The sequence below is a fragment of the Meriones unguiculatus genome, assembly GCF_030254825.1.
Source record: "Meriones unguiculatus strain TT.TT164.6M chromosome 13 unlocalized genomic scaffold, Bangor_MerUng_6.1 Chr13_unordered_Scaffold_33, whole genome shotgun sequence".
Lineage (NCBI taxonomy): Eukaryota > Metazoa > Chordata > Mammalia > Rodentia > Muridae > Meriones > Meriones unguiculatus.
In genome coordinates this window covers 1,575,757-1,647,845 of record NW_026843645.1, presented here as the reverse complement: position 1 = coordinate 1,647,845, position 72,089 = coordinate 1,575,757, and the positions used below count along the sequence as shown (strand labels likewise).

General features: G+C 39.4%; 1 protein-coding gene across 1 annotated transcript; it reads left to right on the top strand.

Annotated features, from left to right (window-relative positions):
* The first annotated feature begins 29,681 nt into the window (after positions 1 to 29,681).
* On the top strand, positions 29,682 to 65,395 carry LOC132650753 (zinc finger protein 431-like). Its single transcript, XM_060376080.1, has 7 exons — positions 29,682 to 29,755; positions 29,823 to 30,070; positions 31,462 to 31,550; positions 33,344 to 33,397; positions 62,243 to 62,357; positions 62,547 to 62,607; positions 64,225 to 65,395. Exons 1-7 carry the CDS (start codon positions 29,682 to 29,684, stop codon positions 65,393 to 65,395), a joined length of 1,812 nt encoding a protein of 603 aa, XP_060232063.1.
* The last annotated feature ends 6,694 nt before the right edge of the window (positions 65,396 to 72,089 follow it).

The window sequence follows — 72,089 nt, the reverse complement described above, 5'->3', positions numbered from 1 at the left end:
ATTATTCCACAAAATAAAAATGGACGCAACATGACCAAACTCCTTTTGTAAGACCACAGTCACCTTGATAAATCCTCAAAGACCCCCAAAAAGAAAGAGAACTTCAGACCAATCTCTTTTATGAACAATGATGCAAAAATACTGAATAAAATAATTGCAAACCAAATCCAACAACATATCAAAGATATCATCCACCATTACCAAGTAGGCTTCATCCCAGGCATGCAGGGATATTTCAATATAGGGAATCTTAATCCGTCATATAAACAAATTGAAAAAAAAAACAGGATCATTTCCTTAGATGCTGAAAAAACATTTGACAATATCCAACAGTTATTCTTGTTTAAAGTCTTGGAGTGACTGGGGACAGAGGCACAGATCTAAAAATAGTAAAAACAATATACAGTAGTCCTATAGCTAACATCAAACTAAATGAAAAGAAAGTTAAATCAATTCCACTGAACTCAGGGACAAGACAAGGCCACACACTTTCTCCAAATCTCTTCAGTACAGTACTCAAAGTCCTATCTAGGGCAATAAGACAACTAAAGGTGATCAAGGGGATACAAATTGATAAGGAAGAAGTCAAAGTATTGCTATTCACATATATGACAGTATATAAAAGTGACCCCAAATATTCTACTGTAGGAAACTCCTACAGTTGAATAACACTTTATCAAAGTGGTTGGATATAAAGTTAACTAAAAAAAAATCAGTAGCACTCCTGTATGCAAAAGACAAATGGACTGAGAAAGAATTAGGAGAACAACACCCTTCACAATAGGTAGGAAAAAAACAAAACAACATAATGTATCTTGGAGTTATCCTCAACAAGCAAGTGAAAAACCTGCATGAAAAAAAAAAAAAAAAAACAACTTTAAGCCTCTGAAGAAAGAAATTGAAAAAGATACCAGAAGAGAGAAATATCTCTCATGCTCATGGGTCAGTAGGATCAACATAGTAAAAATTGCTATCATACCAAAAACAATCTATAGATTAAATAATATTCCCATCAAAATATCAACACAATTCCTTAACGAACTTGAAAAAAACAATTCTCAGCTTCATATGGATAAATAAAAAAGCCAGAATAGCTAAAACACTCCTGTACTATAGCAGATCTTCAGTAGGTATCACCATCCCTAATCTCAAGCTCTACTATAAATCAATAGTAATAAATAAATGCACGGTACTGAAATAAAATCAGAATGGTGGATGAATGGAATTGAAGTGAAGAGTCATAAATAAACCCACACACCTATTGACACTTGATTTTTGACAAAGAAGCCAAAACCATGCAATGGAAAAAGGACAGCATCTTCAACAAATGGTGTTGGTCTAACTGGATGTTCACATGCAGAAAAATGAAAATAGATCCATATTTATCACCCCACATCAAACTACAGTCCAAGTTGTTCAAAGACCTCAACATAAAACCAGATACACTAAATCTGTTAGAAGAAAAAGTGGGAAAGAGTCTTGATCTCATTGGCATAGATAATAAATTCCTCAACAGAACACCAAGAACACTGGCTCTAAGATCAAGAATTAAGGAATAGGATCTCATGAAACAAAAAGCTTCTATGAAGCAAAGAACTCTGTCAACAGAACAAAATGACAGCCTACAGCCTGGCAAAAGATCTTCACCAACCCTACATACAACAGAAAGAGCTAATAAACAATATATATAAAGAGCTGAAGAAATTAAACTCCAATAATCCAAATAATCCAATTTAAAACTGGGGTACAGAACTATACAGAGATTTCTCCACAGAGAAATATCAAATGGTGGACATTAAATGCTCAATATCTGTAGTCATCATGGAAATGCAAATGACATTCCATCTTAAACCCATCATGATTAAGGTCAAAACCTGAAGTGACAGCAAGCTAGTGAGAATGTGGAGAAAGAGGAACACTCCTCCATTGCTAGTGAGAGTGCAAACTTATACAACCACTATAAAAATCAATCCGATGCTTTCTCAGACAATTGGAAATAGTGTTACTTCAAGACACAGCTCTACCATTCCTGGGCATATATCAAAAAGATGATCCACCATTCAACAAAGATATTTGCTCAACTGTGTTCATAGCATCTCTTTTCATAATAGCCATAACAGGGAAACAAACTACATGTCTCTCAACCAAACCATTGTTTTACAGAAATTGTAGTACATTTACACAATGGAATGCACCTCGGGTATTTAAAAAATAAAGGAAACTATAAAATTTTCAGGCAAGTAGATGGAACTAGAAATGATCATCCTAAGTGAGTTATTCCAAAACCAGAAAGACATGCATGGTATATACTCATTTGTAAGTGGATAAGGGCCGTAATATAGGATAAACATCCTACAATCCACAGATCTAAATGGGCTAAATAAAAAGGAAGACCCTATGGAGGATGGTCAATTCTTATGCAAAAGGGAAAATAGAATCGACACCAGAAGTGACTGAGGAGAGGGAACAGGATGAAAGCCTAATCTTTCCTCCAAAAGATTCTACCCAGCAGGAGTTCAAAGCAGATGCTAAGATTCACAGCCAACTTTGGGTAGAGCACAAAGAATCATAGGAAAGAGTAGGGGGATAGAAAGTAGAAAGACCCAGACCTGGCAGGACCTCCATAAGAAGACCAACAAGGACAACAAATCTGGGCCTATGGGGACTTGCAGAGATTGATGCACCCACCAAAGGCCATTCATGAAGAGGAACCAGACCCCTGCTCAGATGTAGCTGATAGGCAGCTCAGTCTCATGGGGGATCCATAGTAAGAAGAGTAGGGGCTGGCTCTGACATGGACTCTGTTGCCTGCTCTTTGATCACTTCCCCCTGGTAGAGGGGGCATTGCCACACCACAAGGAAGAAAATGCAGGTAGTCCTAGTGAGCCTTGATAGGCTGGATTCCAATGGTAGGAGAGGAGGGCTCTCCTTATCTGAGAATTGGAAATGGGATAAGGATGAAAGAGGAACAGAGGGGTGAAACCAGGAAGAGACAAGGGAGAAGGTTAAAATTGGGATAAGTGGATAAATTATTTTTAAATTTTATTTATTTATTTATTAGAATTTATTCACTTTGTATACCCACTGTAGCCCCCTCTACCATCTCCTCCCAGTCCCACCCACTCTCCTTCTTCTCCCTCTATGCCCTTTCCATATTCTCCTGATAGTAGAGGAACTCATCCTCTTCTATCTGACCCTAGCTTATCAGGTCTCATTAAGGATAGCTGCACCATATTCTTCTGCGGTCCCACAAGGCTGCACCCCCTAGGAGGAGCTGTTCAAAGAGCTGAGTTTATGTCAGAGAATAAATTATAGAAAAACAAATTTAAATTAAAACAAATAAAGTTTGAATAAAATAAATAGATAAATAAAGTAAAAAAAAAAAAAAAAAAAAAAAAAAAAAAAAAAAAAAAAAAAAAAACAAATACAACAGGTAGAAAGAATGTCACACACCTGCAATTCAATAACCCAGAAAGCTCACACACTGTTGGTGTCATGAATACATGCCATCCTAAGAAATTAAATATACTCTCTGCCAAATTTCAAATGCAAGATGTGGATGAAGGTCAGCACAACAACCTATGCTTACATATACAAAACAAAACAAAATAAAATAAAATATATAAAACCCTATATTCCAGGCTCAGCAGCCAATGATGGTGATGTTGACGCCAGGCGTGTTGGACTAAATTTAACCCCAACACTAGACTGGAGTTACAGCTGAAAGTTCAAAACCTTTTTGGTCTACATACCAAATTTCAGGACAGCCAAGGCTACAAAGAAACTGTTTCTTCAGTGTCAAAAACAGAAACATGTTCTTCTCTGGTAGCTTTTTTGATTAAATCATGTTCTGACCAAATTCACTGTAGGCTCATTGTCATCCCATGATACAAAGGTAGTCTAACTTCAATGATCCTAAAATTCTGCCATAGCTCATACACTGTTCAAATGTTCACAGTCTCTTCTGACACACAAGATAATCTCTTGGGTGCCACATCTTGTAACATCAGAAGCAAGTTACATAATTACAACATAGATGCACAGAATACCCCTTTCCCATTCTTATAGAGAGGAATGTGTACATATTTAGGGAAGACTGGACCAAGGAAAGAAGATCTACAAGGAAAACAATAAATCCTGATGCTGTTTGAAAAGGCATAGATGGTCCTATCCCTGAAACATCTCATACAATCCCAAGATTGCTTACTTCCACTCCCTATAGGCAACAATATATGGTAGGTGTCTCCTAACTTAGGTATCTAAACATCTTGTAGTGTCAAGATACAACTCAGTCTTCACCCTCACTGCTTCATGCAATGAAACTTTACAGTATCTTCACTGGTAATCTGACTCTGCTAAACACTGATGGCTGGCATCGGGCTGAACTGAAGCTACAAAGAAAGAATCTATTACCTTAAAATTTTCATCTTTCTTGTTTCTAGAACCAGCACAACATGGGTGAGACTGTCAAGTTGGATTCTACATTGGGGTGGACTAATTGGGATGGACAGTGCCACACTTGGACCACTTTTGGAGCAGGTTTTATATGAAGTTCCTTCCTGGCACTAGGAATCACTTTGCCTACTCCTTCCATTAACAGAAGAATTAGCAGTGGGGAGTATTACTGTATGGACACCATTTTAAGCTTCAAATACAGAGCTAGGACCTTCTCTTTGATGGTGATAATCTCCTTGAAAATTACTGTCTCTGTTTTAGCACGTGACTGCCATCTGAAGTTACCTACTGATGCTTTTCTCAACAAACCAAAGACTACATTTATTTCTGCTCCACTTGACTCTTTCTTTCACTGTGGTCCTGAACATCTCATTAATAATAACCATTCAACAGATTCAATGTTCTTCCTAAGAAACCCAGCCCATTATTTTTTAATTTTGCATTACTCAATTTCTCAAGGCATAGGCAGAATAAATATGATTTGCAGCTAAAATATCACACAAATGACCTCTAGCTTAATTTTCCATGAGTCTATTTTTCACTGAAATCCTATGACCTGGGCTTACTCTGTCTGCAGTTCTCTCAACACTCTGCTAGGTACTACCAGAACAGCTGATGAAGCTCTATATACAGCTTTCTAAAGCTTTTGCCATCTTAAATCCTGGTGTTTTCCACATTTCTTATGAAAAGAACATTCCAAGGTTCTGTCCAGCAGCTAAATCACTCTAGTTCTAATTTGCTACTTTGTTCTGTGACTACATCCCCCTAACCAAAAGAATCTCAGGTCATGAATGGGTTTATTCATTGATTTTGGTACCTTCAGATCACAGTCCATTATTTTGGGAGCTTGGCATAGAAAGTCAAGCTTGAAGAAAATTAGGGCAAAAGCCATGGGCAAACATTTCCTGGGTTGGTCTCTTGCTTCGTCACTGTCTCATACTTAGGTAGTTGTCTAACACGGTCCAGGCCTACTTGCTTAGGCTCTCAGTGGAAGAGCCTTTCCACATCAATCATCCATCAACACAATCTCTCACAGATATAACAACCAGCTTCTCTGATGAGTGCATTCCCTTAACTGAGGCTCTCTCAAATGACTGTAGGCTTTGAAATGTTGACAACTGAAGTTAATAAGGACAAAGAGACAACAATATATGAGAAAGTTTTAAAACCCCCAAACCAATGTGTTAATTCTATCAGTCACTTAAGTAGCAAAAACTGAGACATTGATGATTGCAACAACATGAAAAACACAGATACACCAAGAAATGAGGAGAGGCAAGTCTTTAAGATCAATAAGAGTGATATCTCAGGGTCGTTTTGATTTGCATCTCCCTGATGGCTAATGAGGATGAGCATTTCTTTAAGTGTTTTTCTGCCATTCGATATTCCTCTGTCGAGAATTCTCTGTTTAGCTCTGTTCCCCATTTTTTAATTGGATTACTTGGTTTGCTGCTTTTCAGCTTCTTTAGGTCTTTGTATATACTGGATATTAGTCCTCTGTCAGATAAAGGGTTAGTGAAGATTCTTTCCCAATCTGTAGGCAGTCGTTTTGTTTTGATGATGGTATCCTTTAGACAAACATGGGATATACTCACTTATATAGACCTATAAGATATGATAAACATAATGAAATCTATACACCTAAAAAAGATAATCAATAGAGCGGACATGGGGTAAGATGATCAATCCTCGTTTAGAAAGACAGATGGGATATGCATTGAACGTATGACAGGAGTCTACTGAGCGCATCTGAAAGACTCTAACTAGCAGTGTTTTCAAAGCAAAGACTCATGACCAAACCTTTGGCAGAGTACAGGGAATCATAAGAAAGAAGGGGAGTTAGTCTGATGGGGAAAGGATAGGAGCTCCACAGGGACCAAATATATCTGGGCACAGGGTCTTTTCTGAGACTGACATTCAACCAAGGACCATGTATGGATATAACCTAGAACCTCCACTCAGATGTAGCCTGTGGTAGCTCAGTAACCAATTGGTTTCCCAAAGTGAGGGGAACAAGGATTATTTCTAACAGGAACTCAATGACTGGCTCTTTGGTCTCCCCACCCCCAAAGGGAGGAGCAGTCCTGTTAGGCCACAGAGGAGGGCTTTGCAGCCAGTCCTGAAGATACCTGATAAAACAGGATCAGATGAATGGGGAGGAGGTCCCCCCTTTCAGTGGACTTGGAAAGGGGCACAGTGGAGATGAGGGAGGGAGGGAGGGACTGCGAGGGAATGAGGGATTGGGACACGGCTAGGATACAGAGTTAATAAAATGTAACTGATAAAAAAATAATAAAATAAAAAAAAAGATCAGTGAGAGTAAAGTAAAACTGTTTCTCTAAATCAGGTCTCCAAAGCAACAAAATTCAAAGAATTATAACATAATATAATAAATTTTCAGAAGGCAAAAATATGTGAAGGTTTCACTTTCAAAAGAAACAATATAGTTAGATTATAACTAATCAAATCACACAATATACATAGCAGCCCTGCCAAAAGGAAACACAAAGATAGGCCTATAAATATAACACAGTCCTATAAGAAAATATAATAGGATTATAGTCAAAACCAAAATCAAAGAACTCACTGGCCATCACTCAACTTGTGCATTGTTTGATTGTTTATTCCTTTACCAACAATATAAATACATTGGAGGTGGAGGGATGTTCCAATTGAAGAGATTCCATTAAAGCATACAAATGTTTCAACATTAGAAAAACTATTTTTGACTACTAAAATTATCTCATACTCTTATGATAAAGAAAATGATGTCTGCTAGGATCACTTGGAAACCATATTGTTTTCTTTGGCTGATGATTGGGTATATGTCTGCATCAGTGTGAGAATATGTAACCTTTTAAAAGCCAAGTAGAAGAAAGCAGATTTTCAAAGAAACAGTGTGTTTGTATTATACACGTACATACCCCCTTTTGTAACAAATGCTTTAATGACCAATATCATCTTCATGTAATTTGTGTCAAGATCTTTTTCCTGTGCTTTCAGCTATGTTTATATATTCAGGATTTGCTATGATATGTGGTATGAAGAAATTCCATAAAGAAATCCAGGCAAAACATAATCAAACAATTGGAGGTAACCATTAAATTCCTCAAATAAAGCCATGAAACAACAAACAAACATTTGAGGGATGTGAGGCTTTGTTTGATTAGGATGAAGTCTGACATCTCTGGATAACCATTTATTTCTACTCGGGCTAAGATGGTGAACTCTCTTTTCTCAGTGAAGGGCCTAAAAATCTGCCTTCTGATCTGTATGACTCCAATTTTTATAAAAGGTCTCACATAGCCCTCAGGGAAGATTATTATCCAAAGCCTTTCCTGAGAAGAAAACTGCTCCAATAAGCATCTGGGAATTCATAGAAATGGATCACCCTGCTAAGGATCATAGTCTTCAGCAGTGACTATCAACTGTACTCAGAGATTTTTCCCTCTACATATATAGGATAATTGAGTACTGTGATCTCCTTCTTGTGATAGGACCATGCTACTGCATGGAAAATGAGGCATCATAGCCCAATATTTAAGCCAAGTATCCTTGATCCCTAGACACCAGAAAACCAAACATTCATACTCGAAATCTGTCCCTCTGGCCAAAGTTTATTAATTCTGACCTCAAACAAACATGCTGGGGGTGCATGCATGATGGCAGGTTTATATGCCACCTGATACCATCAGCCTTCCATCATTGCCCCTGATATTCATCATTTATCCCCCTCTGGGCATGCTCTTTGACCCACTCGGCCTAGGCCTCACTGGGTCTGTGTCTCACTAGGCCTATGTCTTGGTTGCAAGCCAACCAGGCATGGACTTTTACTTGAACCTCCGAGGTGAAAGACTTCAGAGCAAGGCACAGCAGTGTAACTGAGAATGGTAACACTTTGGTATGGCCATAGGCTCTGGAATACCAGAATTTCCACTACCATTGGTGATTTCATTCTAAAAGAGCGAGCTACCTGTAGTGGTCAATAGAGAAGTCTTTCCACACCTCCACCTAGTGAACATGGGTTTTGCCCCAAAGGGTTCTAGGTACCCCTGAGAGTAAAGGAACCACTGTTCTACATCTGGAAGCTGAGCTCCAGGCCTCTGCTGAATTGAGAATGACAGAATGAAACACATTCGGGAAATATGGAAATATGATCAATAAAGAAAGCAAAAACAAGCTGGTCATGGTAGTGCACACCTGTGATCCCAGCACTTTGGTATGTAGAGGCAGAGAGATCTCTGTGACTTTGAGGCTAGCCTGGTCTACAAAGCAAAGCAAGGATATCATATGCTACACAGAGAATCCCAGGCTCAAAAAAAAACAAAAGAAATTTATTTTTTAAATGCAGAAATTTAGGGAATCCTGGAAATGAAAAATTTAAAGACTACAGCAAGGAAATACAGAGGCAAGGTTCACACAGAAAACAGAGATCAAGGAGATCAATTTATGCTCTGAATAAAAAATAGAAGAAATGGAAGACAGGTGTGATTACACACTCCTTTAATGCCAGAACTCAGAAAGGCACAAACAGCTAGACTGTTGTGAGTTTGAGGCTAGCCTGGTCTACAAAGTGATTCCAGGACAGCAAAGCCTATAAAAAGCAATCCTGTCTGAAAATAAACAACAACAACAACAACAACAACAACAAAAACACAGAAAAAAGATGAAATAGATACACATGTCAAAGAAAATGTTAAATCCAAAAGTTCCCTATCACAAAACATCCAGGAACTCTGAGACATTATGAAAAGACAAAACATGCTGATAATCAGATTAGCAAAAGGAGGATGAGATCAAGGTTTTGGAAGATATTTTTAACAAAATCATACAAGAAAAATTTCTTAACCTAAAGAATAAGATGTCCATCAAGGCAAGAAAAGCATACAAAAATACCAAAGACACTGGAACAGAAAAGAAAGTCCTCTTACCGGAGAATAATCAAAACACTAAATATAGAGTACAAAGAAAGAATATGAAAAGATATAACAGAAAAAAATCAAACAGAACACACTAACCAATCAAACAGACAAAGCAAAACAAACAAAAACCAACCAAGAAACAAAAAAGGCAGATCTATTTGAAGTAATCTTGTATTCTCAGTAAAAATTCTACAAGTTGAAGGGCTTAGACAGAGTGCTTCTAACTCTAAAAAACTACAGAAGCCAAGAAAAATTACTAACTATGCCCAGAAAGTTTCAATCAGCAAATGGAGAAAATAAGATGTTGCATGTTAAGGTCGAATTTAAACAATATGTATCTATAAATACAGCCCCACACAAGTGCTAAAACCACCACCACCACTACCACCAAAATACCAAGATTAACAATCACTGTTCATTGATATCTCTTAATACCATTGACTCAAATTCACCAATGAAAAGACACAGGCTCACAAAATGGATGATTAAACAGAATCCACCCTTCTTCTAAATACATCAAACATGGCTTCACATCAAGATAGACATTATCTCAAGGTAAAGGGTTGGAAAAGATATTCCAAATAAATGGATTAGAGTATCAAGCTCGTATAGCAATTTTAATATCTAACAAAACAAACTTCAAAAACAACTAATCAAAAGATGGCAAAGGACATGGCATATTAAAAAAAAAAAACATCCAGCAGTATAACATTTCAATACTTAACATCGATGTCCCAAACATAAGAGCACCCAAGTTATAAAAGAAACTCTTCTGTAGGTTGCATCACAGCCTAGTCCTCTTAAACTGACAGGTGAAGACTTCAATATATCACTCTCACCAATGAACAGATTCTCCTGACCAAACTGAACAGAGAAATGCTCCAGTTAACTAACATCAAAAAACTAAATATACCCAAATGATGTTTACAGAACATCCACCAAAGCACAAAAGATTGTTCCCTCTTCTCAGCAACTCATATATTGTTCTCAAAAATTGATGATATGCTTGAACAGTGGAAATCTCAAAAGATATAAGAAACTTGCAATAACCTCCTGCATCCTATCAGACCACTAAGGTTTAAAGCAGCACATCACCAATAACAAAAACAATAGAAAACTTACAAACTCATAGGAATTGAACAACTCTCTACTGAATAAAAAAAATGGATCAAAACTGAAATAAAGAAATAAATTAAAGACTTTCTAGAAGTCAATGAAATGAATATACAACATATTAAAACTCATAATACACAATGGAAGTGTTGACCAGAAGACAGTTCATAGCACTAAGTACATTCAGAAAAAATAATCAGAAAGATCTCTTAGTAGCAACTTAACATCATATCTAAATACTCTAGAACAAAAAGAAGTAAACAAAACTAAAAGGAGTAGACAGTGAGAAACTACTGAACTGTGTCTTCACTGGTAAAACAGAATGTTTCCACAGGAAAAGAAAGGTGGATCCTAACAAAATTGATAATGATTAGATTTTAATAGTGGAGATCTCCTGAATAAGTAGAGGTAACTTTTCATCAGACAGTGTGGTCATTCACTCCAAACTAACTTAATAAAGCCTAAAGTTTTTTTTTTTTTTTAAATAGAAAAGATACTTTTCCGCCTTCCACCTTCCCGATGGTGAGTGCTCTCTGTCATGAACAATTCCACATTTGGCTAAGGCTGAGGATCTGGCTTGCTTCCATGTATGTGGACCTATCTGCATTGCCCCCGTGGCACGCCTGGGTTGGCTACCCAGAGGCTATTTAAGCTGTGGGCTGGCTTTCCCCAGGGTCCGAGGATTGTTCAAGGTTCCTGAATAAACTGCATTGAAAAAAAAAAAAAGAAAAGATACTTTTGTTGTTTCATATTAAAAACAGTTAAGAGGTTTAAAATGTTTGAAGTAAATTCAAAGGTATAAACTTGTTTGTGTTGGAATAACTTGGAGTGAATATAACATACTTGAGCAGTGTGGTGATAGACCATGCATTTAATCCCAGCAGAGACAGGCAGTTCTGTATTAATTAGTTGTTTTCTAAATTCAAGAGTTACAATGACAGGGTGTTGGTGGTTCATAGCCTTAATCCCAGCATTTAGGAGGCACATGCCTTTTACATACCACCTGGGAGGTAGAGGCAGGCACATAGGAATTACAGTGATTTTATTTAAAAGCTTCTTGTAAAAGGCAGGGAGAAAATCAAAGTGAATGCCCTTTATTATCTAAAAATAAATACACTTTAAGGTATATTTGTAAACTTTCAAAGATTTTTAACTTTAATTGAGATACTATATTTTTTCCATTTCCAAAAAAACATTTTGCCCTATAAAAGATATAACATGCCTAAAAAGGTACAACCCTCAACCTTATTTAGGGATGGGGCAAGGTTTTGATTTAATCTATTCAGGAGAATAAAATCATCCAGCTAAAGAATATGGAGACCACTGGACACATGAAACTTATGAAGAAAATGACAGATCACCAAAAGAAAATGTCAACAGAGAAGGAGTAAACTGGCCAACTGGTATCACTCACCTTCATGTTATCTCTTCTGCCTTCTACAGACATAAGTGCAAATTGTCTTTATGTGATTGCTAAAGAACAATCCAAAGTCTCTACTTCATTTCAGAAAAGCCACCTGCCAAGAAACAGAGGAAAGTAGAAAAATAAGGGATTATTCTATTGTCACGAATCTCATAATCTTCTGGCATGATGTGACTTCTGTACTTACCACAAACTTCAACAATCAAGAATGTGTACAGTGTTTGTGAAAGAATGAGGGGGTGGGAGAAAAAGCCAAAAACACAAGCCTAAAATATAGTCAAGTTTACATGAAAAGACATAAGGAAACTCTAGCATGAAAAATGTGCATTGGACCAGAGATTCGTTTGATTTCTAATTAATACAAATTAAATGAACACAGATTTCACAACTGCTACAAGAAAAACACAAAGTGATACCTAAACTGTTATATTTCTGACCCTCCAGCTACTACTAACCTCCTTTACAGAGAGTCCTTTTGCTCTGGAAGTCTTTTGGAAAATGGAGGTGATCATAAAGCTGGGCTATGGCTTGCAGTCCCTCATGTCCCCTTGTGGGTTCAGGCACAGGCCAGCCCTTGCGGACACTCACACACAAAAAATGTTGGAGAATAATTTAGTATCTGTTTCCTGCTGCATGAATTATGTCACAAGAAGTGAAATCTGCCCTATTCACTTATTTAAAACCAGGCACACTTGACAAAATTCTGCATCTCAGAAATTCCTTTTGTACCCTGGAATTGAATTTCCCTAAATCACGCCATTGTGACTGGTGGTAATTGAAAGGTTAAAAAAATGTAATCAAGTATTGCTTAAAGATGACCACCACCACCTCTTTTCTTCCAGTTTCAAAATGATATGTAAAATTTGTTACGCAAAGCTGTATGTGAAATACAACATTCATCATTTCTTGAAATGAGACCTTCAGTTTTCCAATCTGTCCACTGCAAAACCAATGCCTGTGTGTGCACACTAGACAGTGATATTATAAGCACCACAACTTTCTACTGCCCAGGCGACAAAATCCTGACTTCTCTGGACAATCAACACTCAGGAAGGGTTGGAGGCCAAGGGTCTCTGCTGAGATTACCACATGGAGAGCAACAGAAACACAGCCTGAACCACAGTCTGAACCACAGTCCATCTCGTTCAAAGCAGATCAGGTTGTGATAGTTCAGCAGCCTGCTCTTCCTGGCCTGGGGACAATGGTCCCACACTCAGTATGACATGGCCTCTGGTCTCACTCACAGCTCTTTAAAGCTACATCAGAGGAAAATCCCAGAACAAACCCATAAACTACCTCCCACTGTTGCTACTGACTGCCAGATAGGTCTTCCCAGAGTCCCTCATTAGCTTGAAAAATAGAGCTGAGTCTCAGGACAGTAGTAGCTCCTCTACCAGTGGATCAATGATCAAATGATGCAGAGTGCAGAGGCATTCCAGCTTTGCCCTAACCCCTATGGGCACACAGAATCCTAGTGTTGTTATAAAAGAATGAAAATCCCAATTATACAATTTTAAAACCTTCTAGCTCAGAGAGGCAGAAAAAGCACCCATCTGACCCTGCTACTCACCTCATTTCCAAGAGAAAAAAGCCCCAAAATCTCACCAGCTCAGATGACAGCTCACGGGGGATAGGCCAAAGGAACCCAATGCCAAAGGCTTTCTAGCTCAAAGCTCAAAAAGCCTCAAATCTACCAAGCTAAAACTTCCACTTTTACACTCTGTCTTAAATACATTTCAGCTGAAAGTTCCACTTACTCTTTAATTCCTGTCAGCTGGTTTCTCACTTTGCCTCTTGACCTAGGGTTAACATTATTAAATCCTCTTCACAGAGGGCTTTTTAATTAAAGGTATGTTCTAGGGCTGACAGATCTATACCATTATTACCTGTTTACAATAAACAGAAAGTTCTCAGAATTAAGGTTTGTGTTAGGGCTCACCCACACCAAACAAAGGACAGGTTTTTACAGTTCACAATCTGAGGAATCACACTTGGATCAAATATCCTGCAACATTCTCATCTTGGAAATGTTTTAAAATACAATCTTCCACTGTACCAGGGCACCTGTTCATCTTCCCAGATACAAGCCATTTATGTTGCACATTCCATTACACGATCAGTGTCCAGTGCAGTCACCTCTACCTCATAGTTGGGAAGTCCTTCAGACAAACTTCAGTCAAAGCCAAATAATTACACCCATTAAAGAAACAAATGGCCATGAATTTGAAAGCAAGGAGTAGTTAATGGGAACTCAATGAAAATGAGAAATAAAACAAGAAGGATTTGGCTGTACCTAGGAATGTTGGAGTAGAAAGTTTATTATAGACAGATGAGAGAACATAGTCAGACACAGGGACATCTGGGACAGTCTAAAGTTGACATGACCCTGAGCTATGTGAGATAAGAGGAGAGAGGGAAGTGAGAGAACAAAGGAAGAGCCAGAACAAAGGGCCAGGAGGATAAATGATAAATGAAAAAATACCAGGTAAACAAAATGTTTGGAATACATAAGGAAGGACAGCTGGGAGGAAGGCAGCTCAACTCCTGGGCTAGAGAATTGTGATTGACACCCATACCTTGTAACAGGTAAGGACTGAGGGATGCCGGGAGAACCTGACAGCCAAATCTGCTTTGATTGTTAAGTAGCCACCTTAACAATTTATCCCATCATTTGAGACGTAAGAGTAGAGAAGAATGAGAAGATTGAAATTATTTCATTATAATCTTAAAAATTATTTTTAAAAGTTGAAAATGGCTTTATGGTCCAATATTCTTCAGGGAATTCAAGCATATATTAGAGCACACAAAGTTTTACTCACACCTTTTCTCTCTCAGGTTGCGCATTTTCAAATGGGGGGAGGGGAAAGCATTCCTGTTAGGCACTACCACCCCACTTTGTCCAGATCTTCTGTGTGTTTGAACTAGTGTAACTGTAAAAACTTGCTTTCCAGAAACAAGTTCAGCAACTAATCCATATTCTTGATTCTCTTTGTGTATAACTCCCATCCCTAAGCATACACTTTTCACATTTACTGACCATCTAAAATTGATTACCATTATCATTGCCATCTTCCCTCTTCCCCCTCCCTTTCTGTGTTGTGACAACACCAGTTTCAAAGTAGGTCAGTGAACTCAATTCTTACACAGGTCTCTCTTTATTTGTAATCACCCACCTCCAAACAAACAAACAAACAAACAAACAAAACCCAGGGAGGTCAGTAGACACTCATTTGCTGATCTCTTTTACCTCACACTGACCAGTCAGGGCCCACCTGAAAAGAGTTGCAGGACTATGTTCTAGGCCCTGAGCAGTAGAGGTAGCATTCAGTGTTTAAATAAAGTGTAAGCTACATAACATGATCTGCAGGAGACATTGCTTTAAACAAAAACAAAAATCAAAGCACTAGAGAAAAAGGAATGGAATTCTTAATGACTGGGGATTATCAGAGAATATTAACGAATAAGAGAGTAGAGCAGTGATGCATCAACAAAATAAATTTAATAATACCAACAACTGAGTGACTTATTTATTTATTTAATTATTTATTTATTTATTATGTATACAGTGTTCTGCATGCATGTACACTTGCACACCAGAAGAGAACACCAGATCTCATTATAGATGTTGTGAGCCACCATGTGGTTGGTGGGAATTGAACTTCTGACCTCTGGAAGAGCACCCAGTGCTCTTAACCTCAGAGTTGAAAAAGAAAATACATAGGCATAAAGACTTTGAAAAACACAGGCTATTCTCTTGTAGAGGGAAATCCATTAATAAGATACTGTTCGATGTTGTCCCTGTGTACAATATAAGCTGCTGAGACCTGTAACCTGACAAAGCATTAGTCAATAGCCTGTTTCTCAAATTTGAACTGGCAGAACTGTGTCAATAAGGATTGTACATATGGGCATAATACAGTCCCGTAATTCAAAATTCAATATTCACTGGATCAAGTTACCTGACATAAACTGTACACCCATCAATCTGGTCTGTTTTCATTTGCATTCATAAATTAATAAATATATGTTGGGAAGTTACAAATTAAAAAACCTCACCCTGCCACATTTCTAGATAATCCTGGTGAGCAAACATGAGTTTCCCGGAATCCTAATCTCTAACAGGCCTGGTTAGCATATTACTTATCTGTGGAGTATTTTACAGACATTCTTCCCTCAGCTAAATTCTATCTGGGACCACTAGTTTCTAAGCAATAGTAAATCCTTTATATCATTGGTTCTACTCTTCTATATCACAGCTTAATATTGGAGTACTCCCTGACATAGGACATACCATTTACAACCCCCACAAAATTCAAATGTATCTTTTAGAACTGAGAGAACCTATCTGTCACCCCCAAGGTCACTAGGAACTAGGCCTAAAAAAGGTCACCTTAAGGTCACCAGACTAGTGAGTCTGCCCCATGGTCACCAGGAATTGGGCCATGGGTCACCAATTCCAAAAACAATGTCGTAAGATTCCCTATCCAAGGAACAGCCTGAGGATAACTACAAGAATGGGAAATATCTTATAGCAAAATGGGGCATTTGTGCTGAGCAGCCTACCAACCTTGTAGTAGAACATTAATGACACAGAAAATACCTAACATTCCTGAGGCCTAGAGATAGCTCACTCAATGTTAATTATCTTAGCTAGCCAATCACTTTGTAAAAAGCTTGCCCTTGCTGAATGTCACCCAATCTTGTAACTGTTAAACTGGAACTTCCTGGTCCTTCCTGAAACCCCAATCAAAACCCTGCCATGCAGCTGCTCAGGGCTCTCCTCTCTGATCCACTGTGTTGGTAATGATGGAGAGACCCAGCTTAAGCCCAAATAAAACTCTTTGCTCTTGCATATATGGTCCAGCTCCTGATGGTCTTTGGTGACCCTAAGTGCTGGCCATAAGATATGGGTTCTCATATTGGATCCCCAAGTCTCCCACACACCCTGGGCACATGGAGCTGAACAACAGCCAGTAAGTGAGCACTCTGTCAGTATCTGTCTGTTTCTGTCTCTTTGTTTCTGTAGTTTCATTTTTCAGGGCTCGAGGCAAAATGTGTAATCTGTGTGGTCAGAAAGGTTAGAGCTGATGCTTTGGACAGCTGTGGGCCAGAAGGGGCCTGCAAGACTTTCCAGACCCCCCTCAATTGGGTACATTTGTAAAGGTAATTGAGCACCGAGTTTTCTGTGATCTCTGGACCTCAGAGAGGATGACTGTGCTCCTATTTGTAAAGGGTGGTAGAGTACCCAATTTTCTGTGATATCTGGATTGTTGGAAAAGGACAATGCAGGTATCTCCTGCAGCAGAGATTCTCTGATATCCTACTTTCATTTTCTCCACTGCAGGAGTGGTGGAATCTTCTGCCTGGCTCTGTGTATTTTTCTGCTGCACAAACAACGGGATCTAGCTGTTTGTGTCTTGTTTAACTGTTTTGTCCCTTGTTGCCATTTTTTTTTCTTTGGGACTGACTGAGGACATGGGACAGAATCTTTCTATCCCTCTAGACTTGATTCTTTCCCATTTCAGAGAAGCTTGAGCCATGCTCCACAAGTTCCAGTGAGAGTGGCGAGGAGGTGCCAAGGGATGGATACAGTATGTGCAGCTCCAGGCTTGGCACCTCTGCCAATGTTCTCTGGTTTCTGGTTTGGCAGAGCTTAGCCATTACTCTGGCCTGGGGTCTGGCAGAGCTTGGCCACTGCTCTGGACTCTGATCTGGCCAAGATTTGCTGCTGCTGTGGTCTCTGGTCTGGCAGAGTTTGGCTGGTGTTTAGACTCTGGTCTGGTAGAGATCAACAGATATTTTACTGCTTCATTCACTGGTCTGGCTGAATTCAGGACACCATTCCAAACTCTGGTGTAGTTGGGTGGAGCCTGACTTTGGGGTAGGTCACCACTTATGGAACAGGATAGAGGGCCTATAGAGAGACAGGCCACTGTTTTGAGTTTTGTTATTTTCTTCTTCATTTTCTTTGCACGCACTGTACCCAGTACATTTTTTCTTGTGCTGTTCTTTTGTGGTTTTGTTTGCATGTGTTGGTCTCAGTGGGCCGGTGACCAAACAGCTGTGCTCTATGGTGACTTTGCCTGCCCCATCCTTCCAGCACTACAAGCTGGGGCACCTCTGGTCTCCAGTGGGAGCACACATTTCCACATGGTTGGCTGGGAAAGCTCAGTTGGAGAGGGGTCTGTGTACAGAAAATCCTGTTGGGCTGGACCTTGTTGCCTCTTTGCTTCTTCTCTGAGGTGACCTGAGGTTAGCTCTGGCTTGGAACAATGATCTCCAAATATGCTCTTAACCAGAACGTATTGTGGTTATTACTATTATTTTTATTTGGTTAGGGTTCCCTGTAGTCCAGCATGGCCTGAAACTAAACAGCTATAAGATAACCTTGAATTTCTGATCCTTCTGCTCCACCACTTATCAACTGTGCTACATCTCTAATCCCTCAAACTTCTTTTTGAGCCATAGGTGACTTCAACTAGGAAGTGGACAGAACTCAAAAGAAGACTTGGCTCCACCGAGTTCCCTGGGTCTTTGCCAGTGTACTGGCACCGTGCCAAGAGTACCCATCTGAGCACCTTGGCACATGACTTATTAGCCTGGCTGCACTTATGAGATTGTTGCTTGAGAACCAAGCCAATTCTTTTGTAGGTTAAGTCTCAATCTGGCAACTGGAATAATTTTGTTAGAAAATCTTAGAAAGCACATGTATGATTGTGGTTTGCATGGGTGGGAAACCTTTGTCAGTGTGCTCCCCAAAGTGCTACAGGACATAAGCCAGGGTAGGAGGGAGGGATAGATGAGGAATTCACCATGTCTGTGTGTCTACTCCCCCCAAAAAAATCACTAGTGCAAGAAAAAAAATAGCTAGAATGCATTTTGTATTCAAGGTCTAGAAGTGAGGTAGCAGGGGGCCTTTGGGCAATGCTTTCACAGAACTGCATCCATTCAAGTGCAATGTTTGTAAATTCACACTGAGCAAGGAAGGAACTAGGAAATGAAGGGGAGGGGAGGGAAGGAACATATTCAAAATCTCCCTTGCAAGAAAACAGAAAGGAAAAAATCCTGCTTAATGATGTTCCACCTTTTGTGTGTGTGCCCAAGAATTCTTTAAGTTGTGTTTATGCATGCATCCTTTCATCTTTTTTACACACACACACACACACACACACACACACACACACATGTATATACTCTAAAAGCTTGCTGAATAATGGTGTTTCAATGTCTTCCTCACATTTCAACTGAATTATTTTTGGGCCATAAATCTAAACCTAATTCTTATCAATATTTAGAGGTTTTGCTTGTTTTGAATGTGTGGTTTTATTGTCTTAGTTAACAGTGTGTGCACAGTCCCTTACACCAGGGTCATCATGCTTGGATCTCTAGAAAAGTAATGAAAAACAACAAACAGTACTAATAATGTTAGTGAATAAATTAAAGTTACTGAGTGCATTGTACAATGAACTCAGATGCTCTTTTCAGACAGGACATTTTATGATGATTTTTTTTTCATGAGGCACAAAATGCCTCTTAAGCTCAAGCCATGTTTACAACATTTTGTTGAAAACAAGGTTCAAGATGAATCCTGAAATCATAACATCAAATGCTGTACAAAGAGGAGATAATCAGCTTTCTAGATATGGTCTCCTAGGGATAAGTATGATAGGATGCAAAGCCCAGGACATTTTCTGAGGCTGTGATCTCTCATAAAACCTAATGAAAATATAGATTCTTCCCAGAAAATGAACATGTACATAAAACCAACTACATATAAAGCACTTGCAGAGTGAATATTAGGAGAGTGACTGGGTTAAAAACTAGCACCAAATAAGTAGCATTGTTGCTGTATCTGAAATTTCTATAATGTTTTGATGTCAGAAACAGGAAGACTGCTAACCCCTGTATTTAAGGAAGGGCATCTGTATAAAGAAAATCAATGCTTTGCTTCTCCTGTTCCTTTTTTCTCCTCCCCTTCTTCCTCCTTCCTTATCTCCTATATGTGAAGCAAATGTTCTACCTCTGAGCTGTATTCCTAGCTTCTGTACAAAACAGGCAGATACAGATAGTCTTTGAGTATAATAAAGACAGATGCTAAAGCTCACTAAAGCTTAAAGGAAGTAACTTGTTATGGGATAAATGAAAGAGAACACAGAGAAGGCATCAGGCATAGAGGAGGCTGTCCTATTAACAGCAGTAACAGAACAAGATAAAAAGACTTCAAGAGAAGTTTATTACAGAAAGCACAATGGCTGACATTAAATAAAATGCTACATGCTCCCATCTTCTAGGTGAGAATTTTTTATTTTTTATTACTATCAGATTATGAAGACTTTGTTAAAGGTATTTACTGTTTAAAAGGTTATTTGTCCTTCCACAGATAGTTACTGTTTGTGAATTAGGTACCCAATACCGTGCTAAGTCCTGAACACACAAAAATGATTGATGCAAAAGAATGACACATCATTCTTTCTCTAGAAGCTTACAGTCTTGTGGGGTTATCCACCATAAACAAACTTATAGACCACGCATAGAAATGTATACATCACTATAAAATCCACTATGAAACCTAAAGAAAACCAAGAGGGACCTAACACCCCAGAAGGGATAAAGAATATATGTATTCAAGGGCCCAGAGGTGAGAACATTTTAGTTCAGTAGGAGAAATGAAAGAAGGTGAATTTGTTTGGAATATAATAGGGAGGAAGAAATAAATAATAATAATAATAATAATGATGATGATGATGATTAAAAAGGAAGTCAGAGGGGCTGAAGATATGACTTAGTGATGAAAAATAATTTCTGTGGGGCTGGAGAGATGGCTTAGAGGTTAAGAGCACTAGCTGCTCTTCCAGAGGTCATGAGTGCAATTCCCAGGAACCACATGGTGGCTCACAACCTTCTATATATAATGAAATCTGATGCCCTCTTCTGTCATGCAGGTGTACTTGCAAACACAACATTATATACGTAATAAATCTTAAAACAAAACATTCTGTTATTTTTATTTTTTTTGCCAAGTTCCTACCATATAAGGTACACATGTGGTACACTTATATTCATACAAGTAAAATACTCTTATCACTCATCTACGTAAAAGATAAAAATACTCCCATCAAAAAAAAGAGGTCAGCTGGCTTAGTGGCACACACTGGATCTCTGTGAGTTCAAGTCCATCCTGGTCTGCAGACCTAGTCCAGTCCAAACAAAGCTGCAGGAAATGCTCTCTTGAAAAGCAAAGCAAAACAACAACAAAACAAAACAAACAAAAAAGTTCATAAATCAAGTGTTGTGACACATGCCTGTAAATGGAGCATCAGGAAGGTCAGGAATGAAGGTCAACCTGGACTATAAGAAACTATGTCTCAGAAATAAAACAGCAGCAGCAACAACAAAACAGCACAAGAATCTGAGTGTCTAGGATGCTTTGGGACATTCAAGTTCTTTATCTTAATTCTTGGCTACATAGGAAGCTATTGAGGAGTGTATTTGTTTGAATGAAAATCACCCCTATAATCTCATATGTTTGAAAATATGGTTCCCCGTTGGTGGAACTGTTTTAGAAAAATTGGGAAGTGTGATCTTGTTGAAGAGGTGTGTCACTATGGGTGGGCTTTGAGATTTTAAAATCCCACAGCATTCTCAGTTAGCTCTCTGCCTCATACTTGTAGATCAGAGTGTAAGCTCTCAGCCACTGTTATCTCTGGTTCTCTGCCTACCATTCCTGTCTGCCGCCATGGTCCCTGCCATGATGTTCATGGACTTACCCTCTGAAACTCTAGGTACCCAACCGTTTCTTCTATAAGCAGCGTTGGTCATGATATCTTAGCACAGTGATAGAAAAGTAGCTAAGACAAGAGTTTTGAGAACAGGAGAGAAATTCTTTGATGTACACTCATCTCAAAGATCCTTTTGTCCTGTAAAATTAATAACAAGATTTCAGAAATTTCAGGCCTCAGAGCGACCTGACCCAGAAGGCAGAACCTACTCAGGAGGGGCGGGGGAGGGGCTGGCGTGAGGCGTAGCTCAGGCGCAGTGCATGCTTCCATTGTAAAGCGTGATGGAAGCGCCGTTGCTATGGCTACAGACGCTGAAAGGAAAACGCTGAGCACATCCCGGGCCTGGTGGGCGGCGGCAGTGAGGGCAGCAATGAGAACCCTCTTCCCGGGGGCGGTGGCAGCGGTCGTGGCTTGGCTAGCTGACTACTTCCTCGTGGTAGGCTGAGACCTGAAGAAGCCAGGTAAGGGTGTGGGGCGGGCGCCGCCTGGGCTCCGCCTTCGCCTCAGGCTCCGCCCCCAGGGTCCACCTCCGCACCGGGGCTCTGCCTCCGACCCCCAGGCTCTGCCTCCATCCCCGAGCTCCTCCCCCGCTCCTGGGCTCCGCCTCCACACCCTGGCTCTTCCCCTGTCCACGCCCTGAGCTCCACCTCCTCCCCCGGGCTCCGCCTCCGCTCCCCAGGCTCCGCCCCCCGGCTGGGCTCCTCCCCTGCCTCTGCCTCTGCGCTCCTCCTCCTCCCCCAGCAGCCATCCGGTAGGCTAGGTGGCGCTGGGCCTGGCATCCCGGCTGGGAGGTCGGGAGGAGAGAGGGTTGGGTCCCGTGGTGGAGAAGCTGCGGGTTCACGGGTGTCGGCCATCATGGAGCAGCCGAGCCTAGCTGACTGTGGTGTGTGAGGGACCCGCAGGATGGCGGTCACGGGGCGAGGCTTCAGCATTGCATCCAGGGGCTGGCGGGCTGGGCGGGTCGGGAGAGCCTGTGGGTATTCTGCCAAGAGCTTCTGTGGAGGCTGCTGGTACCCGGGACCGCACCCTAGGGCCGCTGGGGTTGGGAGGGAAGGAGCACACTGAAGAGTGACGCTGGGGCCAGTTCTCCAGGAAAGGACATGCAGAGAGTCCAGTGCTGCGTGGGGTGGGGTGGGGGAGCTTGGTCATCCCAGTCTAACGAATGTACTGGGAAAGGCGACAGGAGCCTTGCACATTTCTCGCAACATTGTTTCAGAATGTATGTGCCGGCGTTCCAGAATGAAATGATGCTTCTTAAATAAAAGACAGCCAGCCAACCACTGCAGGTGCTCTCTATCACTTAACTTTCACATGATTTGATTGCTCCCTTTATTCATCAGAGATTCTTTATAAGGAACAGTTTGGCGGATACGTTGCTGTTTATACTTTGATGGACTTGCACAACCAAGAGTATACAGGGTTCACACAAGCTTATTTTCCTGTTTGTGTCTCTTTGTGTTGCTATGCATAGATAAGCACCATGTAATAACAAAATTACTGTAGAGCTGGGGAAACCTCTTTTATTTCAGGTTAATTCACTTTTACCCTTGCAAGGAATTTTAGCTACCAGCCCTGCAGCCCCTTGTCTCAGGAGGTGCTTAGGTTGTGTTTGGATGATTGTTAGTCGTTGGTAGCCCTAGAGTACCACTGTTCTACTCATATCTTTTTATTATTTATCCATCCCTAAAAATTTGTTTAAGAGAAGGGATCCTTCACATTTTTTTTCCTCAATACTACTAATTGAGGTCACTGAAGAGAACCTCTCAAAGGTCAGTCAGATGGCTCAGTGGATAAAGGCTCTTGCTGGGCAAGTGTGGAGACCTGAATTTGATCCCTGAATTCATGAAAAAGTGGAAGACAAGAATGATTGCACAGAGTTGTCTTCTGACCTTCCCATGTGTTCCCTAGTATTCAACCTTCAACCACATCATGAACACCCCCCACACACAAAATAATAAAAAAAAATAATAAGACATTGGGCTGTATTTAGAGAAACTTCTAACTGCTCCAAAATGTCATGTCATTTTACTTTTCAGTCTCTTACAGACATAGTCTTACCCAGACTGCCAGTGTGAAGAATCAGCTTTGTTTTTAATCTTGTTCAGTTTTCAGTTACATTGTTCTTCTCCTTACAACATTTTTATTTAGTTTGTTTTTTGATACAAATTCTCTCTACAGAGCCCTGGCTGTCCTGAGATTCCCTATGTAGACCAGGCTGGCCTTGAGCCTACAGAGATCTGCCTTTCTCTGCCTCCCAAGTGCTGGGGTTAAAGACCATGCCCAGCTTCCCCAATAACAATTTTGAAACAATAACAAATTTGAAAAATGTTCCAAGTATGGTACACAGTTAATTGCTGCTTTACTTTGAACATTTTGAGAGGAAGCTGCTGACCTTATGCCCTGTCACTTGGAATGGTTTATTTACAATTTTATACAAGAATGTTATCCTACATAATGACAGTGCAGTTATCAAAATAGTAAATTCATGCTGACATAGAATTCCATTTAATTTTGGTTTGAATGACTATGTCATTACAAAAATGTCAGAAGAAGTTGGTACATTTAAGTGTTGCATTGTTTCATTATCTCTTTAGTCTCTTTCAATATGGAACAGTTCCCTCATGTTTTTAATGATCTTGTCACTACACATCACTTCATTAATTTATTTGTTTATTTTATATACCACTCAAAACCCCACTTCCTCTTCTCCTCCCAGTCCCACTCTTTCACCCACTTTCCCCATATACCCTTCCCCCCAAAAAACCTACTCTGGCACATCAAGTTACATCAGGATTAAGTACCACCTCTTTCACTGAGGCAAGACAAGGCACCCCTGCTAGGGAAATAGGATCCAGAGGGAGGCAACAGAGTCCCAATATGAGATAGCTCCTGCTCTAGTTGCTAGGGGACCCACTTGAGGAAAAGCAGCCCATCAGTTTCATATGTGTAGAGGGGCTAGGACTAGTCCAGGCATGTTCTTTTGTTAGAGGTTAAGTCTCTATGAGGCCCCATGGTCCCAGGTTACCTGGCTATGTAGGTCTTCTTGTGGTGTCCTATCCCTCCAGCTCCCTCAATCCTTCCTCCTCACTCTTCCACAAGACTCCCCAAATTCTGCCTAATGTTTGTTTGGCTGTGGGTCTTTGCAACTGTTTCCATTTTCTGCTGGATGAAGCCTCTCAGATGACAGTTATGCTAGTCTCCTTCTACCAGCATAGCAGAGTATTATTAATAATGTCAGAAGTTGGGTCTCTCCCATGAGTTGGGTCTCAAGTCATTCATTGGATGACCATTTTCTCAATCTCTTTTCCATCTTTTATCACTGCATATATTGTAGGCAGACAAACTTGGGTCGAGGTTTTGTGAGTTGGTTGGTGTCCTCCTCCCTCCACTGGCTACATGATGTGTCCACTTCAGTCCCAATAATCCTGCTGCTAGGAGTCTCAGCCAGCATCACCCCCATATCTTACCAGTCACCTCCAAAATTCCAGGTCTTCATCTTGTCTCACAGATGCCCCAACACATATTTTCCTTTTCTTCTAGTCCTCTCATCCCCACATTTTCTACACCTGAAACCCCCTCCAGTTTTTTTCTTTATCCCCTTCTCTTACCAATTCCTCTCTCCCTCCACTTCCCATGTCTGTGATGTCTATTTTATTTTCCCTTCTTAGTGGTAGTCAAATATCCTCTTTTGAACCCTTCTTGTTACTTAGTTTATTTGGGTCTGTGGGTTGTACCATGGTTATTCTTTACTATATGGCTAATACCCCAGGTTAGTTATTTTTGTAGAATGTCTTTAAGCTCTCTGTGCTCTCATGGATCATGGATAGATACATACACTTAGACAAGGGTATCACAACAGTGGCACACAGTGTCTTGTCAGGTGGTGCATACTTTCACCTTGATTACTTGTAATAAGTGTCTGCCAGGATTTCCTATCGAAGAGTTAATACCCTGCACCCCCATGAGAACCTTGATATTCTGTGTCTTGGTCCACATCAGAATGTTAATGCACTTGCCATATGCTTACATCAATATGGATTCATGATTTATGTGCCTTCTGTAGTGGACTGTACTGTTATTGTTTGTTTTAGTTTGCTGGGGCAATGTGAGAAATGATTTATAAATAAAGGCTTTACTTTTCACAGTTGCAAACTCTGGAAAATCTAAAGTTAAATTATGAGGTCTAGTTGGGGGCATGCTTATCTACAGTCCTTTTCTCACTTCAAACTCAGTGTTATAAAGGGCCACTTGATTTTATAGGATCTCTTCAGTAAGGTTATGAACCTGTTATAAGGACTTCACTCCCAAGACCTAAGTACCTCCCAAAGATCTCATGCAGTTCTATTACTTTGGGTCTTTGGACTTCAATGTAGGAATTTTGGGAGGACATAGATATGCAGATCATTTTGATGTTTGAATTGTTTTGTCATTTGACCAATGAGAGCTTATATATCTGGCTTCCATGTCTTTTTTAAAAGAATTTTTATTACTTATACAGTGCTCTGCCTGCATATATGCCTGCAGGCCAGAAAGAGGGTAACAGATCTCATTATAGATGGGCTTGTTGTGAGCCACCATGTGGTTGCTGTAAATTGAATTCAGGACCTTTGGAAGAACAGCCAGTCCTCTTAACCTCTGAGTCATTTCTCCAACTCCTTCTTTGTCTTTTTGACATGTTCTATTTCCATCATTCTTTGAGCATCACTACTTTTGAGCCAAGATATTTCTGGCATACATACACACCCATTTGTTCTCCTTTGTGGTATTAAGTCTCTGACATAGGGCCATTTACACACTAAGCAAGTGGGGCCCTGTAATCAGCTATTCCTCTAGGGATCCCTGCTTTCCCTCAGTGGAGGCTAATTTATACTTTCCCTTGCAGCTCAGGCAAACCTCAAATTTATGATATAGTCAAGGATGACCTTGACTTTGAAATTATCATCTTCATGCCTATATCTCCAGTGCTATGATTATAGTCGTGTACACACAAGGCCAGTTTCTGTGATCCTAGAAATGGAATTACTACATGCTAAGCAAGCATTCTTATCAATAGAGCTGCATCTCCAGCCTTAGCAATAACATTCTTAGTTTATATTGAGATGTAAAATACAGTTTGTTCATTCATTCATCAGTTGGTGGATATTTATGTTTCCAGATTTTGGTTATTCGGAATAAAATAAATATTTGACAGGATCTTTGAATATTGGCATGTTTTTATTTTTCTTGGGTTAAAACAGAAAAACTCTTAGATCATGGGCAAGTATCTGCTTAAGTTTATATGAAACTGTCAATGGGTTTGTCCCCTCTTACCCAGGAAGCCTCAGAGTTGATGTTCTGGCTTCAGCTGCCCCTCTGCTCAACAATTTTGTCATTTCAGATCCTGTGCCCCTCAGATCTGGTGTGTGTTGGACGCCAACATCTTGGATTACCCTCCTCTGCACTTTCTTATACTGAATCTTAAAGTCCATGGAGCATTCACTCTGAAATTTCCCAGGGAACAAAAATAGGCCAAAAACCAATCTTCTCATATATAAAGGCAAGCCAATAATCAAGCACTTTATTTGAACAATTTCCCACAATTTTCCTTCTATATCTTGTTCTTTTTATTTTAGTCCTTAATTGAAATAATAAGCAATAACCATTACTTGTGTAAATTTGATGTCTTCATTTCCTGTGCAATAGTAATTGGTCTGTTACTTTTTAATTCATTCTTACACAATTTTTGAAGACAAGAACAGCATGCAGTAGTTCTATAGCAACGTGATATGTATGACAGCTAGATAATCAATGTTCTTTCTGTGCAAACATGACAACATAAATTTGATTCTCATAACTTAAAGAAATGTGAAATATATGTGTTAAACAAGATGGCCTCTGCCTTCTACGTGTGGCTGTCATTACCTTGTGCAAAGACACCATGAGGTTAATTGCTTAAACAAACTTAAGCATGTGTAAATGTACTGTATTATTTATTGTGCTTTCACACAGGAATGCGTCTAGAAGTGCACTAAACTAACAAGTTTAGTGATGTATGAAAACACCTTAAGCAAACTTTGCTAACTGCCTTCAGTTCATGTTATAAAGGAGTTTATTACCTTGTGCAGACACTCCATGTGATAAATTACTTTAAAAAGCTGTGTGATGGTAAACTGAAATCTTAGGAATGGATTTTAAACATGTGGGATAGTGGTGAATGAATCCAGTACCTCTTGAATGAAGGGACTACAAGGTTTCCCTGAAGAAGGAGCCTGACAAATCCCCTAAAAGTTTTACTTTTAGCCTTTCTGCAGTCCTTGCCCAGAAGGACCCTACTACCTTTTACAAGAGTAATTTCATCCAAGGGTAAAGGAAAAATCAAACTTTCTTGTATCTATTATATGCTAGGTCTGAATTAATATGTATTCCTGGAGATACCAAGAAATATTGCATCACTTCACATAAAGTAGGGGCCTTTGGAGGTCAGGTGTTTAATAGAGTTTTGGTCAACACCCAAATTACAATTGGTCCAGTGATCCAATGATATTACCCAGTCTGAGAAGGTATAATGGGGGTAGTTTACATAAAAGCTAGCAGAATTTTCACATTGGCACCTGTACCTGTGGAGGTGTTATAGGTTCAGGAATAGCCACACACTAACCGCTCAAACATCAAACTCAGACTGATGGAAGTTATTGAATGCTAAACAAAAATTGACCATTCAGGACCATAATCTGGAATCAGGAGCCAGAATATGATGCTGGTTTGTTTCTAAGTTAGGCTTTTTATTCATAAAAACATAACCAGGTAACCAGGTGTACGAAAAAAGTTTGAGCCACGGACATGGGAAATCTTTCCAGTTCTTCTTTTTTTTTTTTTTTCATAGACTTAAAGTTCTTGTCATACATGTCTTTCACTTGCTTGGTTAGAGTTACAGCAAGAAATTTTATTTTATTTGGGACTATTGTGAAGGGTGTTGTTTATATAATTTCATTCTCAGCATATTCTTTTGTATACAGGGGGACTACTGATTTTTTTAATTTAATTTTGTGTCAATCACTTTGCTGAACATGTTCATCAGCTGTAGGAAATCTCTAGTAGAATTTTCAGGGGTCACTTTTTTATACTATCATATCATTTGTGATTAGTGATTGTTTGACTTCCTACTTACCAATTTGTATCTCAATAATCTCCTTTAGTTATTTTATTGCTTTGGCTAATTTTGTCTATAGAGCTGTCTTTGTACACATAAACTCTTTTAATAAGTTTTCTACCATAAAAGAAAACTCCTTCATTTTGGTACATACCTTTGCTGACTAAAACATCTTGACTAACAATTACGATGTTTTGGGAGTTAGAGTATATCTTTTGATTTCCTTCTTATGTTAAAGTTAATGTCAAACAGTTTGGTATTATTCTAATAGGCTTGCAGCATGAGTAAGTTACTTGATCTTTGTCAATGCACCTTTTAATAACAGTTTTTAAGATTTTGTGTTTCTAATGTTTTAACTATAATACATTGTTAAGGTTTGCAAGGCAATCCAGGAAACTGACCAGGAAGAATTATTCAAAGGAAAAGAAATAGGGGAGGGAGCCCAGTATTTCTTCTCTAGAATTAGAGACTGGCTACACAGCTGCTAAGGAGGAAAACTAAAACTGACCACTTCTTTTTCCCTTACTAAAAAACAAAACAAAACAAACAAACAAACAAAACAGCATCTAGCCAAAATTTCAAAGGGTTATACAACAGGGGCCCTTTGTTCTGAGATTAGCTCCTGACATAATTAAAGGAGACCCAAGGACCCCTTCTCCAGCTACCAGGGACTGGGCATTTTAATGTAGTAACAGGAGCAATAAAAACAGCAGCCAAGCGTGTTAACTTATGGGATGGGGGCGAGGAGTAGACGTCACAAAGCTCCTGCCCAATTGTGATGCCAGGGACAGTATGGTGTGAGAGAGAGATTTACAGACACCAGAACCAGGGGAAAGGCTGTGTAAGGTCTGAGGACAAAGATGTGCCACAGCGGCCTTCAGCACCTAGAAGATGCTTCCAGAGCCTTTTTCCAGGGTCCTAGCCAAGGCACCAGGTGAGAAGCTTAGGAACAAAGGCTTATGATGGTGGGAACAGCACGCAGGGGATTCTGGGATTTGTAGGCAACACCTGGGCCACAGTCCAGACAGCCGACAGGGAGAGACGCAGGCTCGCGACTACGAGCAATCCCAGGATGCATCGCGCCGCCTGGACGCCATTTTTGTAGTTCTCAGATACAATTTCAGAAGTCTTAGCTCCGAAGCCTTGTTTGTAGTTCTCAGGCAGGGGGTGGGGGGTTTCTGGCGTGAAGCATCTTGGGATCGTTGGGACTTACGTGACCAGCAAGAGCTCCGAAGTGAGAAACAAAGGGGTAAAGGTCTGTCTGTGACTAGAGGGTTTGCGTTTTCATCCCCGTGGCAGAGGCCAGGGAGATGGTAGGGCGGCCTCCGTGTCTCTGAGCCTGGAAGTCTGCGGGGCGGATACGGAAGCGAAGCCATAAGGGGCGGGACTTCCGCCAGAAATGCCCTGCTACCCGGAATGGTTTTCCCAGGTCAGCAATCATCTTATCCCAAGCAGTTATGAATACATAGTCCTGCTCACACGTGGGGTGCGGGCGGGGAGGAAGGGGAGTAGGAGGGATTTGGGGTTCCCCGCCTTCCTCTCTTGTCCACCCCTCGCCTTCCATCCATCCGCCTGGAGTTCCTGAGCGGCCACGCAGGCAGGGGCATGGCGGGAAGAGAAAAGGCACAGTCCTCTGCTCCCACCAGGCCTGCGTGCTTCCTGGGGGAGATGGTGCACCCAGCCCGGGGTGAGGCTGTGCACGACCTTGTATATGTTGTTCTGGCGTCCTCTGATGAGGAGGAAGAAGAGGAAGGAAGAAAAGAAAGAAAAAGAGAATATAAAGGAAGAAAGAAAAAGACTCCCAACTAATTGAAACTTGGGTACTATTTGCTGAGTTCCCAAGTTTCTGGTGCCCTCTGCTGGGCCCCGCGGGTGCACGAGCGAGGTGGGGGGGGCTGGGGGTTGAGTAGGTAAGGTGCACTGGGCTTAGTTGATAGGGTGCTGGGGACTCAGTACAGAAGGATCTGGCCACCTCTGCTGGTCTAATGGGCAAAGAGAAAAAGTAAGAGATGGAGGAGGAAGAAGAGGGAAGGAAGGAAGGAGAAGAGAGAGACAGAGAGAGGGAGGGAGGGAGGAAGAAAGAAAGAAAGAAAGAAAGAAAGAAAGAAAGAAAGAAAGAAAGAAAGAGAAAGGAAGAAAGAAAGAAAGAAAGATCTTTGTGGCTTTGCAGAAAAACAGCCAGCTAATTGAAACTTGGGTACTATTTGGTGTTGATTTGCTGAATTTGAACCAACATACACAGGTAAAAGTGCAGGTATTCTGTACTCACATAAGTAACTGAAGTTTTTCCACATGGTAAATAAATTATTTTCAACCAGAAGGAAGGTGTAGAACATGGCAAACCAACACATTTTTATTTTGAGTCCCTATCAAATAGTAATGACTTGATGAACTTTTTGAGGAAGCTTCTCGTATTTGAAAACAAGAGTTATCCCTGACTTAATGAGCTATTTCTAGTCTTCTACAGCCTCCCAGTACCCAGGAGATTTTTACTTCCATAAATTCTGGATTGACAGGTTTGATTGCATCTCCTGCTTTACTATGTGAAAATCATGACCCATGCCCAATTTCTATAGAGATTAACAGAAGAAAATGATGTGGTGACCCTTTCTGAGCCCAGCTATTCCATATGGAATGCAGTGTCCTGTGCCCTCCATAAAACACTGTTGAACAAATTTGAAATGGGATCTAAAGCATACAGAAACATGGACCGGCTTTTTTCATGCCAGGTAAGCCTCACTGGTAAGCAAGGGTAGCATCATATCTTATATTATTGGTAAGTAATTCACTGTCATCAAGCCAATAAAACATTTTCACCTTATAGTTGAAAGTACAAATTAAAATGAAAAAGGTTCTGTCAACGTGTATGTGTATATATATGTATCTTAAATGATTTGGAGACTGAAAGCACTCATTTGAAGACATTTAATTTGAATGTCTTTCAACAAATGCTTTCCTAGTGTGAGATGAAATCCTGTAAGATATATGTGTAAATATGTAAAAATATGGCAAGTTCAATAACCAAAATTTTTATGATTTCATGGAATATGTCCAGTGCCATAAGATATATATACAAGAGGACTGTATCCAAAGCAACCATTTCAAATAAAATAGAATCTATATTTATGGCAAAAAAACATAAAAAAAGATTCTTTTGTGGACAATAAATAGCCTGTCTTAGAGTAAAAAAAAAATTCTGCTCAGTTCCCTCTCTTCATCCACTTCTGCTGTCTATTCCGTTTTCTATTCTGGGTGACATTCTGGCACCCTCCTGTGGACCCTCCTTGTTATTTAGCTTCTTTGGATCTGTGGATTGTAGTACAGTTATCTTGTATTATAGGTCTAATATCCGCTCATAAGTGAGTATATACTATGTGTTTCTGTCTGTGTCTGTGCTACCTCACTCAGGATGATTTTTTCTAGTTCAATCCATTTGCCTGCAGTTTCCATGATTTCTTATTTTTAATAACTGATTAGTATTCCATTGTGTAAATATACCAGAAGTAATTTATCCATTCTTCTAGATTTGAGGGACACCTAGGTTGTTTCCAGTTTCTAGCTATTATGAATAAAAAGCTATAAACATAGTAGAACAAATGTTCTTGTTCTATAATGGAACATCTTTCAGATACATTCCCTGGAGTGGTATAGCTGGGTCTGGAGGTAGAACTATTTCCAATTTTCTGCGAATGCACCAGATTGATTTCCAGAGAAGTTGTACAAATTTGCACTCCCATCAGCAGTGGAGGAATGTTCCCTTTTTACCACATCCTCACCAGCATATGTTGTCACTTGAGTTTTTTATCTTAGCCATTCAAGTGGTGCAAGATGGAATCCTGGAGTCATTTTGATTTCTGTTTGATGACTAAGGACTTTGATGATTTCCTTTAGTGTTTCTCAACCATTCGAGATTCCTCTGTGATGAATTCTCAGTTTAGCTCTGAACCCCATTTTTAAATTGGATTAGTTGATTTGTTGGTGTTTAATTTCTTAAGTTCTTTGTGTATTTTGGATTTTTAATACTCTGTCTGATGTAGGGTTGGTGTTGCTATTTTCCCAATCTATTGGCTGCTGTTTTGTTCTTTTGATAATGTCCTTTGACTTTCAGAAGCTTTTCAGTTTCTTGAGATCCCATTCATTAATCGTTAATCTCAGAGCCTGCACTGATTTGTTCTATTGTATCCCATGTTACTGAGTTCCAAACATTTTTCTACCTTGTCTTCTAAATGATTTAGAGTCTCTGGTTTTCTGTCAAGGTCTTTGATCCACTTGGACTTGAGTTTCTGCATGGTGATATACAAAAGGATCTATTTGCATTTTCCTACAGGCAGACATCTAGTTAGACCACAACTATTTTTTGAAAATGCTGTCATTTTTCCATTGTATGGTTTTGTCTTTGTTGAAAGTAAAGTTTTAGTAGAAGTGTGGGTTTATTTATGTGTCCTTATTCCAATTGTACAGGATTTGTCTTCTCTCAAGGGTGTTTTTTGGTTCTCTGACCATTATTTCTTACCTTTTTCAGACCCATGAGACTGGGTATTTGTGGGCACTTCTTGCACAAACAGCCAATGTGAAGGTATTTGGGGGAAATCCTAATTAAAAAACCTATTGTTTTCCTGAGCATATCTTAAATGATAATATAGGAACCATATGCTGAGATTTGGTTGACCTCACTGTTTGTCCTTGTGAAATATTGAAGACTCTGGAAATCAAGGCAGGGCCAGCATGGCTCCTGTTATTATGCTTTGCCATACTTGATTCACTTTAAGACACCATCCTAGGGAATTTACTCTTTTCCATCTTCTCTGGAGAGGTGCACCAGCTTCGGTGACCCCATCCAAAAGAAATTCACCAATTCCATTTTGATAACTACGTTTGCTCAGGAGGAAACAAATAGCTGCTGGGTTATAACATTCATTTTGGTTTGAGAAGATATTAGGATTGTAAGAAAGGAACTTTGGGACCTAGAAAATCATAGCTACACTGAGAATTTGCTGTGATGAATGAGAGAGGAAAAAAAGCAACAATACCAAGTTACATTGATGCTTCCTGTTGTGTGTTTTGGAAGATGTCACATTATTTAAACATTTTGTATGATCGTGGTGAAAGCCATGCAGTTACTACTTCCAGGATAATAACAGACATTTTCCTGGCTGGTTCAGTGATGTCAAGCACACATCAGGAAGTGTTCATGTTCTTGGATCTGTTGGAGATGCTTCACTGTCATTTGGAGCTAGCTGGAAGGTAGGGGTGCTGATGGTATTCTGGGTTTAGGCTGAGCACAGTTTGGGAGAATGTGAAGATTGGCAGGAAGAGCTGAGCTTCATGTCTATTTCTGTGGCTGCTGGGAGTGATGCTACCCTCATAAGCACAAGTCACCCTCACTGACTCACCTGGACCGTCTACCATGCAGAGTGATTATTGGGTTAAAGACTATAATTTTATTTGAATTCCACTATAACACTGGTCAGTGGGCATCCTCTCTGTGATGGTCTGTTTCATACTGGCCATTTTGGTAGATGATGATGGTCATTGTATCAAAGGTTCTTATACTTCATGATAGGTGCATGTGTTCTGGGTGCTAGCTAGTGAGTTTTTGGCAGCATAGGCTCTTCAGAAATTATGATTTTGTCAGACATGGGAAAAGAATAATGCTGTATTTTTTTTGAGTGTGTGAAAGTGGTGCATGTAGGGGAGGGAGAGTTGTTTTAGAAAACCTTCCACATGTTCCTCAGAATATGAATTTTCACCAGAGATGAAATTGAGTAATAGGAATAACATCATCATTTGCTATTTAAACTACACTAAATAATATGATAGTCTTTTAAGAGGCCATGACTGAAGGCATATGCATCCTCAGTTATTCCTCAAGAAATGGAGAACAGTGGGAATTTGGTCTCATGTGATACCAATCAGGAGCCAGAACCAAATCCCTGACCAAATTTTTATCTGTATGTGGGCCATTAAAATGAAAACGAAACAAAACTTGTTCAAAACTACATCTGGACCTGGAACCCTTATTATTTGAGAAGGAATGAAGGGGTCCTCAAATGTGTGTGTGTGTGTGTGTGTGTGTGTGTGTTTGTCCATTTACACATCCAGGAATGGCTTTTTTTGTCTTTATCCTTTGTATCAAAGTTGCTGCACCTTGCTCCTATATGTACCTGGGTGGCTACACCTGATCACCGTATGTGTCATCATCTGTGGGATCATAACTGCTACAGCACTGCAGAAAACTCAGAAACACAAAACGAGCCCAAAGCACAGCCATCTTTTCCTCCAAGAGTGAAGTAGCGTCATATACAGTATATGCTTTTTGTGTGTGTGAGCAGAGGAGAAGAACTGAAATTGTTGTGCATGTATAATACAGGTCAGTTACTTGTTTGTATTAAAATTTGGAATAAATTCTCTCAGGCTTTTTTTTTTCTAAATTAAGGGAAAACCTGTGTCCTCCATAGCCTGCAGCAACAACTTTTAGAGGTTGGATACAGGTGCAGGGGCCCAGGTAATCGCCTTAGCATCCCCCTCTCCTCCACTCTGTTTAGCTTAATTCTGGCACAGGGTCCCTCTATGCTTAGGGCAGAATAAGGCCTTTATCTTTCAGTGGTTCATCCAACGATGCCACAGGACTAGAGGATGTGGGCTCTCGAGACAGTTCTGCCTTTACTAAATTAAAATATATAGTATTAAAATTATCACATATATAAATCTAGCTATTAGGTGCAGGAGCGCTCTGTCTTCATGGACTCGTGCGCATCACCGGAGGGAACCAGACATTTGTGCACCACCCTGTTGTCCCTGGGGATCCAACCTGGCAACTGGGAAAGAAATAGCGATTCTGTGTCCCTGTCTGTCCTGGACTCGCTTTCTGGAGCACGCTGGTCTGGGACACACTGATACCCGCCTGCCCCTGCCTCCCCAGTGCTGGGGTCCCAGGTGTATGCCACTGCGCCGCCTTTTGTTGTTGTTGTTTAATCTTTAAAAATATTTATCAGGGTGAGCACATTTCTGCCTTCCCGAGAGAGCTGCGCTGCTTTGACTGGGAGGGCCGCGATTACAAAAAAAAGGGGGGGCAAGACCCCAGGATTCCTTTCCCATAGACCAGCTGTGCGGCCTCTGAGCAGGAGAATGCAAACTGCACTTTCTGCCTCTACACAAGCGACTTCCAGTGGGCGGGGCGATGACGTCACGGAGATGCTCCTAGAAAGGTCTTGATTCCTAAGAAGGCGAGGGGCAAAGCGAGGGGACATTTCCAGAACCTTGGGACCCGGGGAAACGCTGTGTGCCCTGGTCGGTTGGTGACTTCCCAGACCAGGGCCTCTGCAGCGGTGGAAAAGAGCTTCAGGGCGACTTCTGGTCCAGGCTACCCTACCATTGAGGGAAAACGACCCAGGCAAGCTTGTGAAGGCATAAACAGTGCCCGTAGCATTCTGGGAATTGTATTTCTGCGCCTGCACCACATTACAGCTTGGCTATAAGCTGAGATGACTGCAAACAATCCCAGAAGTCTTTGCTCTGCAGCCCGCCATGTTTGTAGTTCTCATTGAGGAGCCATGCTTGTAGTACTCACAGAAGCTTGCTGTGGCCACAATGCACTCTGGGATTGTTTGTAGTTCCCTGACTTTGGTGCACTCTGTATTGATCAATGAAAGGGGTAAATGGCTCCTGTTTTTTCCAGGTTTGTGTTTACAGTTCAGAAATGTGGTGCGTATCCGCTGTTGGGCCCGGGAGATAGTGGGGAGGCCGCTGAGCCAATGTCCTAACTGCTGAGTCATCTTCCCAACTTTTTGTTTATGTCTCAGGAATGCTTCGGAGTGAATATTCTCATAGTTTAAAAACCATTAACAATGGAAAATGCATCACCTACCCAATTTCTCATCTGCACTCATTCAATTTAAAGCCGAACAGTACACACCATGAGCATTTAAAAATTCGCATGTTATTTATGCGGTGTCCTGTGACAATCCATTGTGTCTGCAGTGCTCCTGTTGCGCAAAATGCGTTCTTCGGGAGACTGAGGACACCTGCACTCATTTGCATAGACCCTTCTGCCTGAGCTTCCCTCTTTGCTAGCTCTTCAGTCTTGCCATTTTCAGTTCAGGGTACATCCACTGACACTTGCGGGGAGACATGAATTAGAGAATGCATTAGCAGGGCTGTGGGTCCCTGTGAGTCAGGATGGCAATTTCACCATTCATACTGAGTTCCAGGGCAACAGAATTTCTTAATCTATAGACAGATTTGGGATTCACAGTGTGACTGTCTTAAGCTAGTGGTATACAAATAACACAGAACTCAGGTTCATTCTGGCCTTTTCAGATGTAGTTTGTTTGTATTGAAGGAACTGAGGATGGCAGGGGTGGCTCCATTTTGTTTCTCAGACTCTGTCTTAAGTTGACTGACCTTGGAATGATTTGATCACCACCTTTGGGTTCCGAAAAGGCCACATGGCCCTCCACCCTGCAGGTTTTGTGGATACCACAAAATGTGTAAATAGATAATTATAGCCAGGCCTCCACCCCACATGTTATCATAAATGCCACAGAATGTGTTAGTGGATCCTCCACTCCACCCAGTTGGCTATCATGTAGATTGCTATCTGTAGGTTTGGCCAGGTGGCTTGGAACAATTAACCAAAAGGTTGCTGAACCCCCTACCCAAAACTTATCCTTCTCTGTAGCTCTAAGGCTTGGAATCCCCCGCTTGCCGTTTTTTCCTTTAAAAAGTCTGCCTCCCTGAGATTCAGGGCCTCACTTTCTAACCTGCTATGTTGGGGAAGATTGGCAGCCTGAGATTTAGCTTGAATAAAGATCCTCGTGTGATTTTCAATGGACTGGACTCCTAGTAGTCTTTTGGTATCTCTCGAATCGGGCACAACATACCTACCTTGTCCTCATAGAAAACTGTTACAGAGAGGGGTGCATCTGTCCCCTCCAAGATCCAAAGATCACAGAAAACTGGGTATTCTGTCACCCTTTTCATATAGGGGCACATCTTTGGTCACTCAGATGGGTAACTGTCTAGGAAAGAAATAGTCTGAGATAATCATTCTGGAAAATTTTGGTAAAGTCTGCCTCTGTAGCAAGAGGTAGGTGAGGTCTGCCCCCACAGCTAGCAAAGAGGTCATTAACAAATTCCACTCCCACCTTTTGGATTGAATGCAGTTATTTTATCTAATGCACTGAGAAGAGGCCTTTGCATTTTTAACATTCCTGGTTTCCCTAGTGATCTGTGGGTACAAGGACCTTTGTGGTTCAACATCTTGTTCATTGAAGAGTGGAATTTTCCTGAAAGTAGGATAATTAGCATCAAACAAGGATGAGCTTCCTAATTGCTTTTCCAATACAATATGGTCAGTCCTGAAACCATATATACACAATCAACAGAAAGGGACTCAGCAAGTTTTATTCAAATATTTGAGCATGCTTATTCACCCATACTTAGCATGGAAGAAATCACCTGGGAAGAATAAGAAGGGATAGAGAAAGGACAAGAAATGGGTAAAGCAATGTAATATATTTTAATCAAAATATATAAAAATACATATTAAATTAGAACATGGCTATACAGATAGTTTAGCAGTTAAGAACAATGGATATTGGTACAGAACATAGAGGTTCCATCTCCAGAAATCACATGGTAGCTAGCCATTTGCTCTAATTCCAGTCAATGTCATCTCCTGCCATCTTCTGGCTTCTGTTGTTACTGAACATAGACACACACAGAAAAACACCCATGTATATAAAATAAAAATAAAGCTTAAAATTGTAGTAATCTCTACAGAGATATCACAGCAGTGAGACAGACAGCAGCCAGGGCTACTTAAAATGAACTCTTTCTACTCCTGTATGAAAGTAGCTGCATAATTCCTCTGAACCAGCCATCTCATAGGCAAAATCAGGCTCATTGTGAGGTTAGACTAGCTCAGCAAAGCTGTTTCTCTAATAATAGTGTCCATGGTGCTGATTGGTGACTTCCTTGATATTTTCTGAATCTGTATTCTCTGTCTTTGTATGTGTGAGAAAATGGCCTTGATACTTCTATCTGTGAAATCATACAACATGATTGACAGGTAGCACTGGCCGCATGCAAACGATATCCACTGTCCCTTATTTTCATCTTAGACCTTGTGGTACAAGATGAACATTCCAGAGGCATTTCTGTCCACTTTTATAATTTACATATGTTTCTGCATGACTTTGAGTTAAGATGCACTTAAATATATCTCCTTACACACTACCACCATGTTAAGAAAAGGATTTAACTTAGCATGCTTTAACATAGGCAAACCTATAATTGAACTTTTCCAGATTCCCAAAGTAAAACATCAAAGCTTCCTTTGTTGAAGAAAATCATGCTGTGGAAACGACTCCCATGATCTCCTTTACTGCCACAGGAAAAAAAAAAAATCTTTCTCAGCTCTTCTGTTTTCACTGTTATGATGGTTATTCTAGGCAGCCAAATTGACTATATGTCTGGAATTAACTAAAACCGAAACTGTTGGGAAGCGGAAAAACTCTTCAATCTAGATCTAGATTTTTGTTGTGATAAAACCCACCTTTCATCTCATCCACAGTCTCTGATGGTAACATACATACATATATATACACACACACAATACATACATATAATATTGGAGATGGCAGCTCTTTTTCTTTGTCTGCTGGCCCTACCTCTGGATAGCAAGCTCATTAAAAAAAAAAAACTGGCATTAAAGCTTATTTCTTAAGAATTATGGTATATACTGAAGACCATCTGAGACATCCAGCTACATTGGCTGAACCAATACTGTATTTTGTTTTTGTTTTTGTTTTTAAGCAAAATCCAAAACATTTGATGTCACCAATAAAGATGCTGGAGTCAGATGCCTAGGTGAAAACTTGCTATCTCAAGGAGGCAGCCTACCTTCCTACTCAGCCAAAGGCTCAGAAAACAAAACAAAACAAAAACTACTTCTCCTTCCATGCTTTTTTAAAATCCTCTCAAACTGAATGTCCCTACATTCCACTTCATGTGAATCTCTCCCAACTGGTTGCTTGCTTGGCCTCTTGACCTATGGTTGAGTTTATCCAAGCCTGTTTTAACAGAGAACTTGTGGTGTATGCTTACACTAAACCACTCCACAACTAGAGACAGATTTTTCCAGGATACCATCTCAGGGTTCACAGTATAACTAAATAATTCTGCAACATGGGTTCTTCAACTTTCCATCGGTAGTTAGGCATTGTTGGACCAGTTGGAACACAGCCTGTGAGCCATTCTAATAAACCCACTTTCTACATATGTACATTCATTCCATTTGTTCTGTTCAGCTAGAGAATCTTTACTAATACAGATGTTTTGTTTTGTTTCCCTTCCCATTTTGCTATGGCTGCTAAAAACACTGCTCCATAAAGTTTGTCATCTGTTAACTGTTTTTCTCTCAGGATGTTCACAGGTACCAGGTGAAACGTAGGTGCAGTTATCTTAGCCCAGTATGAAGCCACAAAACACAAATCTTGTTTCTTGAAATTTCTCTGATAGGGAAGGTCCTCCTCCCCTTTCATCTGACCCTAGCCTATCAGGTCTCATCAGGACTGGCTGTAATGTCTTCCTCTATGGCCTGCTCCCCATTCAGGAGGAGGTGATCAAAGAGCTAGCCACTGAGTCATGGTCAGAGACAGTCCCTGTTCCCGTTACTATGGATCCCACATGGATACTGAGCTACCATGGGCTCAGTTCTAGGTTATCTCCATGCATGGTCCTTGGTTGGAGAATCAGTCTCAGAAAAGAGAGATAGAGTGGGGCATGGATGGAAATGAGGGGAAAATAATGAGACTGGGAGGGATTGAGTGAGGGGGCTACAGCTGGGATACAAAGTGAATAAATTTTAATATAAAAAATATAAAATATTCATAACATTAAGAAATGAAATATATAAGGAACACACAGTCCCAACCAAAATTCTGTTATCAGCTTTTATACTTTTTGCCTAGCATGCATTTTGCATTTATTACAAAACACAATTCATATTGTTTTCTGAGAAGACTATATAACTCCTGTGAGAGTCATTTATAAAATCTAATAAATTCCTTTGTGGTACTTGTAAATCACTATAAACTAGACATTCCACCAAAGATGAATATGATTTAGCACAACTTAAGAATCCTGCAATCATTTTGTCAGAATTGTTTGATTGTACTGAATATGTTCTCTAGATATGTTAATCATCTAGGAATGGGTTTCTTGGAGTATGTGATTCAAACGTTTTATATTTACATTATATATGTGTATATTACTGCTAAAGCATTTAAACGCCATGGTAATTTAATAGAGAAGTCACCTAAATTTGTATTTTGTTTTTTAATTATAAAATGTATAAATAATTAAAAATTGTCTTGTTAATATTCTAGGATCCCTTTCATTTGTGGGACAGATGGGTAACTTCACTGCAGTTGAGTAATGGGCTATGGAAGCCTGATCCACCAGGAGGAAGAAGCAGAACTGCCTCCTGAGTGCTGCTGTGTGGGAGCTTAGGCATACCCTGAGATCTTGAGTTGGGGAGCCTAGGGTCCCCTCCTACAGAGGGGAGCAGCAAGTGGCTGAGTGGCCAGGGTGGGAGGGCTGGGCGATCTGGAGGCTGGGTGTGCAGGCAGACATAGGCTATCGGAGGACAGGCATTAGTGCTGCTGAAATGCGAATCTCCGCAGATCTGGAGAAGGCGCAGTCCTGGACTGGAAGTCAGTGTCAGGGACTAAAGAGCTGTGCCCCTTCCGCACACTCTAACCCTAAGGGAGACACCATAGCCCTAAGGGAGGGGCTCCTGTCACTCAAGACTCTCTGGCCAATCAGGGTCTCTGAGCGGACCTGCCAGTCAAGAGAGGGGGCGTGTCCTTCTGGATGCCTTTCTGCTTGTTCAGCTACCACTGCTGAGTAGGCTCGTGTGGTTCCCTTTGAAGTGCTCTGAGCGCCGCTGCTGCCGCTGCTTGGGTGCTGTGAGAGAAACTGAGGCAAGCTCCGAAGTCGCAACATGGTGAGTTCAGGGAGGAGAAGGTGGCTGAGTGGCTGGAGCTGCTGTGCGGGGTCTCTTCTGGAACTGGCTGGTCATCGGCGGCCACTGGGGAGGGAAATTGTGGTCCTGGGCGATCGCTGGACCCAGCGGTTGTATCTGAGTCACTTCACTGAGGGGGCCGCATCCATGCAGAGCGTTTGCATCAGGGGTTTGTGAGCAGAATCATCCTCATGGTGGGACGCCAAACTCGGAGTACTTAATTTGTCTTTGGTGTTCCAGTTTTTCTTGCATCCTCTACAAGTTCTGCTCTTAGCAATTAATCTTTAAGTGTGAGATCCATTCGGAGGTAGTTTTGTGGGGGTTGTAAACGCCATCTTATGTGTTGAGTAGCACTCCAATATTAAGCTGTGATGAGGAAGAGTAGAATTGATGATGTAAAGGATAGCCAATACTTGGGAAATAATAGGTGTCACTAAATAGAATTTAGCCAGGGGGAGGACTGCCTCCAAATCACCCCACAGGTAAATAGTATGCTAACCAGGCCTGTTAGAGATTAGCATCCTAGCATACACATGTTGACCAAGCTTGTCCAGAAATTTGGCCCCAACCCTAGCAAAGGAGAGAGAAAACTATGATTTACAACCAGCTACCAGGCCGATCCTCATATCAAACAACAGGCCTCTACCAAGCTGCTCAAGGTGATCCTACAGGGTCACTACCAACATTACAGCCTGTGGTGACATAAAGGTGTTAAAGTAACTTTTATTCCCCTGAAATAATTGTCCTCCAGGCGCTTAGTGCCTTCATCTGCTAACCTAGGCCTAGTCCTGCAAGCCTCTAGCCTCCATACAATGTAATCGAGAATGTTTTCATCCTTTGAGACTTAGTGCTGAATAAGCTCATCCTTTCTAGTTTTTCCTGAATCTTGCTGGCCTGTTCAACTCAGCTGTTCTGGCTCAGACTCCCCTCCAAGGTGACTGAATCAATTTGGCTTTTCTTAGTTTATGACTGAATTGTTCTGCTTGGCCTCATACTAACTTTGGCAATATGTTATAATCTTCTGGATGGTTCTCATTCTCTGGATCTGTCTGTCTTCACCTGTGTCTAGTTTCTGTCTTCAACTTGTGTCTGTAAAAGTCTCCCAGTAAAACTTTTTCTGAATTCTGAAAACTCAACTTGACAGCATTGCCTCTCAACTCACTGACTCAGCTGAACAGCCTGAGCAGAAATGGCTAGAACTCAAACATCTGCATCTCTCTGTTTCCTTAGGGCTAGGATTAAAGGTTTGCACCACCACACCCAGACCTAAACTTTTCCATACCTGAACCTTGCTCTATACCTGCCTGGCCTTGACCACAAAGATCTGCTTATCTCTTTCTCCTGGTGTGCCTGAATTCCAACTAGATCTTATAGCCTTTGGATGTGATCTCTTGCCAGAACAGCCATGTTCTGAATTAAAATTCATTTACCTAAAGATCCAGTTTTCTTTTTGAGAAAAGAATAATTTTTCCACAGGGGCAAGTCTATACTGGTTGATATCTCTTTGAAAAGGGGAAAAGAAACAAAGAAACAAAACAAAACAAAACTTGTTTGTGTTCTTGGCTGACCTGGATCAATGAAGGCATTCCGTGAGGCCTTCATATGAGGGAAATGGCATAGTTGTTTCTCAAACCCATTATCATTCTTATCATAGCCAGTAACAGACTGGGGCCTAGGCCTTGAGAGCTTTCACTAAGTTCTCCATGCATTGAGAATAAAATGGAGTTCCCTCTCAAAAGCCAGGAACATGTTTGGGAGTGTAATACTGTCCATTGTAGTTACAGTGAAAGGATTTGCATGTGGAGCATGGTTTCTGCCTTCTGTTCACAACAGTAAGAACAATTCTTTATGTACAATTGCTAGGTGAAACGGGGTAGGCAATAGCTAGATCAAAAACTAAACTTTAAGGCAGTCAGCTGCAGGGATCAGGCTACGAAGAAGGATATGATCCCCACAGAGTTAGTGATTTTTCAATATCTAGCACACATTAACTCTTGCATGTGAGTGAAAACAGACCAGATTGGTGGGTATTCAATTTGGGCAGGTTAGGTTGAACCAGTGAATATTGAATTTGCAAGTAGGTCTATCCTATGCATTTATGTGCCGTCTTCATAGATAGGGCTAAGTCTGCTCAGAAATTTGAGACTCAGCTATTTGTGGTAGCTTTGTATGTCAGGTTACCAATCTCAGCAGCTAACACTGCAGGTAGAATCAAGGTAAATCAGTATCTGATTAATGCTATTAGCTCTACCAGAGAAGGGGCTGCTTTTGTTCAAACTCAGTAAATATACCTATGTAGTTTTTCAATTATATTTCTCTTTCTAAAAAAGTCAATTGTTGGTATTAATTAGTAAGTTTTATTTTCTTTATGCATCACTGCTCTAATCTCTTATTTCTTTCTCTTCTCCAACATTTATCAGTCATTAAGGATTTCATTCTTGGGACTGGAGAGATGGCTCAGTGGTTAAGAGCACTGCCTCCTCTTCTAAAGGACCCAGATTCAATTCCTAGCACCCATGTAACAGCTCACAACTGTCTGTAATGCCAATTCCAAACAATCTGACACCTACACACTAATGCACAGAAAATAAAATTAAATATCTTTTAAAAAGAATTTCATTCCTAATTAAAAATGGATTTTTCATTAGTTTCTGTTTAGAGCAATGTCTTCCAAAACTCAGCCTTCATGCTATATAGTTAAGACTTGCTTTGAACCACCTAATCCTGCCTTTGTGGCCCAGTGTCTTGCAACTCATTTCAGGCTGGACCTTAACCTGCTCAGTGAAATGGAAAAGGGACCAGTGAATGAGGTTCCTCAAACATCTCTGGCTTTCATAGGGTGGGTAATTACAAATAAAGAAGCACCAGTGTATGAATTGAGTTAAGTGACTAAATTTGAAGCTGGTGTCATCATAGCACAGAAAGGGATGGAGAAGAAGGATGGTGAGAGCTTTCCTGCTTGGACAGAAGTGTCAGTTATTCAATTTTAGATGATTAGGAAATGTCCAAACTGGCAATACTTGGAGTTCACAGACCAAGGCAATCAAGATTCTGGAAAAGCAACTAAACTTATTTCTAGAAACCAAATATCTGTAGTTACACTAGTTCAACAAACAAAGAAGAACTGGATAATCTGGTGTGGCCAAGCATAAATGGAATGTTATTATTCTAACAATGGTGCATCCCTAGAGAAAAGGAGTTTATAATTCTTGGTGTGCTCTGCTACGCATGTCTAGTACCAAAATACTATTGGAGCATGAAGCGTGTTTTAACTTTTTACAATTTTTGAGATTATAGTTAAATAATTTCAACCCCCTCATTCTTCCCTACTGTTAAGTCTCAAATGCTGGGACAAATATCTGAGGTACCTATTTAACAAATCAAAGGAGGCCCAGCTTCTGGTTCTCCTAGAATCCCTCTGTTTCTACCTGTGATAGGGTAATGGTTGGCATCCCCAGCCTTCTAGCCCAGGGTCTGAGTTCCCCTTCCCCTGGGTGGTCTTCCTTATGTAATCCAACCATTTTGGTTACCTGGGCTTTTTCATCTATCATTTACTATCCAGGCCTCTTGGTCTAGCTTTCCCCTCTCCCCTCCTACTTTTCCTCATAATGCTCAGTCATGTTTCCTCTGGACTCTCCCAGATGTCCCTGCATCTGGCTATTCTGTCCCTTTTCTCTATAATAAACTCTACCCCACCATACCTAGAATCATTTATGACCTTTCCTTTTTATTTCTTTTTTTTCATTCATTTCCCATTTACCACTCCTTTCATATTCTTCATCAATTTTTGTTTTAATTGTTACTGTTTGACTTTGACTTGTTTGGCTTCAGGATTTCTCAGCTATAATGTAGAGATAGTGACACTGAACAATTATTGTGTGTTGGAATGTGCACACAAAGGACCCTGTGAAGTAGAAGAGGAACTATCTCCTTGTGTCTTGGAGATGGGAAAGTCATACTAAAATACAAATTTCTTAGAGTAGGGCTCTGTGTGTGCCTAAGGTGTGGACCCAGTTGGGAAGGTCTCAGCTCTCTGAGCTATTTGATCTCATCCCCCAGTAGAGTAGCTGTTAGTGTCCTTAAGCCCAGCTGGGTGGTCAAAGAAAATGAGGGACTCTAGGCAGACCTATCAGTCAGCAGCACCAATGGGAGGTAGCTCATATTTTCTTTCCAGGATTCTTTTCTGATGCAGCTGAAGAGAACTGTGAGGGGGACTTCAAAGTATGCAATGGTGAGTGTGTGGGCCACTGTACCAAAACCAGGAGGAAAAGGTCTGCTAAGCTCTCAGAGTCTGATATTGTGATGCTGAGACTGTGGGTTAACTGTCCTTCTGTTGATCTATGTGGTGACTTGGGGATTGGTCCCTGGTCTCTGACTCTTCCTTGAGTGTAGATTCCTTGGGGGCAGTGGGTGGGGGCTGGGAGAATTCCTCTGCATCCCTGGCAGCTTAAAGCTGTGATAGTTAAAATATCACTGTCCAGTGTGCACACACACACACGTTGTTTTTGGTGTGTGGTAAGAAGAGAAATTGGAAAACTGATGGTCTGCTCTCTAGAAGTTCTTAACTTTGCATTCCACATTCAGGTTTGTGTGGCAAATTTTATAAATAGTTTTGAAGCTGGAAAAAGTGGGTGATGTGAATCCTCTATCAATTTTTGTTTGGAATCTTTTTATCTTTTTCTTTCTTTCAGCCATAGTGGTGTGATTCAGGAAAATTTAATTTCAGGACACAATAGGAATTTCTGAGATGCAGAGGTTTTTAAGATGTGCTAGTGATGGGGAGGTGGATAAGGCAGATTCCATATCTTATGGCACAATCCATGTGGGAGTAAGCAAACATGAAAACACTCACCACATTGGTTTGTGTATTGCTTTTAGTGGTGTTGGATTTGCCTGAAACCACAAGAAGGCATGAGGGGCTTTAGAATCGTAGCCCTCTTTTTTGATCACTTTTTTTCCACAGTGAGCTCCAGACCATTGAGCATGTGGTCTCTCCTTTTAGAAGAGTGATCTACAGTAGCTGGTTTGTCAGAAATATACTTTAGGGGTCAGCTTGAGTTGCTTTTGTAAGAGTTTTGCAGTCTGTGCTTATTTAATTTCTATACACATATAAACATAAGTAACCTTGGACAAGTCACATTTTTCCCGGCAGAGTTTCCTTGGGCCTTTTGAGGAAAACTTGAATATATTTTTAGGGTTATGATTTTGGCTTTTTCTCTTTGTCTCCTAATTTGGTCGCAACTGTTGTACACATTCTTGATAGTTGTAGCTCTGAGACATGTTCTGAGGTCACAGCTGCATATGTGTGTACTCTTACTTCATTATCCTATTTGGAATTCTGTGTCGTTTTTCATGGGACATAGCTTTGGAATCAGCTTTCCTCTTAGAAATTCATAGAAATTTTCTTTGGATTCTGGTGAATTCATATTGAAATAGAAAATAGCCAACATCTTTTTTAAAAATACATCATTCCATTGGTTTTGTTTACTCTAGTATAAAAGTGTAAATGATATCCTACATAATCATTTGTTTAGCAAACTATAGTTAGTATATAAAATTGAAAGTAATGAAATAATTTACACAGCCATAGAAAGAAGACTTCAGTATAGAGTTTACTGACACAAAATACACTGCTATGGTCACAAAAGCTATCCCCCCATGTATAATTTAAGAATAAAAAAAGTGAAAATAAAACATGGTTCTCAATTGAATAATAAATTTGAATGTGGTATGGGATCATGTATTAGCATACAAAATAATCTCTTGATAGCAGAATTTAGGAATTCCCACAGATTCGTACTAAAATTAAGGAACATCAGGTTGTGTTCTTATAGTTCATGTAAAACTGCAAGGATTTATTATTTGTAATCTGATGCATTTGTTGGTGTTACCTACACCCACACCTCCTCATTACCCAAACAAAAAACCTACAATAAACCATGTTTTTCACACATTCTCATTGTATCCATGTTTACATGTGCCTACATTGCACGTAGCTCTCATAAAATGACAAAATGGCTATTGATCCCAGCAGTCTTCTCAGTAAAGTTTCATGTACTTTTGATTAGTTATAAAATGTATCTGAATTCTCATGTTTATTGTGTTTATGTTTGTGGTGGATAACTTTTAAAGTAACCTAATTCCTTATTTGTTGAGGTCATGGTTTGTGACTCAGAAGGACAGTATGATAAATGATGACAACAATAGCAATGGTAAAGGGATTACACACTTATAAAAGACTTTCACAGTCATTGCTTTATTGGTCATGAAACAGTGTATAATTACAGCATAAGCAGTGTCAAATCAACAAACTTCTCTCTCTCTCTCTCTGATTCCAATCTTGCTACATTCCCATTTGTCCATTGGGTAGGAGAGCTTTAGTCAACTTGTCTACCTTATAGTTCACAATAGAAAATGAAGGGCAGAAACAACACAACCTAGCAGAAGCAATCACTTTCAAAGAATTTTTTTAATATATTTTTATTTGGTATGTGGAGAAGGAAAATCAAATGTCAGGCTTTTTAGAGCAAATGTTGTTATAGAAATAAAAAGCAAATGTACTTTTACAATATAATATACTATAAAAATGCAGAATGTTGGTTTATTTTGATTGCGTAAGAGTTTTCTGCCAATGAGTCATGCTGCATGAAGTGAAAATGAGTTAAGAAACAGACTGACTTGTTTTGTTTGTATTGAAATAATGACAAATTACAGTTGAATAAAAATGTAATAGTCTTAGACAAGTAACACTTAGTTTTGTTTTGATCAGCTAACCCACCTTAGATGATGACATGTTTATTTTTACTGGGAAAACATGTTTAAACACTTAGCATTTTAAAATATCAGTTTGTATATACTTAATATATTATATAGTTAATGCATAAATAGTGTATAACATTACATGCTTATTTCCATTATTGTGAATATTATTCAAATTATTTTTTTGTTTTTTAAAGACTATATATTTAATTAATGTTCTATCAGCATTTGTACCTGCATGCCAGAAGAGGGCAACATATCTCAGTATAGATGATTGTGAGCCACCATGTGGTTTCTGAGAATTGAACTCAGGACATCTGAAGGAACAGAGGGTGTTCTTATCTGCTGAGCCACCTCTCTAGCTCCAAACTTTAGTTTTTATTATAGAGAAGAAAGAGTACTGTTTTGGAATTAAGTGAGCAGGGACCCCTGTAATTCCACACAACAGCAGAAAATTACCTCATTTTACCTGTGTGATATATATTTCATATTGGTGAGAGCAAAACATCTGATTTCATAGATCTAGATAAGACTAAAGAATAAGCTTGTTAAACTCCTGAATGATGTTTCCCCTCTTTGCACACCGAATAATAACTGTACATCATGATTTTTTTTCCTTGTCTTCACTATTTCACTTCTCTTTGATTGCTTCTCTTCTTTGCATTTTTAGGTAGGAAAATTAAATTAATGCTTTTTAATTGAAAAGGATTCTTCCCTCATACAATATATTCTGACCACTGTTTTCCCTCCCTCCACTTCTCTCACATCCAGCATACCTCCCTTCTTTCCCCATATCTACTTCCTTCCTCTGTATCCATTTCAGAAAAGAACAGGCCTCTAAGATAGGACTGCCAAACAAAATACAAAAAAGATAAGGCCAACAGACCTCACAGTGAGGATGGACAAGGAACCCTAAATAGGGGAAAAAGAGTCTCAAGAGCAGGTGAGAGAGTCAAAGTTATACCTGTTCTTAATGTTAGGAGTCTCACAAAAATATAGAACTAACAGCCAAGACATCTCTGCAGTGGACCTGGAGTGGACACATACAAACACAGTCCTTGCTGTTTATGTCTTGGAGACATTCTTGGCCATCAAGGGAGTGGGTTCCATTTAATGGATTGTGCTGCAAGTTAAACCAAACATTAGCTCACCACTCAAGCAAGTTTGGTATAATCATGCCCCCTTTACATCTTGTAAGCAGTACAGATTTTAGGTGGAGTGGTTTTTATTCTGGGTTTATGTCCAGGTTTCTCTTTTGATAGCCTGTACAGTACTGTCTTACCCCAAAGAGACTAGAACATAGGGGTGAAATCTTTTAACCTGCACTTCGTCCACCTCTCCACTTTCAGTGCACTGTGTATAAGCTTTCCTCCAGAGTGTGGCCCTGCTGTTGTTTTTCAGAGAGCAATGCTCGCTCGTAACATCAGCCCGGGCTTTTGGGCATCCTCATACAACCTCCTGGGACAACAACTCAGTTGTGTGAGAAAATACAATGTTGGCTGTATTTGTTTGACCTCCAACCAGCAATGGAGGAGTGTCCCCCTTCCCCAACACCTTTGTCAGTGTGAGTGAGCTTTCACTTGTCCTGTTAAACTTCACCATCTAACATGTGTAAAATTAAAGCTCAAAGTAGTTTCCATTTGCATTACCTTAATGGCTAAGGATGCTGAACCTGAACAGTGTTTCTCAGCCATCTGAGATTCTCCTGTTGAGAATTCTACATTGAGATCTGTTCTCTGTTTTTTATTTTATTTATTTTATTTTTTTAATATTAGTTACAGTTTATTAACTTTTTATTCCCTCTGTAGCCCACTCCCTCACTCCCTTCCAATCCCACCCTCTCTCCCTCATTTCCTCCATGCCCCTTTCCAAGGCCACTGATAAGAGAGGTCCACCTCACCTTAGCTTATCAGGTATCTTCAGGACTGACTACAATATCCACCTTTGTGTTCTAGGAAGGCTGCTCCTCCCTGGAGGTGGGGGGTAGATCAAAGAGCCAGCCATTGAATTCATGTCATAAACAGTCCCTGTTCCCATTACTATAGAACACACTTGGCTACTAAGCTACCATGGGTTCCATCCGAGCAGGGGTTCTAGGTTATATCCATGCATGGTCCTTGACTGGAGATACAGTCTCATAAAAGACCCCTGTGCCCAGATATATTTGGTCCTTGTAGAGCTCCTGTCCTCTCCAGATGATACTAAGTCTCTCTTCTTTCATATGATTCCTTGCCCTCAGAGGATCAGACCCACAGTGCAAGTGATGCTCAGCACAGAACTCACTGCCTGGGGAGATGTTTTTCTAATAAAATAAAATAAAATAAAATAAAATAAAATAAAATAAAATAAAATAAAATAAAATAAAATAAAAATTTCTTAGGCATAAGAGTAAAAACTCTGATCTAAGAAGGTCTGTGAGCATGGCAACAATGTCTGATTTAATGCACACACAGACACATACAGATAATAATAGTCAGAGGTCTCCTCATCCCAACCTCCTTTAAACATATCCTTAAAAGTCTAAGGTCTTGCCAGCCATGCTTGCACAAGCCTTTAATCCAGGCACCTGAAAGGCAGACACAGGCTGTGCTCTGTGAGTTCAGTGTTGGCCTCGTTGACAAAGAGTCCAGCACAAACGGGCCTACGTGATGAAACCCGGTCTTTAAAAAAAAATAAAATAAAACAGAAAATCTAAGATGGATTTAGTGGCACAGGGCTTGAATCCCAGCCTTCTGGCAGGAAGAAGCAGGCCAGTCTCAGCGAGTCCAAGGTCAGCCTGGTCTACAGATCTAGTCCAAGACAACCAGGGCTAAAAGAAGAGGCCCTGTCTCAAAATACCAAATCGTGTGTGTGTGTGTGTGTATACATAAATATATATGTATTAGCTGTATACATACACAGAAAAATTTATTCTGTCAGGTCATTTCATGCAGAGAGCCTTCACTAGTGCAGATTTCTGTGTTCTTCATCTTCCTATTGAGGAAGAAGTTTTACGTGATGATAGTACTCCAAAGTGTCATGTTTTCCCTGCTTTTTTTTCTCCTGGGTCTCTTCCAGGAGCAAAGTGGCTCCAGTTTACCTGAAGTCACAGAACAAAAAACTCTTTGCATTTTCTTAAATCTCTCTTTAATTATTAAAATTCTTGGCCTTCTTCCACCTGTTGGACAGAGTGTTCACTCTGCTACAGGTTGAATAATGTTTGTGCAGCTATGCAAGCTGATTCGAGGAGGAAGAGGGTAATTGTATCCTGAGTGCTGAAAGACACAGGGTAGGCTATGGGAGAACAGGCACAAATGATGATGAAATGCAAACATGTCCAGATCTGAAGAAAGTTTGGTCCTAAAAGAGAAGCCTGGACCAGGAATCACTAAGTCTTGTCCCTTCAGTACACTGTAATCCTAAGGGAGGTGCTCATGTCACTTAAGACTCATTGGCCAATCAGATGCTTTCATTCCTGCAGTCAGAGGGAGAGGCGGGTTCTTCCTGGCGCCTTGCTGCAAGTTCGCTCTTTAGCTGAGCAGGGTTGAATGGTTGGTCTGCTCTAGTATAAGCGCTGCTGCTGTGTACTGTGAGGGGATTTCAGCCAAGTTCCGAAGTTGCAACATGGTGTGTGTCCACTGCCCCCAGCCTGGTGGAGCAGGAGGCTGAACAGCAGTAGAAGCTGTTTAGGGTCCTTCCTGAGGCTGGGTGGGAGCTGGCAACCAGAAACAGCAACCAGAGAGGCCCCCTTTCCTAGCCCTGAACATAGCCGGGCATCTGAATATCTTGAGTATATTGACTTTTGGTTCCGAACAGAGAGAACTCACTTCTGGAACAGGAGGTTAGAATGAATGCTTTATTTTCTGAGCTCAGGAAAGTGGCCAGTTCAGATCTGAATGGTGCCCCAGGGTATGCTTTATTGTATATTTAAAGGTTTAAATTCACAAGGTGAGGGCCCCTTGGAGAGAGTCGGGGTCATCCAATCAAATGTGGGTTAAGCAAGGGAGTTTATGTTGGAGGCTATGCTGATCCAGTACACCTGGGCTCAACACTTTGAAATGTTTTCTAAGACATTCGGCCTTGAACCTAAGGCCTCTAATTTTTATCACTTGACATTTGTTCCAGAGCTCAAGGTGATAAGGCAACAGAGAAGTGTGTCCTCTGACTGTTAGTAAGTGAGGGCTTACTTATACAATTTAAGGCACCTGGTTAAAGTAACAGCAAGTTTAACCAGTTAACTGATAATTAGGAAAATGTTTCAATGTGTTCAGTGGAAAACGGCGCTGCAACATTGGGACTTTAAAGTTAGATTTATCTTGCTAATAAAATGGAAGAGCTGTTTGAGGAAGGTTGGGCTCCGGAGGCCACCTCTTACACACTATGTGTATGCATGTTTAGTGGAAGTTGTAGGTAACATATGTATTGAGTAGCACTTCAGTGTAAAGCTGTGATGTAAATTCATAGAACAGTTGATGTACAGAAATTTTCAGTGCTTAGGTGACAGGACATCACACCAAGTAGAATAGCTAAGGGCTGTTTTAAAACAGATAAGTAGCATGCCAACCCAGCCTGTTAGACATTGGGATGCTAGGAAACCCATTTGCTCAAGAGGATAGTCAACAAATTTGTCTCCAGCCATAACCAAGGAGAAAGACCCTGATTCATACCAACCATTGGCCCATCTCCATGTCAAAAAAGAGACATCTAACAAGCTGCTTAGTGGGCCATTACAGAATCAGAGCCAACATTAAAGCCTGATGTGCCATAAAGTTGCAATTTTCTTCTTAAGAAAAGCATAGTTCAGCCACACGGGCAAGACATCTGATGAAAACAGTTGAACAGAGAAAACACTGTTGTGTTGAGGGCTGCCCTGACCAAACAAAACCTTCCTTGAGGTCCTCATGATGGAGAATAATCTAACTTCTCACACTCCTCAAATATGCTTTGCAGAGCCAGTATATCCTGTGGCCTAGGCCTTGGGAGATTTCCCCAAGATTCTGAGTTATTTAAAATAAAGCACTGTTCCTTTTCTAAAACCAGAAATAGGGTGAGCAGCAGGGTAAGGACATTTGAGGAGTGCTTGCTTCTCATTTTGAGAACCCACCTCTTTCAAACACATGGAGATACCCTCATCAGTTCCAAAGTCACTGTGGTGTTGTTAAATAATGTTATTGAGATCTTGTGTTTCCCTCATGCAGTATTGTTTTTTTAGACTCCTCATGATTTTATCCCATTGTATGAGAATTTCTGATCAATTCATAGACGTTTCCTGTTTCCTTCCATTTCTTTCAAGGAAGTAGTGTACAAGATGCTATTCTTCTCAGGAAACTTAGTTAGGATAAGATGTAGCTTGTGCAAGACCTTCCCACCCTAGCTTTTTGTTGTTGTTGTATTTTTTTAATTTTATTTTTATTAATTTTTATTTTATTAGTTTATTCACTTTCTATCCCAGCTGCATCCCCTTCCCGTTTCCTCTCCTAATCCCACATTCCCTTTCTCCTTCTCTCCCATGCCCCTCCCCCATTCCAATAACAGGGTAGGTCCTTCCCACTTCCATCTAACCCTAGTCCATCAGGTTTCATCAGGACCAGCTTCTCTGTCTTCCTCTGTGGACTGACAAGGCTGTTCCCCCCTCAGGTGGAGGTGATCAAAGAGCCAGTCATTGAGTTCATGTCAGAGACAGTCCCTGTTCCCTCTACCAGGGAACCCCCTTGGACACTGAACTGCCATGGGGCACTTCTATGCAGGAGTTCCAAGTTATCTCCATGCATGATCCTTCCTTGGAGTATCAGTCTCAGAAATGACCCCTGTGCCCAGAGTTCTTGGTTCTGTTGCTCTTGTGGGGCTTTTTTTCCTTCCAGGTCCCTCTATCTCCCCCTTCCTCCCCCAAATTCCCTGCACTCTGCAAAAAGGTGGGCTATGAATCTCAGCATATTTTTTGATATCCTGCTGAGTAAAGTCTTTCAGAAGCCCTCTGTGATAGGCTCCTGTCCTGTTTTCTGTTTTCTCCCTCTTCCGATGTCTGTCTTGTTTGCCTTTCTCAATGAAGATTGAGTATCGTACCAGGGTCCTCCCTCTTGATCAGCTTCCTTAGGTGTACAGATTTTAGTATGATTATCCTATATTATATGTCTAATATCCACTTATAAGTGAGTATATACCATGTGCCTCTTTCTGCTTCTGGGATACCTCACTCAGGATGATCATTTCTAGATCCCACCTTTTGCTTGCTGATTTCATGCTTTCTTTGCTGAGTAGTATTCCATTGTGTAAATGTACCATAATTTCTGTATCCATTTCTCCGTTGAGGGACATCTGGGTTGTTTCCAGCTTCTGACTATTACAAATAAAGCTTCTATGAACATGGTTGAGCAAATGTCCTTGTTGTATACTTGAGTAACTTTTGGATATATGCCTAGGAGTGGTATAGCTGGATCTTGAGTTAGCACTATTCCTAAGTGTCTGAGAAAAGACCAGATTGATTTCCAAGGTGGTTGTACAAGTTTACTTTTCCACCAGCAATGGAGGAGGGTTCCGCTTCACATAATCTCCAGCATGTGTTGTCACTTGAGTTTTTGATGTTAGCCATTCTTATGGGTGTAAGGTGAAATCTCAGGGTTGTGTTGGTTTGCATTTCCATGAGACTAAAGATGTTGGGCCTTTCTTTACGTGTTTCTTTGTGATTTGATGTTCCTTTATTGAGAATTCTGTTTAGCTCTGTATCCCATTTTTTAAATTGGATTACTTGATTTGTTGCTTCTTAATTTCTTTATATATTCTAGATATCAGCCCTCTGTCAGATATAGAGTTGGTGAAGATCCTTTCCCGACCTGTAGATCGTCTGTAAACTGTTTTGTTCTGATGACAGTGTCCTTTGTTTTACAGAAGCCTTTCAGTTTCATGAGGTCCCATTTATTGATTGTTGATTTTAGAGCCTGTGCTGTTGGTGTTCTGTTCAGGAAGTTGTCTCCTGTGCCAATGTGTTCTAGGCTCTTCCCCACTTTTTCTTCTAACAGGTTTAGTGTGTCCGTTTTTATATTGAGGTCTTTGATCCATATGTATTTTAGTTTTGTGCAGGGTGATAAGTATTTGTCTGTTTGCATTTTTGTACATGTACACATCCAGTTAGTCCAACACCATTTGTTAAGATGTCTTTTTTTTTTCATTGTATGGTTTTGGCACTTTTTCTACCTTCTACTTTTCTTAACATTTGAAACCACTGAGTCCTCTCTCTTCTACCTTGACACTGAATAATGACCTGCTGTATTATGGAAGTGGAGTACTTAAATCATTCAAGGAATATCTTTGCTGTGTAAATCTCCCATTTGTTTCAGTGGCTAGACTTGAAATCTCTGGTCCATATTAAAATTGTTTAATGTATAAACTGAAGCCTAAAATTAAGAGACTTAAGAAAGACTGTGTGTATGGAATACAAAATCAGTTTTAGGCTGACTTCACTTATAGCATTAAGTAGAGCTAGATACGTGCTCCTATTAAAGAGATTATTTTTTAGTTAACCATTTAATTATGTATGGTGTACTTTCACTGTGGGGGTGGATATTAATTCTAGAACAGCTGCATCTTCAGCCTTTTGGAAAAATATTTCTAAGGCAAGCTTTATTGGTACAGGTCTCTTAGATCCCAGTCTATTGCTTCCCAGCAGCATGACTTTGCTTTCCTCTTGTTAAAATTCCCAAAATTTTAAGGTAAAGCCTGTACCACAGCTGAGTTCTAAAAATTACTCATTTGAGTCATGTAATGAGCTGCCTATTTATGTGTGCGAAGTGGGAAGACAACTTGAAAAAATGAAGGTCAAATTTCTGGGACTTAAGGAACTCAATTCCAGGGTTAAAAGGAGTTTCTGAGCTGCAGCGGTGTCACAGATGCACATTGTGTTATATAGTTAACTAGGGCAGATTTCACAGCTTGTGACATAATAGATGTGGCAGGAAACAGTTATAAAATTATTATTTAACATTGTTTTGTTTAGGGGCATCAGTGGGACTGGATTTGCCTGCAGTCACTAGGGGGCCATGCAGGGCTACAGTGCCATAGTCTGTCATTTTGGTAACCTCCATTTAGAGAGACAGGTCATGGGGACTCTGTTTGAAAATAAGGTCAGTAGTACCTAGAGCATAATTTGAACAGTGTAGGAGTTACTTTGAGTTATTTTTGTGGGAGTTGTGATGTTTGTGTTTATTTAATTTCTATATGTATATAATCATAGGAAACATTGGTCTACCTTTTTTACTTGGTTGAGTTTCCTTAGGTGTCTTGATGAAAACTTGAGTATATTGTTGGGCTTATGTTTTGGAATTTTTGCTATATTCCTTCACACATATTGTATACAATCTTCATTACTTTTGCTGAACAGTAAGTACAGAAGTCATATTTTTGTGTCCGTAATATATCTTCATAATCCTGCGTTTCATAATACTGTGGGTTTTTTACATGATAAATTCAGTTCACAGCATGCCAGCCTAAAATTGTTGGTTGCCACCATTCAAAGAACATGCATGGAATGGACCTAGGCACTTACACATGTCTAGTTGATGGTCAGCTTTGTCTTCATGTTGGTCACCTAGAATCTGAAATGGGGGCTGTCTGTGACATGGACACAGTTGACTGCTTATGAATCATTTTGCCCTAGCTTGGAAGCCTTCTCTGGCCTCAGTGGAAGAAGATGCACTTAGTCTGTATGCAACTTGATGTGCTGAGATTTGTTATGGGGAGTCTCCCCTTTCCTGAGAAGAAGGGGAGGAGGAGTGAAGGATGATGGTGGGGATGATAACAGCAGGAGAGGAGGTACAGAGCTTTGAGCAGGCTATAAGGTGAAAAAGTAAACTAATGAGAAAATGGCTGGTTTCTATGTAAACGAGAGATTGCATTGACTGATGATTTCTATAGAAGGTTCTTCAATTGAGGATGGCAGTATCCCTAATTAAGTGGCCCTGGGCTGCATAAAAAAGCTAGCTGAGCCTGAGACAATGAAGAAACGAGAGCAAGACAGGAAACAATATTTGCCCTGATTTTTGCCTTAGTTTTCTTGAAATTTGAGTTTTTATCCTAGTTTTCAAAATGATGGGCCAAAAAAGTAAACCCATTCATGACCTGAGATGTTGGTGGTTAGGGGATTCAATCACAGCAGCACAGTAGCAGGTTAGAAGAAAAAAAAGTATGCTAAAAGTGACTTTGCTCCTGGACATTAACATTAAAATGTTTAATAAAATGTATGTATGTATATATGTATTTTTTGAAGTTACATACTTCTTTATGTCACATCGTGCTGAAGTTCTGCCTTGTAAGAGAATTTCCTACAGATTCTATATAATGACACAATAATTAGATTAATTTCAAAAAAGCATGTTATAGATGTATAATATGACTGTGTTCTTAGACTATGACAGATATATGAAGATTTGATGACAGTTTTGGAGGTTTATTTGGACGAATTCTAATTTGATGGGCAAGGTCATGTTGCCAGTTTTCCCTCTGGATATTTCAGAGAATGTATTAATATTATTCTTTTTCATTTTTATTTATTATGCTTATTTCATGTCCCACCTACAGCCCCTCCGTTATCACCTTTCAATTCCATTGTCTCTCTCTCTGAGTGTATTAAATTTTTTAGAGAGATTAGTTTGTTTTTTGACTTTACATCCAAAGTGTGATCCTTCCTTCCTCTGCTCTCAGTCCACCCTCACCCTTCTTCCTCCCCTCTCACAAAAATAGAGCCTTAGTCTTCCTGTATCACCCCATTGCAGCACATCAAGTCACATCAGGACTGAGCATATCCTCATTCACTAAGGCCATTCAAGGCACACTTGACAGGGGGAGATTTTCTAAAAGCGGGCAGTAGAGTTCCTTTTAGAAACAGTCCCCTCAACTTACCACTCAACCCACATGGACCCAACCACCCTTAGTACAGATAAGTTCAAGAAGCCTAGGTCTAGAACATGCATGCTCCTTAGTTGATGTCTCATTTTCTTAACCCCCCCCCAGGTCTGGGTTACTTTTCTTTGTTGGTCTTCTTGTGGCTTTCTATCCCCTTCGGGTTCTTCCATGTTTCCCCCAGTACTTCCATAAGACCCCCAGAAATCCTCCCCATGCTTAGTTGCAAGTTCCAGCATCTGTCTCCATTGGCTATTGGGTAGAGCCTCTGAGGTAACAGGCATAATTAGGCTCTTTTCTACAAGCTCAGCAATGCATCATTTACAGTTTCATTGGCTGGCTCTCTAGTGTAGTGTGGGTCTCAGGTTGGCCCAATTATTGGTTGGATATTCCCTCAATCTTTGTTCCATCATTATCCCTAAACTTATTGCAGTCAGGGTAATTTTTGGATAGTGGGTTTTGTTGTCCAGTTGTTGTTCCCTCTCTCCACTAGTCCTGACTGGCTAAGAGGTGGTCACTTCATACTTAATTTTCCATGTCTCTCTTCTCCTGCCCCTCCATTAGGATTCTCAGCTAGAGTCACACCTAGTCACACCCAGGTCCTCTCATGAAACTTCCCTGTCAAATGACTCCAAGGAGAAGCCCCCTCAGTTACCCTTCTTGTTCTCAGGCCTCTCATGTCCTACTACAATTCTCCCCACATCTGCTACCCACATTTGTTTCCCTCCCCATTCTAACTTCTGCACAGTTCCCTCTATTCATCTACTTCTGCTGTCTGTTCTCTTTTTTTATTCTGAGTGATATTCTGCCAACCTCCCATGGACTCTTCTTACTTAGCTTCATTGGGTGTGGATTGTAGAATGCGTATGCTGTACTATAGGTCTAATATCTGCTTATAAGCAATGTGTTTCTTTCTGTGTCTGGGTTACCTCTCTCAGGATGATCTTTTCTAGTTTGATCCATTTGCCTGCAATTTCCATGATTTATTTTTAATAACTGAGGTGTATTCCATTGTGTAAATGTATTAGTAGTTCTTTATCCATTCTTCACTTTCTGGATGTTATGAATAAAACAGCTATGAACATAGTAGAACAAATGTCCTTGTTCTATAATGGAACATCTTTGGGATGTATTCCCTGGAGTGGTATAGATGGGTATTGAGGTAGAAATATGCCCAATTTTCTGAGAATGCACCAGTTTGATTACCAGAGAAGTAGTACAAGTTTGCACTCCCATCAGACCTGGAGGAAAGTTCCCTTTTCTCTACATCCTCACCAGAATGTGTTGTCACTTGAGTTTTTTTATCTTAGCAACTTCATTGGTGTACGATGGAATCTTAGAGTCATTTTGATTTCCATTTGTCTAATGGCTAAGAACTTTGATCTTTTCTTTAAGTGTTTCTCAGCTATTTGACTTTTCTCTCTTATGACTTCTCAGTTTAGCTCTGAACCCCATTTTTAAATTGGTTTATTTGATTTGTTGGTGTTTAATTTCTTAAGTTCTTTGGATATTACTTTTCTGTCTGATGTAGGGTTGGTGTAGATATTTTCCCAATCTGTTGACTGCTGTTTTGTTCTATTGATAGTGTCCTTTGATGTACAGAAGCTTTTCAGGTTGAGATGCCATTTATTGTTGATCTCAGAGCCTGTGCTGATGTTGTTCTCCTGTGTTAATTAGTTCCAGAATTTTCTCCACCTTGTCTTCTATATGATTTAGAGTCTCTGGGTTTATGTGACGGTCTTTGATTCCCTTGGACTTCAGTTTCTGCAGGGTCATACAAAGGGTCTATTTTCATTTTTCTATGTGTGGACATCTACCACAATTTGTTTAAGATGCTGTCTTTTTTCCATTGTATAATTTTGGCTTCTTTGTTGAAAGTAAAGTTCCAATAGGGGTGTGGGTTTATTTCTGTGTCATTCCAATTTTATAGGATTGTACTGTTATCAAGGGTATTTTATTTTTCCACTTAAATTTAATGTTTGCTCTTTCAAGGTCTGTAAAGAACTGTGTTGGAATGTTGTTGGGAAATGGATTGAATCTGTAGACTCCATTTTTAAGAATGCTGCTTTAGAGAAAGGGAATAAAGGGAGCATTTGGGAGGGGAGAAGGAGGACGGATGCAAAGTGAATAAACTGTAATTAATAAAATATTTAAAAAAAGAATGCTGTTTTTCTATGTTAATCCTATATATCCATGAGTTTGGGAGATCTTTCCATCTTTTGATATTTCTTCAGTTTCTTTCTTTAAAGACTTCAAATTCTAGTCAGAGAGGTCTTTCACTTCATCTTGTTTGTGGCTACTGTTCAGGGTGTTGTTTCCCAAATTTTATTCTCAGCCCATTTTTTATTTGTATACAGAAGGAATAATGAAAATTTTAGTTGTGCTCCCAGCCACTTTGTGGAAAGTGTATTTCAACTGTTGAATTCCCTGGTAGGATTTCTTGGGTCACCTAGGTATACTAAGAAATCATCTACGAATAGTGATACTTTGAATTCTTCCTTTCAAATTTGTATCTCCTTTATAACCTTCAGTTGTCTTATTGTTTTGGCTAGGACTTAAGGAGTATATTGAAGAGATATGGAGATATGTACCTCATATGAGTGGAATTTCTTTAAGTTTCTCTCCAAATAATTTGATGTTGGCCCTCAGTTCGCTTTTTACTACCTTTATTATGTTAAGTGTGTGCCTGAATCCTTGTATGCTTGATTTCTCCAAGTCTTTTAACATGAAGGGTTGTTGAATTTTGTCAAAGCCTTTTTTTTTCATCTAATGAGATGATCATGTGATCTTGGTCTTTCAGTCAGTTTATATGGTGAATTACAGATGGATTTTCATATACTGAACTCTCCCTGTATTCCCATGATTAAGCCAATTTTTTCATCGTGTATATCTTTGATGTATTCTTGCATATGTTTTACGAGTATTTTATTGAATATATTTGTGTTACAGACAGCTATTAGCTGTCATATGTGTGCTGGGAATTTAACCCATGTCCTCTGGAAGAACAGACAGTGTTCTTAACTACTGAGCCATACCTCCATACCCATGTTGCTTATTTATGATCAACATTTACATTGCTAATATTTTCATCTCTCCTTTTGTAATTGTTCAAACATACATTTCATTTTTAAAAAGATCATATTAATATTACAGTTTAAAATGAGGTACTTCAGGTTTCTAGACATGTATGCAGAACTGGAGTGAATGTGTAACTCTTTATAAAAAGTTGAGAAAGATCTTTAAGGTTTTTTATCTTGTTTGTTTGATTAATTTTTGCATATTGTTCAGGATCTTATTATGTACCCCTGAGTGTCCTGGAATTTATTGCAAAGAGCTGTCTACCGTCCACCTCTGTGAAATACACCAGCCTCTGTTTCCTGAGTGATTTTGGAATTAAAGTCATCAGATAATACACCCAGCCTGCCCATTCTATAAGAGTCAGGAATCATTTATACTATTTTTCTCATGTGGGCTCTGTACTGTTTTTCTCTTTACTCTCTCTCTCTCTTTATCTGTTAATTGACATTTCTCTTGTAAGCCTATATCCTACTAAAAGGATGCAGAAATTAGAGGGGTGAACCTCACTGTTGAGTTTACTCCGAAAAAGAGTTGGTGATCACATTACAACTTGTGTGTCAGAAACTAAGTAGAAGAACCACCAGAATACATTGAAAATATTGTAAAAGAAGGATACATTTCCAGTATTCTAAGTATCATACTTTCTGTTGTACATGTGTGTGGATATTTTAGACTGCATTGACCTACAATGATGTGCATGTGAACTTCACTCAAGAAGAGTGGGCTTTGCTGGATCCTTCCCAAAGGAATCTCTACAAAGATGTGATGCTAGAGACCTACAGGAACCTCACTGCAATAGGTAGGGCAATGAATTTTCTTTACTTCTTAAAATATGGGGAAACACTATTCATTATTGATGTGCTTCTGTAATTTCTCTTGAGGATGAGGAAGAATTAGATGAATCGATCTTTGATTGACCATAGATCACGACTTAAACTTTGTATTATTTCCAATAATAAAGCATACATTTTCTGTTACTGTATTTTAGGCTACAATTGGGAAAGTCATAATATAGAAGAGCATTGTCAAAATTCTAGAAGACATACAAGGTAATTTTCATTGTAAGCTGATATGAATATGGTTCTGAAAAAAAAATTTAATATGTTCTGGAAGTTTGAAAGAGAAGGGACAGTGTAAATGATCTGTTTTAAGTGTATTTATTGATGATGACTAACTTGTTACTAAACTATGTACGTCCACGTTAGGTATTTGATGTGTGTTTGCAAGGCACTCCTCTAAGAAAGAATGCAAGGAAATAATACTCACACAAGATCAATGTTTAAATTGTTTACTCATTAGCGCTGAGGTAAAACTGCAATTTGTTTAGTATCCTACAACTCAGATATTGCTAAATGTATTCACAGTAAATAGGTGATGAAAGTATATCCAAAAGATTATACTAATCAACTCATCCATAATAAAATGGGGTTACTCATATACTTGTAGTAATGTTGCTAAGTTTTGTGAGAAGGGCAGTTTTTTTAGAGTCAGGAATGTTGTTGTGGAAAAACCATAATCCCTATATCACATGTCTGTGATGAACAAAAATCAAATGTGTGAATGCATCATGGAACCATGTCATTTATTATTATTGTTTTAATAATTATATCATATATCACAATGAGTACAAGTCATTTTAATATGTGTATATTGAAAGAAACAATGTACCACCCAGAACAACTAAAAGGTATAGTAGTCCCCATTTTGAGTAGATGTTTAAAAATTGATACCTATTATGCTTTATATGGGCTATTTAGAGCTTCCAGCAGTACAAATAATGATGCAGAGGCTTTTTAATATTTTAAAGCTTAGGCAATTTACTGGGCAGATTCTGAACCTTTTTTTCCCTAACACAAACCTAGCACAGTGTCTGGATGCATGGCCAGCTCTATTTCTTTGTTCATGGTCATGTCCATCTGTTAACCTCACTGTCATGCTGGTGAATGGTGTGTCATTTGCTTTCTTCTTCCCAGCAACCCTTTCTCACTCAGAAGTTCTGTCCTGCATTTTGCACCCTGCTATCACTTGTTAGCTCTTTATTATTTCCAATAGATAAGTAAGGAAGGGCAAAGGTTTACAAAATATACGACAGGTGATCAGCCATAGAATTAACAACACTATGATTTCATCAGTACTTAGCTGATTGCTGGCTCAGCAAAACAACCAGTAGAGGAGAACACTGTGAATGTAAAAATAATGATGAAAATTCAAAATGTAATTATTCTTTACTTTTAATTCAAACTGCAAAATTAAGTCATGTGGCAAAAACATCCATTAGTGTAATGAATGTGGAAAAGCTGTCATATGTGCCAATTATCTTTGCAGGTATGAAAACAATCAATGTGCAGATAAACTCCCTGAAGATACTCAATATGAAGTCTTTGCACATCACAGTAGTCCCCAGACATGTAAAAGTATGCATACTGGTGTGGACCACTATGAATGTAGCCTATATAGTAATGCCTTTGCAAATAAAAGTCATATCCTAAGACATAAAAGGATACATATAGGAGAGAAACCTCATGAATGTAACCGATGTGGTAAAGCCTATGCATCTAACAGTGATCTCCTAAGACATAAAGGAACTCACACTGGAGAAAAACCTTATGAATGTAATTAATGTGGTAAAGCCTTTGTACGTAACAGTCAATTCCTAATACATAAAGAACTCACACTGGAGAGAAACCTTATGAATATATCCAATGTGGTAAAGCCTTTGCATATAACAGTAAACTTTTAGTACATAAACGAACTCACACTGGAGAAAAACCTTATGAATGTAATCAATGTGGGAAAGCCTTTGCATGGAACAGTGATCTCCAAAAACATAAAAGAACTCACAGTGGAGAGAAACCTTATGAATGTGACCAATGTGCTATAGCCTTTGCAGATAACAGTAGTCTCCAAAGACATAAAAGAACTCACACTGGAGAGAAACCTTATGAATGTAACCAATGTGGTAAAGCCTTTGCATCTAACAGTAATCTACGAGTACATAAAAGAATTCACACTGGAGAGAAACCTTATGAATGTAACCAATGTGGTAAAGCCTTTGCACAGAACAGGAATCTCCTAGTACATAAAAGAACTCACACTGGAGAAAAACTTCATGAATGTAACCGATGTGGTAAAGCCTCTGCATCTAACAGTGATATCCTAAGACATAAAGGAACTCACACTGGAGAAAAACCTTATGAATGTAATCAATGTGGGAAAGCCTTTGTACGTAACAGTCATCTCCTAATACATAAATTAACTCACACTGGAGAGAAACTTTATGAATATATCCAATGTGGTAAAGCCTTTGCATATAACAGTAAACTTTTAGTACATAAACGAACTCACACTGGAGAAAAACCTTATGAATGTAATCAATGTGGGAAAGCCTTTGCAGATAACAGTAGTCTCCAAAGACATAAAAGAACTCACACAGGAGAGAAACCTTATGAATGTAACCAATGTGGTAAAGCCTTTGCATCTAACAGTAATCTACGAGTACATAAAAGAATTCACACCGGAGAGAAACCTTATGAATGTAACCAATGTGGTAAAGCCTTTGCACAGAACAGGAATCTCCTAGTACATAAAAGAATTCACACCGGAGAGAAACCTTATGAATGTAACCAGTGTTGTAAAGCCTTTGCACAGAACAGTAATCTCCTAGTACATAAAAGAACTCACACTGGAGAAAAACCTCATGAATGTAACCAATGTGGTAAAACCTTTTCACAGAACAGTCAATTCCTAATACATAAAAGAACAAACACTGGAGAGAAACCTTATGAATGTAACCAATGTGGTAAAACCTTCGTAGATAAGTGTTCTCTGAAGACATAAAAATCCATGTTGCAGAAATCCTTATTAATATAACTAATGTCATAAAGTCTTTTCATGTAAGACTTATCTTGAACAAGAACACTTATTGAAGTGAAACGCTATGAATATGACCAATGTGTGAAAAAGTTTGCATGCCATAATAATCTCCATGTACATATAAGAAGCACACTGGATAGAAACTTTTTGAATGAAACCAATGTGATAAAGCATTTTGATGTAATAGTAATCTCCTATGACATAAAGAACGCATACTAGAGAGAAACCTTATGAATGTAACTAAGGTGGTGAAGCCATTGCATGTAACAGTAGTCTCCTAATACAAAAAAGAACTAACACTGGAGAGAACTCTTATGGATGTAATCAATGTGTGAAAGCCTTTGCATGTAACAGTCATCTCCTAATACATAAAAGACCTCACACTTGAGAGAAACCTTATTAATGTAACTTATGTGGTAAAGCCTGTCATCTAATGAAAATGTGCTGTTCACAATCATCTTCAACATCATGAAAGAATTCATACTGGAACGAAAGACTTTGAGTGTATTTACATGGTGAAGCTACTCCACATTTGTATAATCTTTGTCATCATGAAAGAATTCATACAGATTGAAAATTTATGAATGTGTTAAAATGGGAGACCGTTACACATATCTATATTCTACATCCTCATAAAAGTTTCAAATTGGAGAGAAAAATCTGAGAATATAATCAATATGGTAAGGCTTTTGTGTTCTTCTGTTCACTGAATCCAATACAACTCAAACAGGTCAATACAGATGAAAAGAAAATATTGTCATCCAGTTTGATGAAGGACACATAATGTTGAACTGTGATGCCTAACCATCCAATGAGCCAGAAAGTTACAGAGGTTCTGAGCTTGAAAATCATAAACATCTTTAGTGTTTTACAACTGAATTATTTCCATCAGTCATGGTTTAGGCATATGGGATTTGTTTATGTCTTTGAGGAAGTCACCTGACAGAAAATGTAGCTTTAACAGTCAAAACATTCATATCCATTTGTTCTTTTGCGGTTAGGAAAAGGTATTATGTTTTAGTAAAGAGAATCTGTGGTTTGGGTCAGTCATTATGTTAGGGGTCCAGAAATCATGGTATGGAACAGTCATGTTTTGGGCAACAAAAGCTAAGTAATTAAAGTCGGTCAGCTATTGAGAAGTCTACAGCTTTCCTAGGGACTATGAACTTAAATCCTATAAATTAATGAATGCTGGTAACTAAAAGGAAATACTTAGGACAAATTGCTTTCTCATCTTCCCACATACAATTTGCATTTACATGTTTTGCATATAAAATCATCTTCAAGTATACAAATGAGCAGATAGTAGAGAGAAACCTTACACATGTCTTCAATGTGATAATGCCTTTTCTTAATACAGTTATCTCCAAATACATAAAAGAACATACACTGCAGTGAAACCCTCTGAATAAGCAATGTGGTAAATCCTTTTCATAGGGTTTTCTTTGAAATCATGAGAAAATGTCATGCTGCAGAGAAACCCCATGAATGTAGTCAGTATGGTAAGGTTTTCTGCTTCATGCTACCATTATATAAGAGTAAAAGCCTTACTGTGTGGGCTACATCTTAAAGCCTTTGCATATCAGGGTAGTCTTTGAGAACCTAAAAGAACTCATTCTGTAGAACATCTATTAGAATAAAAGATTTGTTAAGTTCTTTGACCCACCAACTTGCATTCAATTACACTAGATTATTTTGCAGGAAAATTCTAACAAGTGTCAACAATGTATGCATGTATTTGTGACATCCATCCTTATTTTGTTTCCAATTGAAGATTCATGGACCGAAGGCATATGAATTGAAACAATAAGATAATCCATTTTTATTTCACAATTCACTTCAATTACATGAAATAAATCAGCCAGTTGTAAAATTTATGTTGCGTATTAGTGCATTTTCTGTGACCAAACACAAGGTCTAAGGCAACTTCCAAATATGTTTACTTTGCCTTATGATATGAGAGAGGATATGGGATCACTTTAAATTGGGCAAAACAAGTGTCATACATGGCAGCTAAAGTAGGAAACTTGGAGCTCACAACCTCCACCTTTAGCATGAAGCAGAGAGTGGGAACTACAGAAAGTATAAAGCTGAAAACTATCAAGCACCCCCAAATAACATACTTTCTCCAACAGAGATACATTTCTTAAAATTTCAAAAATGATACCACCAACTGAGAATGATTCATTTCTATGACTTCAAACCTATGTGTTTGATTTCTGTTACATGAAAGAATTCATGATGAAGAAAATATTTGTAGGTAAGCCTGTAGTTGCCTCAACACCTGAGTTCAGTAATGAATGCTTATATAAGTAAAACATTCGTGAGTAAACATATATTTGTTTAAGAATTTGTTTTAAATTCCATTATGTGATAACTCTTTGTCTTTGTGTGTTTATGTGTCCCTCCATTCTAGTTTCCATGAAGACCAGACCTTTTCATCTGCTCTTCTTGAGACGAGACTGTCTTATACCAGGAATTATAGAAAGTTCTCAAAACCTAACCTAGGTCCTGGGAATGAAATTTGTCTTAACTGCAAAGCCATGTCTCTAGTACTGTAAATATGTTAAATCTTTATGGATCATTGTGATGTCAGGAAGTACAAAAGAATTCATAAAAGGAAGGAACCCTATTTATACAAAAGAATTGATTATTTGGGACATAATAAATATATTTACTTTCAAGAAAATAAACTTTTTCGAAGGTTTTTATCATAACCTTGCAGGAAGTAAATTATTTACCATGTTCCCTTAAATGTAATGGAGGAGATCACCAACTGATTGTGGTCTGAATTTTGAAACATTGGAGTAGGGATTGAATTTTCTGTATGTGTAGCAAATCCATTCACAGAAGTTTATTAGGTTGTTCTGATATTCCTTCTGTGGTGATTATTCATGTTTTAATGCATTTCAACCTGGTAATAGGTATTTTTCTGTGCAAAGTATAGAATGGGATCTCCATCATCTATGTGGTCCATTGCTTATTTATATCAGGCAGTGTGTGATCATAGTTTTAAAAGAAGGGTCTCTGAGAATGTGTGGTATTTTTTTTTTATGTTTTCACAAATTTATTTAAGATGTTTGTTTTTAGTCCTTGCTTGTATATCAATATTTAATTAATGGTTAATAGTATGTGTGTGTATATATATGTATATATTGTTTAAAGTTCCATGCTTCTACATGTTCCCATATTTACTATATATAAACATATATTTGTTTAAGAATTTGTTTTAATTTCCATTATGTGATTACACTTTGTCTTTGTGTGTTTATGTGCCCATCATCTTCCTAGAGATTTATCTAGCTTTCTTAGAGATTTATCTAGCCTTCTTAGAGATTTATCTAAGAGGTGCTAATTAATGTAACAGCAATGAGATTTATTTCAAAACATGTTGTGTGTTTAGTGGACTATTCATTCTTAGGCTATGACAGATATATGAAGACTGTGTGACACTTTGTGGGGTTTATTTTAGTCATACTTATATGATCTTCAAGTTTATGTTGTCAGTTTTGCACAACACAAAGTCTTCCCACTAAGCTCATTGAGATTCATAAAACTTAGTTGAAACATTACATCAGTACAATATTGTATTTTATTCAAATTATGAATATATTGTCATCTGAGGATGGAAAAATATAAAATGATTTGAATAATAAATGCTACTTGCAAATGAAAATTATACACTCCTGTCTCATTTTGGTTCGTTTTGGTTCTTTCTTAGGAGTAAAGACTTGTTCATAAGACTTTCTCAAAACTGCAAGTGAATGTCAGAGAATTGTCTCAGTGGGTAAATTATTAGTTATTGCTAAGCCTGATGATTTGAGCTCAATCTCTGAGTAGTCCATGTCACTGCTACAGATTTTTCTAATGTTTCTATATTTGGGCTGCTGTATATGCAGATTCACACACTAGCAGATACATAAATATATTTTCAGGCTAAATAAGGGCCAGTGTGGTCATTGGCCAAAAGACTCTATGTGTTCCATGTCAGGAACTTATATATGGGATGTAGATAATAAATAGCAATAATTTGTACTCTCACTAGCACGTATACACAATAACATGTATGTATACACAAACACACTCCAGCATTTTTAAATTTATTTTTATTTTTATTGATTACAGTTCATTCACTTTGTATCTCTGCTATAGACCCCTCCTCATCCCCTCCCAATCCTACCCTCTCTCCCTCTTCTCCTATGCCCCTCCCCCAATCCACTGATAGGGGAGGTACTTCTCTCCTTCCATCTGAACCTAGTCTATCAGGTCTCATCCGGACTGTCTTCATTGTCTTCCTCTGTGGACTGTTAAGGCTGTTCCCCCACAGGCAGAGGTGATCAAAGAGCCAGGCCCTCAGTTCAGGTCAGAGACAGTCTTTTTTCCCATTACTAGGGTACCCTGTTGGACACTGAAGTGCAATGTGTTAAATCTGTCAGTGGTACTATATTATCTCCATTTGTGGTCCTTGTTTGGAGTATGAGTCTCCAAAGATCCCTGTGCCCAGATTTTTTCCTTCTATTTCTCTCCTTGTGGAGCTCCTGTCCCCTCCAGTTCTTTCTATCTTCCCCTTCTTTCATAAGATTACCTGTACTCTGCCCAAAGGTTGGTTATAAGTCTTAGCATATGTTTTGATACCCTACTCGATACAGTCTTTCAGTGGCCCTCTGTGGTAGGTTCCTGTCCAGATCCTTGTTTTCTCTGTCTTCTGATGTCCATCCCGTTTGCCTTTCTGAATGAAGATTGAACATCTTACCCAGGGTCTGCCTTCTTAATTAGCTTCTTTAGCTGTACAGATTTTAGTATGATTATCCTATATTATATGTCTAATATCCAGTTATAAATTATGAAATTAATAAAGCAATGCAGCCACTTATAGATGACAGAAATTTTTTTTGGTAGAATTTGAAGACTTATTGCTGTTCATTAAAATGGTTCTTTTGTACATCTTATTTTATCCTTTAATTCATTCATTCAAGAATAGACCACTTAAAAATCACAGCTTGGCTCAGACGTGCATCCCTCTCATCCTAAACCTAGGATTCAGTGGCAGGCTGATCTCTGAGACTGAGGCCAGATTGTTCCACAGAGTGTGTTCTCTGTTTTTGTTTGTTTGTTTTTGAGACACAACTTTGTTGTGTAGCTTTGCCTGTTCTGAACTCACTTTGTAGTCCCAGGCATCCTCAAAATCACATAAATCTGTCTGCCTCTTCTTCCTTGAGTGCTGGGATTACAGGTGTGTCCCACCATGCCCAGCTCCATGGACAGTTCTAAAACAGCCATGGCTATGTAGAAATATCATGTATCAAAATGATTTCAAAATGAAAACTATATTTAAAGTTATAGATTTTTTTCCTGAGGGATAGTATACACAGGGATGCTAGAACTTTTCTGAATTTGTGCTCTCTGTCCTTTGTGTAAGTGAGAAAAGTAGCATTGAAACATCCCCCTCATAGATCAGACGTCATGATTACCAGATGGCATTGCCTCCTGTGCAGTCTAGTTTCATGGCCTCATTTACTTCATTTTCAGTTAAGAACTTGTGATCACAATTAAACATCTCAGTGTCATTTCTGTCAATTTTAAAAATTTTACACATATTTCCACATGACTTCGAGCCAAAAGTGCCTTTTTATTTCTGATTTTACAATATGATCACTTTCAGAATATGACTTAATTTAGCATGGCTCTGAGTAGGGAACCCACATTTGAACATATCCACATGCCCTAAGTTAAATCCTGGTGCTTGCTTTGTTGAAGAAAATCATTGCTTTGGAAAGGCCTTTTGTGCTCCTCTTGACTGTGCCAGGAAAATATCTTTCTCAGGTCTTGTGTCTTGGCTGGTGTAACAAAACACCAACAACACAGGCTCTAAGCAACAATCAATAAATGGGACCTCATGAAGCTGAAAAGCTTCTGTAAAGCAAAGGACACTGTCTACAGATTGGGAACGAATATAGGGTTCACTAACCCTATATCTGACAAAAGGGCTAATATCTAGAATATATAGAAAACTCAAGAAGTTAAACAGCAACAATTCAAGTAATCCAATAAAAAATGGGACACAGAGCTAAACAGAGAATTCTCAATAGACGAATGACAGAGAAACACTTAAAGAAATGCTCAATGCCCTTAGTCATCAGGGAAATGCAAATCAAGACAGTCATGAGATTTCACCTTACAGCCATCAGAATAGCTAAGATCTAATGCTCAAATAACAATACATGCTGAAGAGAATGTTGAGAAAAAGGAACCCTGCTCCACTCCTGGTAGGAATGTAAATTTGTACAATCACTTTGGAAATCAATCTGTCACTTTCTCAGACAATTAGGAATAGTGCTTTCTCAAGATTCAGCTATACCACTCCTAGGCATATATCCAAAAGTTGCTCAAGAATACAACAAAGACATTTGTCCAACCATGTTTGTAACAGCTTTATTTGTAATAGTCAGAAGTTGGAAACAACCCAAATGCCCCTCAACTGAGGAATGGATACAAAAATTTTGGTACATCTACATAATGGAATATTATTCAGCAATAAAAAAATAAGAAAATCATGAAAATTGCAGGCAAATGATGGGGACTGAAAAAGATCATCCTGAGTGAGGTATCCCAGAAGCAGAAAGACACACATGGGATATACTCTCTCATAAGTGGATAT

Bases quoted from the DNA above. Each gene is read 5' to 3' on its own strand.
- LOC132650753 (XM_060376080.1), top strand. From the start codon at position 29,682: ATGTGCCACAGCGGCCTTCAGCACCTAGAAGATGCTTCCAGAGCCTTT. The intron at 31,551-33,343 runs GTAAGCCTCACT...TACCTTTTTCAG, and splicing joins ACCGGCTTTTTTCATGCCAG to ACCCATGAGACTGGGTATTT. The intron at 62,358-62,546 runs GTAGGGCAATGA...ACTGTATTTTAG, and splicing joins CAGGAACCTCACTGCAATAG to GCTACAATTGGGAAAGTCAT.